This window comes from Hevea brasiliensis, chromosome 3 (assembly GCF_030052815.1).
Source record: "Hevea brasiliensis isolate MT/VB/25A 57/8 chromosome 3, ASM3005281v1, whole genome shotgun sequence".
Classification (NCBI taxonomy): Eukaryota; Viridiplantae; Streptophyta; class Magnoliopsida; order Malpighiales; family Euphorbiaceae; genus Hevea; species Hevea brasiliensis.
The window spans coordinates 13666998-13739086 of NC_079495.1; the positions used below are offsets into that span (position 1 = coordinate 13666998).

General features: G+C 30.5%; 2 protein-coding genes, 1 non-coding gene and 2 pseudogenes across 3 annotated transcripts; 3 read left to right on the forward strand and 2 right to left on the reverse strand.

The window, feature by feature from the left end:
* Positions 1 to 18251: 18251 nt before the first annotated feature.
* On the forward strand, positions 18252 to 20830 carry LOC110650871 (serine carboxypeptidase-like 45; annotated as a pseudogene).
* Positions 20831 to 22178: 1348 nt separating this feature from the next.
* Positions 22179 to 23456, reverse strand: LOC110650873 (F-box/LRR-repeat protein 25-like). Its single transcript, XM_058143275.1, has 2 exons — positions 22284 to 23456; positions 22179 to 22202 (listed from the first exon to the last, which is right to left on the reverse strand). The coding sequence occupies exons 1-2, from the start codon at positions 23454 to 23456 to the stop codon at positions 22179 to 22181; spliced, it is 1197 nt and encodes a 398-aa protein (XP_057999258.1).
* Positions 23457 to 29742: 6286 nt separating this feature from the next.
* LOC110650803 (uncharacterized) lies at positions 29743 to 34245 on the forward strand (annotated as a pseudogene).
* A 3747-nt stretch (positions 34246 to 37992) lies between these two features.
* LOC110659527 (uncharacterized) lies at positions 37993 to 39200 on the forward strand. The gene is made up of 4 exons (XM_058143276.1): positions 37993 to 38091; positions 38165 to 38245; positions 38482 to 38637; positions 39081 to 39200. The coding sequence occupies exons 1-4, from the start codon at positions 37993 to 37995 to the stop codon at positions 39198 to 39200; spliced, it is 456 nt and encodes a 151-aa protein (XP_057999259.1).
* Positions 39201 to 64372: 25172 nt separating this feature from the next.
* Positions 64373 to 64479, reverse strand: LOC131178837 (small nucleolar RNA R71). Its single transcript, XR_009147845.1, has one exon. It is a non-coding gene; the product is annotated as a small nucleolar RNA R71 (small nucleolar RNA).
* Positions 64480 to 72089: the final 7610 nt, after the last annotated feature.

A 72089-nucleotide genomic window follows, 5' to 3' on the forward strand; every position in this document is an offset into this window, starting at 1 on the left:
TTTCCAAGTAAAAACTTTGGGATAAACCTGTCATTCTCTTCGATCTATAGGTATAAAAACAAGTTCCAAGAATATATGTTGCTTCTCCTAAGTCTTTCATGGAGAAAGTGTAATGCCCTCACTTTCGGTAGTTTCATACATTTTACTGTTCTGGCGACGAACGTCTGTTCGGACGGCTGGAATATCTGGAACCACCCTTAAATTAAAGTAAAGAGTCATAATTTAATTTAATAAAGATCAAATAAGGTTGAAGGAAAATAAAAGAAATAAATAATAAATCAATTAAATATGCACAAGTCTCGGCAATGATTAACTCCCCTGGGAAGTGGCTAAAAATCGGTATTTTGGGTCTGTTTACTACTTCAATTCATGTAGGACCTTGTAAAACTCTTAATTAAGACTTAATTAAGGTATAATTATGAATTAATAAGTCAAAGAAATGAAAAGAAGCAATTAAATTAAGTTAAGATAGGAAAAAGGACATAAATGGCAAAGTAAGTGGGTGTGCACTTACTTCCTTTTATACCTAGGAAGTTGGCCACTAAGAGTTAGAGGACTAAAGTGAATTAATCAATAAGCTAAGGGGCAAATAAAAGATTTGAAGACTAACTTGAGTCAATTATAAAGTTGAAGGGAAAAATTAGAAATGATAAAGTGTTCAACCAATAGGAAGTTGAAACCTCACTAAGGACCAATGGGTAAAAACCAAAATATCCACCTTATCTTCCTCTCCCATCTAGCCAGCCACTCATCCATCTCTCTTTTCTTTTCTTTTCCTTTCTTTTAATAGCCATTTTCTTTCAAATTTGAAGGAGAGAAACCAAAACAAAACCCTAGATCAAACCATTTTTAGAAGGCATAAGCAAGGAAGCAAGAAGAACTAGTGATTCAAGCTTGAAGGAATCTACTTTCCTTGAGGGATTTGGTGGAGGCTTGAAAGAAGAGGGATAGCAGCTAATTTTCCCTTAAGGTTAGTGCTTTAACCTTTATTTTTTATCAAATTTGAGTAAGGATATCACTAGGAATAAGAAGAAAATATAAGATAGTGAGAAATATAGTTGGTAGGAGTGATGGAACCTTAGTTCTGCCAGTAGGCCTACAGGATTAGTCATCTTTAAAAATTCATAACTTGAGCTAGAAAAGTTAGATTTCTGTGATCTTTATGTTTATGAAAATCTTGATGAATTCTCTAAAACTTTATAGTTTTGTGCTAGACCTAATTCCCCTGCTAAGATGGTATTTGAGGGCAAAACTTTTTGCTATTTAATCTAGAAAACTGACCTGATAATTTCTCAAAGCAGGACACTCGATTTTGAAAATTCATAACTTGTGCTCCGAAACTTAAACTAGTGTGAGTCTTGAACCATTGGAAATCTAAATGAATACCCTAAAACTTTGTAGTTATGACTAAAAATTGATTTTGTTGGTTGCATGGTGAAATTCTTGCATTTCCTATTACTGCTCTGACTATGACTAGAGTTTGCAATAGTTTGCACATTTTCATTCATAACTTGAGTTGTAGTCCTGATTTTGAAATGATTCAAATTGGAGATTGAAATAGATTTATGAAAGTTCAATTCTAGGAAAGATGCCATGAAACCCTTGTTTTTAGAATTTTTGGTGGAATTTTAACTTTGTTGCCCTGTTTACCTAAATTGACTAGAAATTTAGGACAATAGTGATTCATAGGCCAATAATTTGCATTCTATATTCTGAATGACATGAAATTTATGGCAAATGAAAGTTAAGACATAAGGCTAAAACTTTCATGAAGGAATGCTGCTCAAAAATTGTGTGTAAGTGACCTTAAAATTGGCTAGAAAATAGGGCACATAATTAGGAACTTGTTAGGAGTGTATTCTGAACTGTCCAAAGTAAAATGGGTATAACTTGCCCTAGGAAACTCTAAATGAGGTGATTCTTATTTTGTTGGAAAGTTAATATTTAAGAGAATAACTTTCATGAAGAATGAATTGGCAAAATCTGATTGCAACCTGTTCAAATTTGGACTCTAAAATTTGTCTAGAACTTGCCCTGTAACCGGTGAAGTTGAAATTTTGCTTAAGGACAGCTGTTGATTAATTGACCATAACTTTTAATCTTTAAATACAAATTAAGTGATTCAAAAACTATATTGAAGTTAAGACATAAATTTAAAAATCTCATGAAGAAAGTTGAATTTAATTCCTGCAATTACTAGGTCAAAATGCTTGAGCAAAGTAATGCATAAAGTCTAATTTTTGTTGGATTTTGACAATGGTCATCATATATGTAAATTTTATATAAATATATGAAATTTAATTGCATGCGATATGAAAATATGGTAATGGCAAAAGTTTATGTGTATACAAGTATTATTGATTACATCATATGAAAATAAAAATGATAATTACCTTATTAAGCCTGGATAAACCTAGACGGTGAATTATAGGTTTAGATAGATTGGATGCCAATAGGGGACATCATTAGCAGTACTACATTAATTATGTTAAAGGATTGATGAATGACTATTAAAGGCACTGAGTGCCCAGTCAGTGATCCTTTATCCATGGCTTTTAAGGCCAGATTTTATTATGGTACATGTTGACAGTTATATAAAGGCACCGAGTACCCATTGTTAAACCGGTCAAAGACACCAAGTGTTCAATACCGGGAGTCCCATATCTAGTCCATACAGTTCTGTCATAGGTTACTGTGGGCACATAACAAATCTTGAAATGTGATTTAATTGAGAAATGTGCACAAATATAATGAAAATTATGTTAAACCTTGAAACTTTAAAGATTTCATATAATTATTGTATCATTTAATCGATTTAGTATGTTTGTATTTGGAAATGGTTATAGATTTGATATTTTGAGTTTCTTTATTTTTGAACATTTTTTTTTTAAATAAGAGTGCACCACTAAGCTGTAAAGCTTAGCGCGTAGGTTTTTCCTCGTGTAGGTATAGAAGGTAAGGAGTAGATAGTCAGACAGGAAAGGAAAGAGTGGATCTAAAGGAAAGTCCAAAGTCACCTCATACTTGGACTTTGTGGTAGATGCACTACTTATACTAGATGCATTTTGTCACTCATTTTTGTATGCCCATTTGTCATGTACCAAAAACACATGATGTAAATTTATTTTGGATGACTGTAATTTAATTATAAACATATTTTGTTACATTTACAGGTTTATAAACTTATATATTTAACCAGAGGATGTCAGAATATATGTTATATTAATATTTGCATATAATGAAGGAATGAAGTTGAATACAAATATGATGAGAATTGATGATCAATATTGTTGCAATTAGAAATTATAAATATTGTTATTAGCAGGTGGATCCTAAATGTTCAGGAAAAACTCTTGCAGTTTTTCATTTGAAATTTATTATTAAAATTAAAAAGTAAACATTAGGAAAGAAAATTGTTCGAATACAAGTTTAGGTGCTCCGTGCATTGAATATGGCATTCCTTTGCTCGATTTCACTGTGGATCAAGTAGGGGGTGTTACAGAAAGTATTTGATAACCATAGTTTTATAGTAGTAAGCATGCTGACATCATTACTTATTAATAAAATATCATCCACATACAAAATCAGAAAAGTGATTGCGCTCCCATTAACCTTTTTGTATACACAGGGCTTATCCTTATTTTTGATAAAACCAAAAGATTTAATGACTTCATCAAAATGGATGTTCCAACTCCTCGAAGCTTGTTTTAACCCATATGTAGATCATTTTGCTTGCATACTTTGGAACCATCTTGGGATTCAAACCCCTTAGGTTGTTCCATGAATATGTCTTCCTCAATATATCCATTGAAAAAGGTTGTTTTGACATCCATCTGCTAAATTTCATAATCATTGTGTGCTGCGATAGGTAATAAAATCGTAATGGATTTAAGCATAGCAACAGGCAAGAAGCTCTTCTCATAGTCGATCCCCTGCCTTTGGCAAAACCCTTGCGCAACTAGCCTTGTTTTATAGGTCTCCACCTTTCCATCTGAACCAATTTTCCTTTTGAAAATCCATTTATTCCCTAGAGGTACAATACCTTTAAGTGGGTCCACTAGATCCTAAACTTAGTTCTTATGCATAGAATCCATCTCAGATTTCATTGCTTCGATCCATTTAGAAGAGTCTATATCTGATATAGCTCTTCATAGGTCATAGGATCATCACCATGATCCAATTCCTCATGAATAAAAAAAGTCTTGTTCATTTTTATGAAGAAAACCATATCTCTCTAGTGGACTAGATATTCTAGTTGACCTTCGAGGTTGTGTTATGGATACACCATCAATAGGTTAAGGTTGACTTTTGGATCAACATCCATTTGGCCTGTTAGTTCATTGGAATTCTCTAATTCCAATTCTATCTGCCTTTCTTTGCAATCTTCTTGAATAAACTCCTTTTTAAGAAATATGGCATCTCAATTTATCACAACTCTTTGTGATGAAGGGAGATAGAAATAATATCCGAAACTATCTTTTGGATATCCAACAAATCGTCCCTTTTCAGATCTAGTTTTCAATTTCTTAGCTTTTAGATTTTTAATATAAGTTGGACAACCCCAAATCTTAACATGCTTAAGACTTTATTGTCTTCCATACCATATCTCATACGAGGTGGAAGAGACTGATTTGGAAGGAACTCTGTTGAGAAGATATAAAGCTGTCTCAAGTGCAAATCCCCAAAAGGAAATTGGGAGATCTGTATAACTCATCATGCTTCATACCATATTTAATAGGGTACAGTTTCTCCTTTCTGACACACCATTTAATTGTGGCATTTCTGGAGGAGTCAATTAAGAAATAATGTTGTGCTTCTTTAAGAACTCATTAAACTCAATACTCAAGTATTCTCCTTCTCTATCTGATAGTAGAGTTTTAATACTTTTTCTTGTTTGATTTTCTACTTTTGATTTAAATTCTTTGAACTTTTCAAAGGATTTATGTTTGTACATCATTAAATACAAATACCCATACCTAGATTTATCATTGGTAAAGGTAATAAAGTAGTGATAACCTTATCTTTCTATTTCTTTAAATGGGCCGCATACATCACTATGTACCAGCTCAAAAATATCTTCAGCTCTTAGTCCTTATCCTCCAAAGGGAGATCTAGTCATCTTGCCTAGAAGGTAGGATTTACAAAGTAGAGTAGGTTCAGAACCCAATGGAAACAAAATTCCCATTTTCTCCAATTTTGTAATCCAATCTTCTGTAACATGACCTAAAAATAAAAATGCCAAAGATGTTTTGGACTTAATTTGGTTTTAGTTATGACATTAAATTCAATTTGATCACTTGCACTGGTTTTGTATTTATCATTATTATCCAAATAATAAAGTCTATCATGCAAACTACCCGTGCCAATAATTTTATTTCCAAAATAAATATTGCACACATCATCTATGAACCAAAATTCATATCCATTTCTAATCAAACAAAATATAGAAATAATGTTTTTGAAAGCATCAAGTACACATAATACATTATCTAAATACAAAACATGTCCTTTTAGATACAAATATGTAGACCCTATGGCTAAGGCTGCAACCATTGCTTCATTGTCAAAGCAGAGTCTAACATTGTTTGAGTCCAGCCACTCACTGTAACACCTCCTTACTTAGTCTACGGTGAAACCGAGTGAGGAGATATCATATTTGGTGCACGGAGCACCTATCTCTGTGTTTTATTTATTTTGCTTATTTTCTTGCCAATTTATTTACATCATAACCCAACTACTTTTATTAAATGGAGAAACTGCAAGAGTTTTCTCTAAATTTCAACATTTCACTTGTTAAAATATTTTCATAACTTGTGTAAGTCTCAATTTTTATATCATTTCTATATAATAATAATAATCAAATTACCCATCAACATCAATTTCCACACAAGGTGCATAATCACAAAAAAATATCTTTAATTTACAACCTCATTAACCACTCATGTGGCTAAATTAAACTTACATATTTATGATTACAATTTCCAAAAATAAAGTTTACATAATTTTTGTTATAACATAAGCCATACACACATATGAGAAAAACTATACAATGAGAATGATATTGATGCATCTACCTAAAAGTCTGAAATACGGTAACTCTGGACTTTTCTGCAAATCCATTCTATCTACTATCAGCCCCTATCTACACTTTAACTATTGTACCAATGCGAAAAAATAATCTTTGTGCTAAGCTAAATCTCTTAGTAATGCATTCTTAATTTAAAATAAAATAATTTTCCTTATGCATACTATCACATAATATACTCATTATATTCATACAAGAGTATTTAAATGTTTTTAAAACAAATATACAACATCATGACATAAAAATGAGTCAATAAATCCACACTTATTAGTCATATCAGTGAATGGGGTTGATTGCACTTTATCATATCTTATTTTAAATTATTATCTCTATGATCACAATTGAAGTCTTTACTTCAGTACTCATAGTAACCTATAATAGACGGCATATAGATTGGATAATGGGAGCTGTATATCGTTGATTTTCATTCTCAGTACTGACCACTTGGTGCTCTATGTTGGGCGAGACCTCTCACTACTGGTCCTGGTGTACTAGCCACTGATGCTGCCGGCTGGCCTCTCCTAAATGTGGACCTGGACCCCTATCCTAGCCTCTGAGTCAGTGCCTGACTAGACTGCCCCCTGGACCTTTTACTGGCTGTGAATGTGGAGCTAGACTGGCCAACCTCTCTTCTGCAGTTCTCCCCTTCTACTTTGCTCACTAGCTCGAACTCTCTCCACATTCATAGTTGCTGACGCAAGCTGGGTGAAATTTGTATTTTATAATGCTCTAATATGAAGTCTAATGCTATCATTGAGGCCTTCCTTGAACCTTCTACATCTCTCTGCCTCTGTGGGAATAATCTCCCTAACATACTTACTCAACCGGATAAATTCCCGCTCATATTCGGTTACTATCAGTTGTCTTTGCCTCAGATAAATAAATTATCTCCTCCTGTCTTCCAAGTAAATATGACTAATATATTTCTTTCTGAACTCTGCTAGAATAAAGTCCCATGTCACCACATCTGGCTGCACTACCCTGGTTACTGTGTCCCACTATTGATAAGCATCCTCTTATGGTAGTGAGACTGCACACTCCAAGCTCTGGTCAGGTGTGCAATGCAGCTACTAGAGAACTCTCTCAGTCCTCTCCATCCAATATTCTGCAATAGCTGGGTCATCTTCCTTTTTCCCTCTAAAGTCCATAACCCCATACTTTCTGAGCTTTTCCAATGGTGATTTTTGTGTGGGTTGTGTGTGAACTCCCATCACCTACCAGAGTAAATCAGCTATCTGCTGGAAAAACTGTTACTGAGGTTCTATAGGTTGCTTAGTAGCTATTGGTGCTGCAGAATCTCTCACACCTCTAACACTACTACTTCTGGAGCATAACTCCCAACTTCCTCTTCAATAGCCTGAGGAGTATCAGAGTCCATTCTACCAACCTAAAACAAACAAGAGAGTAGATCTGCATAAGAGTCACCTCAATCCCTAGTAGATGCAATGCATGTTCACACACATGTCATAACTTGCTATCTAGGTCTAGGAATGCCTAAACCTTGCTCTGATACCTCTAAATGCAACACCTCCTTACTTAGTCTATAGTGAAACCAAGTAAGGAGATATCACATTCGGTGCATGGAACACCTATCTCTGTGTCTTATTTATTTTGCTTATTTTCTTGCCAATTTATTTACATCATAACCCAACTGCTTTTATTAAATGGAGAAATTGCAAGAGTTTTCCCTAAATTTTAACATTTCACCTATTAAAATATTTTCATAACCTGTGCAAGTCTCATTTTCTATATCATTTCAATCCAATAATAATCATCAAATTACCCATCAACATCAATTTTCCACACAAGGTGCATAATCACAAAAAAAAAATCTTTAATTTACAACCTCATTAACCACTCATGTGGCTAAATTAAAATTACATACTTATGATTACAATTTCCAAAAATAAAGTTTACATAATTTTTGTTACAACATACGAATTTACACCTTCATGACAATAAAGGAGAGGATTACAAATATTAAAAATAATAACACAATCAACAAGGAAATTATATCCAATTGTAAAAGCTACACTTTCAATATTACCTATCAAATGATGCATACAAAAAGATTGTTCTTTCATAGGCTCTATAAATTTAGCATATTCATAAGGGTCAATTAAACCACAATTATGTAATCCTTGCTCACTTTTCTCATGCATAAGACACTTAGATACAAAACATCTATCTTTTGTCCACAAATATCCAGCAAACCTATTCTTAATCACATTCATCACACAATTCAAAGTTTTCAAGTGTTCATGCATATTTATACTATCTTTCACTTTAACATAAAAATGCACGCACAAATCATGCATGGAACTTTTAGGCACAAAAATTCTATTTTCTTTAGTAAAAAATCCATCATGAATATGCTTCTCTTTAGATGCACTTTTCTCAAACTGAATAAACACTCCAACAAAATCATCATCAATTTCATAAATGTTTTCAACATACTTAAATCCTAATAATATAGCTTTAAGAATAGGATTAAGAGTGCTCCCTCTATTAGATGATGTTTCAATTTCCATAGGCACTATCTCTTGCATACTATCCTTTCACTCTTTTCTTGTACATACAACCACATTCTCCTTTGGAACACATAGCTAGGCAAAGACAAATAGGAATTAGCCATAGATAGGTTAGTATAAAAATTTTTCTTAAACTTGCTTTCTTTTTCAATTAGGCTCACTCTTCTCTCCTTTTGCCCTGAACACTCTCTTTTTGCAACTCCTCTTAAGTTATTTTCTTTGCTCTTCATTTTCCTCTTAATTTCCACACTTTTTCTTTCACTTTGTTGTTTAGCCTTTCGATGCTTTTCACTCTCTAACTTATTTTTCTCATCAAATGCTCTCTTAAGTCTCACTTGATCCTCATCCACTTAAATAAGATTCAGTAGTGCCAATGTAATCCTTTTCCCATCCACTTTAAAAGAGTGCCTATTTTTGTAACCATCATAAATAGCCCTTTTATCCAATTGCCAAGGTCTGCCAAGCAAGACATGTGAAGCATGCATATGCACCACATCATAAAGGATCTCATCCTTATATCTCCCAATAGAGAATGTTACTAGCACTTGCTTTGTCACCTTTACCTTTCCACACTTATTAAGCCATTGCAACCTATAAGGTTTTGGATGCTTCAAGGTGGGCAAGTTTAACTTCTCAACCATCGAAGTGCTAGCTACATTACAACAACTTCCCCCATCTATAATCGAGCTACACATCTTTTTTTGAACTAGACATCTTATACAGAATATTGCATCTCTTCATATTCTATCTCACCATTGTTCCTCATCGCCATAGCTCTTTTGTTTGGACATTGAGAAGCAATGTGTCCAGTCCCCAAACACCTAAAATACTTGATGTCCCTATTCCTGCTTGTTGGGGTAGAAGTCATACCCTTTTCTTTACTTTCCACTTTATCCTTCCCTTTCCAATCCTCTTTTTTAACCTTAGAAACAAACTCCTCATTCTTTTCTTTCTTTTTCCCCACTAGGTTTCATGAAGATTTAGAACTTAAATGCACACCACTACTATACTTAGACATCCCCTTCCGATTGAGTTGTTTCTCCACCTTGATGGCCAGATGCACCATATCCTCTAACTCAATGTAGTGATGCAACTCAACAACATCAGTTATGTATCTATTTTGTCCATGTAAAAAATCTAGCCATAGTGGCTTCTCCATCCTTCTCCACATTAGCCCTTATCATTGCTATTTTCATCTCTTTGTGGTAGTCCTTGACACTCTTAAACCCTTGCATTAGTCTTTGCATCCTTTGATGTAACTCTCGATAGTAGTGGCTAAGCACAAATCTCTTCCTCATGATAGCTTTCATTTCATCCCAAGTCCCAATAGGCTTTTCCATATTTCTCCTCCTACTCATCACCATCTGATCCCACTAAATAATAGCATAGTCAGTAAATTCTACTACTACTAACTTCACCTTCTTTTCCTCAAAATAGTTATGATAGTCAAATACCAATTCTACTTTCCTCTCCCACTCAAGGTAAGTATCAAGATCATTCTTTCCTTGAAATGATGGAATTTTCATTTTAATACTCCCTACATTTCCATCTACTCTTTCTCTCCTCCTTTACTCTCTCCTAGGTCTATCTTCATTCCTACTAGCTCTTGGTCTATGTCTCCTATCATTAACAATAGACATCCTATCTTCATCTCCAAACTCCTCATCTAACTCTTCCTCAGAATTTTTTAAGGGGGGAATTTTAGCTTATTTATTTGGCCTCCTTCTATTAGATCTCCCTTCATTAGTTCTATCCCTTATCAATTCAGTCAACATATCATCATGTTGGTCTATTCTTTCTCTCATGTCTACAAACATTACATTCATTCTTTCAAATTGCTACTGTATATAAAATGGGTTATCTACAGCTCTTCTTCTACCACTTACTTTCTCACCACTACCCCATATTTATAAACATACAAGAAAATGTTAGAAATAAATAAATAAATTCTCACAACAATCCCTCACATGTTTACACTTAAGGATGTCACTTCCCTCTTGTTTCACACAACAAAACTTATTCCCTTTTATATCTCAACACTCAAGTCTTTTACCACTCTTTTTCACCTCTTTTAGCTCTTTAATGAACTAATCAACCTCAAACATGACAACCAACTCACAAGGCTCAACACAAAAGATATCCAAAAACAAGATGAAAAAAAGAGTTCACAAAAAAATATATATAATCTGAGACTAAAGCCAACAAATGAAAGACACCAAATTAAGAATGAAATTTCAGAGAATATTTCAATGAAGAATCTAAATTCATTAATCAGCCCAAAATAATTCCAACAAAATCAAAATCTCTAACCCAAGCAATGTTTTAAGCAACCAACAAATAACTCAAATTGTATTCCATCTTTTGCAATTTTCAATCATAACTTATACATACACACACACACACACACACACACACACACACACACACGCACACACTCTTTTCTATTAGTAATTCTCAAGGAAATGGGGTTACTGTAATAAACCCACAATACTAGTAGCAATTCACCTTTTTTATATTTTTTCTTTTTTTTTTAAACTAAATATGCAAAACTACCAATAAAACAACTAAGATATCACTAAGATTGCTGGAACAATCAATTTAATATAACAATTGCTCAAACCAAAGAATATGGTCCTAAGAGATATTTCATCAAACACCAATATATAAACAATTGTATAAATAATACCCAACAATGGAAATCAATAAACAATAAGCTCAAAGGACTTGCATGAATTAACCAAATAACAAATGAAATTGAAGCAAATTGCGTAAAACAAAAATTAAAACACCAAAATGCAAACTAATGGATAGAGAAAAACGATCAAAATGCAACACAAATAAGGAACCCTAAAAGACAAAAAAATCTAACACAAAAGAAATTAATACCAAACATAACATTAATTGAAATTAACAAACAAAAGAACAAGGATAACCAACCTAATAAAAGACCCAAAGCTTTGATACCAAAATGATGAAAACCCTAATGGACTTGCCAAGAAACCTCCAAAATATTTGAATCAACTCCCTAGAAACCTCACAATTAGATTCTCCTACTTCAAATCACTTAACCCAAAACCAACCTTATGGTAGAGAATCAAGTGAATAATTCAAATAGGAAAACAAAGGATTCAAGACCTAATACCAACTTGTGGTTGAGAACCATGAATATCTCAAAGTTGTGTTTACAACCCTTAAATATTCTATTTATATTTATCCCCTAATACAAAGCCAAAATAACCTAAAACCTTAGGAACATTAAATTCACATACATAATAACACTCAAAATAACCAAATAGCAAATCTCATGGCCTTTGGTGAGCTTCCCATGGCTTGTGGTGTGTCTAAACACTTCTCATGGCCATGTGTGTATCCAACACTCATCCCGTACCCTCCCATGCAGCTCATGTGCTTCTTTAGTGTGTCTTATGGCTAGCCATGTGCCCCAAGGACTTCCTATGGCTGGCGATATGCCTCATGGCCTCTAAAACTCTCTCAAATGCATCTCATAAGAAGCCATGCACCCAAGATGAATCTTATGGCTAGCCATGCACCTTATGGCCTCTAAAAGACTTCCAAATGCATCTCACAAGAAGCCATGTGCCCATGATGAATCCCATGGCTATCCATGAACCTTCTAGACCTCTTCCCATGGCTAAATGTGAGCTTTTCATGGTCGAATGTGAGTACTCTGCTTCTTTTGCAAATAAAGATGTTATTATCTCTAACTCATGGCTAAGGGTGAGAATCTCATGGTTAGGTGTGAGATATTCTTCCCCCTTTAGAAAATGAAGATAGTTTGGCTCTTTATTACCATTTATTAGAGAAATTATTAGCATTAAACACCACTAACTCCATCCATGCAAACTTACACTAAGATGACCCATTTAAGCTCCTTGAGCATTCCAAGTTTGTTAATCTCATGTCTCTTTCCAACATGTGTTTAAATGAACCCTTGAGGAAATTCTTTGAAACTTGGTGCTCTTATGATCACATCACCTAGCATCGATAATGAACCCCTAATTGGGTCATTACAATAGTGATGTTGATGAAGAGTTGAGAAATGCTAGGGAGACTGTGAGGGAGTTGAAGAAGAATAATGGTGGAAAGGAGCAAGACAAACCTATTGATGAACGAATTAATTTAGGAGAGGTAAGGGTGGATGTGGGTTTTGAAAATGTTAAGGGAAATAACCAGATATGATGGGAAAATTACCAGAGATAAATATTATTAGGGATGCTTAGATCCTGAAAGTGAAGATTTGACTGACAATGACTCCAATGATTAGAATGTAGATGCACCAACTAGAAGAAGAGCACAAACACTCACTATGATCTAGATTGCTAGGTTCTTTTATGGGAACTAGGTATGGTTTTTGAGAATGTTTTTCAATTTAGATATGTTGCTAGTAAATATGTTGTTCATAGGAATGTGTCTTTGAAATTGAAACCTAATGAGCCTATGAGGGTTAGGGTAACCTGCAAAGAAGGATATCCATTGTTACTTTTTGCTAGTCTAGAGACACATTCAAATAACTTTATAGTGAAATCCTATAACCCTATGCATAAGTGTTATAGGACAAACTAGAATAGGTAATGTAATTCACACTATATTGCAAGAATTTATGAAAATAGGATAATTTCACAACCTAAGATCAAGTCATGGGAATTATAAAATTTGTACAAGGAGGAATTAGGGTGCTATGTAGGCAAAACAAGTTACAGGAGGGCAAAACAAAAAGTGTTGAGGAAAGTAATTAGGGATTACAGGGTAGAATATGCCAAAATACTTGATTACACTGAAGAATTGAAGAGACCAAACCTCGAAACAACATGTTTGTTCTAATAGATACATAAAGTGAGCTAAGGAAAGTACTTTTTAGTAGGTTGTGTGTGTGCTTCAATGCAACAATGCAAGGTTTCATACATGGGTATAGGAAGATAATTGGATTAGATGGTTGCTTTCTAAAAGGACCTTGAGGGGACAATGCCTTGGGGCTATTTCTAAAGATGGAAATAACCAAATGTTCCCCGTAGCTTGGGCAATAGTTGACTTGGAGACCAAAGTGACTTGGATGTGGTTTATAAGGGTCTTGAAAGAAGATCTACAACTTGGCTCTAAAGAAAAGCTGACTATATTAACTGATATGCAAAAGGTGTGTATTCCTCGATCAATTTTTCATTTACTTTAATATATATTTTAATTATTTATTTTAGTGTGTTAATCAAATACTTAACTTGCTCTTTCTTTATATGTAAGGGTTTTATTCTAGGTATTTAAGAGGAATTACCTGATGCTGAGCATAGGAGGTGTGGTCAACATATATATCAAGCATGGGAAAAGAAATGGAGGGGTACCGAAAGGAGAAAAAAATTTTGGATTGTTGCTAAGTCTAGTTTTTAGGTAAAGTTAAAAGACAATTTGAAGGAGTTAGCCAAGTTAGGGAAAGGAATATGTGAAGAGTTATTAAGTTATCTTGCGGAGGATTAGGTAAGAGTTTATCATAGTCCACACTCCAAGTGTGATGTAGTTGAGAATAACGTGTGAGACTTTTAACTCTTGGATACTCAGTATTAGGCACAAGTTTATTGTCACTATGTTAGAGGAGATTAGGGTTAAAATAATGAATAGGATAAGGACAATGAGGGATTTTGCTGAGACTTGGATATGTGATGTGAGTCCAATTGCAATGGAGTGTTTAAAGAAGAATATATCAATTGCAAACAAGTGTAGGATCAAATGAAATGGGAAGGCAGGATTTGAGGTTACTCATGGTGAATATGGGCATACAGTAGACTTAAGTAGGGAGAAATGTACATATAGATATTGGGATATTAAAGGCATCCCTTATCCACATGCTATATGTTGTATTTTCCATGAGAAATTAAAGCCTGAAGACTACTTATCTAAGTATTACACTAAAGAGTATTACCTCAAATCATATGGGTCCTTAATGCAACCAGTGAGGGGTATGAGGCTATGGGAGGAGACTAACAATCCACCAATTGAAACTCCTGTAATTACTAAATAGCTTGGGAGACCAAAGAAACAAAGGAGAAAGGACAAAGATGAAGTTAAGGAAAAAAAATAAGAAAGATGTCAATGAGAGGAGTGCAAATGACTTGTGTATTTGCAAGACTTAAGGACATGACAGACAATGTTGTCCACTGAAACAAAATGACTCTAAGGTATCCTAAATCTGTCTTATATATGTTATATAAGTTTAATATTAAATAATTTTCTTTTTTTTATTGATATTAGTTTCTATGTTATTATACAAATTGTAGGTTGATCAAGTGAACATAATGACTAATGAATCATAAGCCTCAACTGCATCATTGTCAAATAGTCAACCCAATATGGACTATTAGTGAGCAGATCTTCATCAATATTACGAGATAGAGGGCAAAAGAGGGGAAATTTTAAGGAAACTATGGGTAGAGAAACTACTAGTTTCACAGTTACAAATCTTGGTTTAATTAGAGAAAATGACAGAATTGGGAAAGGCATTGATAAGCTCCTATGCAAAAGAGGTGGTTCTACATCAAAGGGTGCATCAAGAGGTAGTACACAAAATGCTTATGGAAGAGAGAACTGTTGGGTCAACTGAACCAAATACTAGCCAGCAATGAAAGGAAAATTTATTAGATTTGGTTATTATGTCAATAAAGACAAAAGGTTCTCAATTCAAAATGTGAGTTAGAAAAAATGTCCATTATTTTAATAAATGAGTTAATTTTAGTTTCTCTAACTAATGCATTTTATTTTAATTGTGTACCCAGCTTACCATTCAGTAAGTTTGTGAGCTATTAAACCCAACAACCCCAAGTCAAAAGAGCTTTTGAGGTTACTGGTGATCTGCGATTTAAACCGCCAAGTCTAAGATTGAAAAGCAAGCAGGCAATTACTTCAGAACATTTGTAGAAAATGAGGTTTGGAAAAGTTATGACAAGAAGGGCTAAAATGAGGCAATCACAAAGTAGCTCTACCTTTGAAGTGCAACCAGAAAGGAGGTCAAATAGCTAGCAATCACAGGGCAATGTCATAACACCATGAACAAATTGTGTCCTGTTGTCATTTTGGGCAAGTTATTTTACTTTGTGAACTATTATCCTATCATTTAATGTTGTCTTTATTGGATTTTGGATATGTTTTAGCATAAGGTTTGATCTTGGTTATGTATTATGGAAAATAAATGTTGGGTAATAGGATATTGCTAACTTGTTAGTTGTGTATTTTGGTTGCATTAGTAACTGCACATTGTAGTTGACAGACTATTGCTAAGTTTATGTTGAAATATAATGACTTTTATTAAGTAGCTTTGCATTTTCATTTCTACAAGATGCTCAGTTATGTTATTTATATAGTTCAATTATGTAACTTATTGGAAGTGGTTGATTTATGATTAAATTTTGGGTTGATATACAAATTATAGTTAGGCTTGCTTTATCACTATTATCAATAGGGCTGGTTCAATTTTGCAGGAAGCATAAACTACTCATCTACGCTTTTATTTGCATAATGTAATTTAGTAAGTTATGTTCTTTAATTTTGCATAATTCCACTAGTCTTGCCAATTGTTAACTAGTTATTCAATACACAAGTACACACATTGAAGAGAAAATTACATAATGTATTAATTTGTACCACAATTACAATCCCTCAGCTACACAATCACAATATCCTTATCCATATTTCCTACACAAAATTTACAGTATTAAGAGTATATGCACATCAAATTATAGTCTAAAAATTGTGCACCACTCATCAAAGCACCCAACAAAATAAGCCTAAATCTATCCCTAACACAACACCCAAGCTGCAAACACAGCTAAAATCATTGTTGCAAATGCAATTAATCTTCCCTAAAGTTTGGGCTTGTTCAAGCCTTTCTTTCTTTCTGCTTCGTGTTCCTTTACCTTCAAAAGCAAGCCTATAATGACATTCTTCAAATGTTTAGGTACAGGAGGATCATACCAATAGAAAAATCTACATGCAATAACAGTCTTCATCTCTGAACATAATAATAATAATAATAATAATAATAATAATAATAATAATAATAATAATAATAATAATAATAATAATAATACAATGAAAAAACATAATCAAATTTCATAAATTAAGAATGTTAAACTCATCCTATAATGTCTGCAACTAAAAATCTTCTTCCAGGATTCATCCTTGTCCAAGAAACCTTCACTGTTCCACAATGGCATATTGGATACGCGATATTAATTGAGCTAGATTCTATTAGAAACATTGATTTCACCACTTTCCTCTATTTCACAGAATAATGGTTCTTTTTACTCAGAATGTGTAGGATCTACAGACGCTAACAAAGAAAGAAGATTCAAAAAAAATTTCAGATAAGGTGCTAAAGATTCAAAGCAAATGGAAGAGGAATGAAGAAATGTCAAGAACAACTGTCGTTTTTAAACACTAGCACTAGCTAGCCATTATACATGCTACATAGGCTGAAAAAAATCTCCTTCCCGTGCTTCTTGGCGTGTGCTCTCATGATACATGCTGATGTTCATTTATGTGTTCAAATATATATATATTTTTTTTTAAGTTCAAGTGTTTAATGGGTAAAAGAATTAATTGAGGTGTCTAATAAGCAAAAGTCAAAAAGTTCAGATGTATGATGATGTATTTGGTCTAATTTATAATCTATTTATATTATATTTTGACAAATGTATATAAAAGTGGGAAAGAGGGGGGAATAATTGGATAGACCAAAAAAAACACACATAATTATATTATATTATGATAATAAATGGTTAAATTTAATTGGCTATTGAAAATAAATATATTTAAGTAAAATAAAAATATTATAAAATTAAAAAAATGAAAAAGAAACTCTATATTTAGTATTAGGAACTTAATAGAATTTTCATATATTATATCATATACAAAAAGTTAACAACAAATTATATAAAAAATTAAAATTATAAAAAAAAAATTAAATCACGAATTTATATATATATATATATATATATATATATATATATATATATATATATATACTAAATTTTTTGTTAATACATAGAGAAAAATAATTTAAATAATTAAAGTTAACTTAATTTAAATTAAATAAAAAATGAAAAATAAAAATTTAAATTATGATGTATGACTCGTAATTTTTTTTTTAATACTATTGAGTTCCACTCACAGTTTTTTAAGACCACTTCAATACAATAAAGTTAAAACTTGATGATATGGCCAGTATTTTTTTTAATAGAAAAGGATGCTACCGAGATCAAGAAACTAGCAAAGAAAATTTAAGTGTTTTTGGATGCCAACCAGCTGGTTTCAGGTCATCATGTCTTAGGCAAGCTTATAAAAGCCCAGCAAATTTAGCCAGCTGTTAATTTATTGTGTTTCTAATATCAATATGCCTTCAGCCATTAGCTAAAACTCTCTCTCTCTCTCTCTATAATTGGTCAATTGTACATTTATCAACTGGCCTTGTTCATTTTCTTGTTTAGTAAATTAATATAATATAAAGTCAATTCAATATTATATTAGCCTAATTCTTATGTCAATTTCATATTTGAGAGTGAAAGGTAGTTCGTACGCTATTTTCAAGTGTGCTGAGCGCGATTTTATCTTATTTGAAGTTGCAAGGCTATAAAATGAGTATAACCCTATCTCGGTTATGGATAATCCTATTTGCTGCAATTTGCACAATTTTCATGCAAATATTCACAGCAGAAGGATTTTCCTCCAAAGAAGATGATAAAATAGTGAGTTTGCCAGGGCAACCACAAGTCAGTTTTCAGCAATATGCAGGGTACATTACCATTGATAAAAAACAACAGAGAGCTCTTTTCTATTACTTTGTTGAAGCAGAAACAGACCCTGCTTCAAAGCCTCTTGTTCTGTGGTTAAACCTCCGTTTTATTTAACTAGTTGCAGCCTCTAAAAGATACATAGTATAACTGGCAAGTGAATTATTGTGATCATTTTGCAGGGCCTGGTTGCTCTTCTGTTGGAGCCGGAGCTTTCTATGAGCATGGCCCATTCAGGCCAAGTGGTGGAGAGAATCTGATCATAAATGAATATAGTTGGAATAAAGGTGCCCCCATATAACATTGTCCACGTCTGCCTCTCTTCCTTTGTATTCTATTTGATTCAGAAAATATGTGGGGTTGGTCTTCCCCTTATAGTTGTTACATGGTATTGTTTTTCTTTTAATTGTGTGCATTGACCAACCAAATATCTAGCTTTTTGTTGATTGGACTCAACTGGGGTTGTAGCTTGTAATCTCACACGAGTTGCAGAGATTCCTCCAATACTATTTTGTTTGAAGTATATAATTTTAACTTTCCTCGTCTCGGCAGAAGCAAACATGCTATATTTGGAATCTCCAGCCGGGGTTTGTTTCTCTTATTCTGCTAATAAATCTTTCTAAGACTCTGCGAACGACACTATTACAGGTTAAGATAACCTTCTACTCCAAATAAGTTTGTTTAATGCTTAACATTATACCTTTGCATGCCTTCAGATTCAAAAGAAACATTTTTTTTGGACACATTGAAATAAATGGCAAAACGTTGGGGTCTCAGGCTCTGCAATCTAGACTTTATGGCCTGTTTGCTTAATCAGTTTAAGTTCTGGATTAATATTTTGAAATTATGGGAATTCACCTTTTCTCTTTTTTTGAAATAAACATAATGGCTCCCTGGAGCCAAAAAAGAAAGGCCTTAAATTTATTTTCTGGATTTGCTTTAATCAAAAGTGTTGATATCAGACTCTTTTTCTTTTTAGCACAAGACAATCTCATATTCCTGCAGCAGTGGTTTGTCAAATTTCCTGAGTACAAGAACAGAGATTTCTTCATCACTGGAGAGAGCTATACAGGTAAATTTAGCTCAAGGAAACACGTAGGAAATTCCTGTCTCCTTGTCAGATACCTTATTATCTGGACTTCTCGTTTTCAGGTCACTATGTCCCACAACTTGCGAAGCTCATTGTTGAGTCAGGACTAAATTTCAGTTTGAAGGGCATAGCTGTAAGTAAAGCATTGAAACAAAAGTGAATTCTAACACCCATTTTCCCTCCATACTTATATAAGTTATTTACATTTTCAGATAGGAAACCCTCTCTTGGAGTATAATACTGATCTCAACTCAGAGGGTGACTATTACTGGTCTCACACCTTCATATCAGATGCTGCTTATGAACTTATCAGTTCAGTATGTAACACTTCACAGCTTTGGAGAGAGCGCATGAGAGGCTCTCTTTCAGCTGCTTGTGGAGCAGTAAGCGCTCAACTTTCGTCAGAAGTTCCTTTCGAAATTGATGATTATGATGTAACTGTCGATGTCTGCGTTTCATATGGGCAATCACAATTCAAAGTCCACAATCATCCCTTGAAACCAAAGTTTCAATTTTATCTACAAGAAGCTTCTAATCAGCCTGTAAGCACTCTAGGAACCCACCAACTCTGCAGGCAACATCCTTTTTTAACTACGGAGAAAACTTATTATTGTATACTGCTTGTCTCTACACAGGAAGCTGGAGAGAATATTGATCTTTGTGTACAAGGAAGACCCATGTTTACTTGAACAGGAAAGGTGTGCAAGAAGCTCTTCATGCCCAGCTTGTTGGAATCAGCAATTGGAGCTTCTGCAGCCAGTAATTAATAATTATCACCCCCTAGATTTAAATTTTGCTCTTAATCATGAAATTGTACGTTCTGAATCTTCTGATATAAAATATGTATATTGCGGAGTAGTCAACTATGATGGGCAAAACCTAGAAGATACCTACTATTGATGTCGTGGGCTCACTCGTCAGTTTAGGCATTCGAGTTCTAGTGTACAGGTATGAATCGTTAAGCATATTAACATATTTGGTAAACGGACACAAGTTCTAGTCATATTAACATATTTGAAAAAAATTGTGCAGCAGAGATCAAGATTCAGTTATTCCATTTCTTGGGACAAGGATTTTGGTCTCAACTGCAACTTACAGACCTCGTTTGAAGATAAACAGGTTTTCTAGCCTGAACTAAATGATGACTTGGTGCTTGATCTTTCCCTTTTCTTCTTAATTTTTCTTTTTCACAGGTTGGTGGGTGGACATAAGTATATGGACAGATCCTAACATTTACAAGTATCAGAGACGGATCTCACATGGCACCCTTTCATCACCCAAGAGATCACTAGCATTATTTAAAGCATTTCTAGCAGGCATTCCACTTGCCTAATTAAGAACATGGATGAAAATTTCCAGCAGTGAATTCTGTGTCCTTGATAAATCACTGCCATTTTTCTTTCTTTCTTTCTTTCTTTTGGAAAAAAAAGGATTTGAATGTCGATGCAATTCATTTACTATTGAATCTCTGTCTAGCCTTTATGAGCAGCTTAACAAAAACATTCATGAAATTTAATAAATATATTAAAGAAATTTTTTATTGAATAATGAAGCTACATATACACTCCCACATAAATATAAAGTAAAATAATGAGTTTAACAAAATCTATTAATTATGGCAAGATGTTGATTTGTGCATTAGTTATTATAAGTACGAAGTTAAACATAATTCTTAGTAGCTGTATTTCAGAACTTCATTCTCAAAAAAAAAATTCATTTAAAACAAACATATTAATATCAGGTTCTGAATATCTTTACAGAAATGGAGTACATAAAAAGGGAAAAATAAAATATTTATTAACACATGAATATCTTTAAAGATTTAGACATTAAAGTAATAAGAACAGTGGGATGGATTTTAGAGCTTAAGTTAGACATTCAGGCGCCCAATCTAAAAGACCGCTTTCAATCTTCTCCCAAATGTCTTCCTTCAAAATGCAACTCCTTTCTTCATGGTTAGAGATTGGCTTCATCTGTACATCCTCTGTGTAATAATGCCAGGTTGGTATCACAGCATAAGAAATTTGCTTGATATTTACTTCCTCCATACAATGGTTCCAGCATGAAACAGGGAGAGACTTGTAACAACCACTTTCTCCTTCATTTGTTGGCTGCTTATATGAAAACTGAAACAAATGATGAATAATAGTAACGTAATTAAGTTATGAAAAATTCCAAGGTTCACTTCTGCAATTGGAGTTCCCATTAAGATTGATATGCATTTATTTCACCACAAAATAAAATTAAGCTATAATGGCATTTACAATCTTAATGGAGAAAACATTACTCAACTAACTCCTAAACCAAGCATTAATTCAACATTAATTCACATTTGGAATTACTTCTAAATTTATATACTATCATTCCTAATTGAATTCATCATACCTTAAAAAAAGATTTTAAGCTGGAATCTATGTGTAGACTTTGCAGATGAGGAGAAATCCACAGCATAGCATCCACAAGTTCGGCAGTTGTAAAACTCTCATCTTGATTTGAAATTGAAAGCTTCAATTCTTTCACTTTACATAATGGAGGAGATAAGATTTGTCTTATTTCCTTTGGAATAAGAAAGCTCTGCACAAATAAACCACAGAAAATCATAGTTATAAGTGAAATAAACTCTGTACAAATAATTAATTCACCACCAGCTAAGACATAGCTAGGAAGGCTTTTTTTTATTTCTAAAGCCCATGGTGAACTAAAATCTACACAAGAATATGTATATAAACATTCAAATAAAAAAAAAATACCTTTCCTGTTGTACTTATCAACTTCCAATTCAGTACCTTGCAATGTTGGTTGAACTTATCGAGAAATTCAATCCATCTAATGTACCAAGAAACATCCATAATTTTAGATTCTAAACACAACATAACCTTGGATAGGATCAAATCATTTGAAGAAAATGAAATTATATCGCCAGAGTATGAAAAGCTGCTTAAATTAGGCGTATCAATCTCAATTCTTGCTAGCTCTTTGCAAGAACTTATGTGAAGTGTATGAATATGGGAACTCCAAATCTTAATACTCGTCAACATAGGGCAACTATACAAATTCAGGTTTTCCAGGTGAGCAAATTTATTCAATTGCTCATTCAGCCACTTATCAGTAATAGGAGCTTTAGATATTATTAAGCTCGTCAAATTTTTCAAGGAGACCACCTCCAATCTAGAAGGCCAAGATGGACCATGCAGTTCCAATGAACGGAGATTATGTGCTTCCAACTTAATTTGTTCAAGATGTTCAAGCCGTTCCACGCGGAGTTTTAAGAGATTAGCATGATGATCAAGTATTTGTAGAGTCTTGAAACCAAAGCACCAAATGAAATTTAAGTCTTCAATCAGAGGACAGCCAGCCAAAAGTTTGGTGACTACGATATCATCTGCAAAAACAGTAGTAAGAGACAGTTTTTTCAAGAAAGGTAATTTTATATCTCCGCCAGGGTGCAGCTTCAACTTGCACTTTTTCAAGTCTAAGACCTGTATTGAAATTGCATTAAAAACAGGTTGAGGCAAGCTGTACGAGTACTCTTCTACATTGCCGGATGGACCAACAGCAATTTTTAGGTCTTTTACATGACTCCCCAAGGCATGGCAAATCCATCTGTCCATAGTGGATACTACTTCTGGTCTTTGGTGAACCGCAGGAACGATAACCGTGAACTTGGTGAGAGTAATCATCTGCCTGCGACGGCATAACAAAATCTGTTCAACAGTGTCATACAACTTCTGTCTGTTGTTCTCTAAGTCTGGATAGCGGTAAAGATTTCGATTGCCACTAAAAATAGCGTTAAAATCAAATTCCAAAATCTGGAACGCGTTCCATGCTTGAAACCAAGTCTTTGACAATGCACTGGTTTTCGCAATTTGTTTGATGGGGAGAAAAGACAAGATATGATGTAATATATGCTCTGGCAGCAGAGAAATATAATCCACTGCTGCTTCTACCCTCTCGTCCATACTCGTCCAGCGACCAACTGTCAGCACAGATCCTTCTGATTTGATTAGAATTTAAGATTCTGAGCACAAAATAAATAAAATTTTGTGGTGTGCAAAATTGAAGAACAAACAAGAATATGAGAAACGCAAAAAGTTTTTAGTGTACAAGCCATAAAAAAATTTAAATTTTAAATACATAGAAATCAAAATAACGTACCTGATAAAAGGACGTGGATTGCTAAATGCAAGAGAGAAAGAAAATTATCTTCTCCGCCAGAAAGAATTATGTGCAACTATAAATGTCTGGGCTGCTATATATACTGGAGTTGAATTCGAGGAATCCTTATCAGAGAAGGATTAGGTTGCTGAAATTATATTTAAAATCTTTTTTAGCTTTCCTATTTTGAATAGAATTTCTTTTATATGTTATTTATATGCTAAAATTTAAAAAGTAAAATTCTAATAAAATTTAAATACTTAAATGCACTTATTTATTTATAAATAAAGGTAAAATTTAAAAATAGATATATTTATTTTATTTTTTTAATTATTATTTTAAGTAATAGAATTTAAATTAACTATTATTTTAAATAGTGAATTTCAAATAGAAAAGACTAGTAGAAGATTATTTCTCTATCCAGATTATATCCAAAACCAAAAATTTAATAGTTTACATTTGTAGTTTTTTTTTTATGATTTTTATTAATAATTTATCAAATTTTATAAAACAAAGTACGAAAATTTTATTATAAATTTATTTGAATTAAAATTCTTATTATTATTGAATTGAATTCTCGGTCATATACAAATTATCTTAAATTATGCATAGATATTTATGTTATAATAATGGGGAGAGTAAAAAAAATTAAATTAAAAAAAAAACAATTCTTTAGCCTTAGGAATGGGAATACATCTCCTAGAGTATATAAAAATTTATTCAATAGAAACAGAAATTCGGAGCTAATTGTGGAAAAAGAAAAACTTTATCCTAATGTAATAGGAACTTTAAATTTAATAATTATTTATTTTTGTTCTAAATAATTATTTATTTTTATTCTAAATAATTAAATACACAATTTTTATTTTAGTTATTGACACCTTTAAATAACTCTTATTACTTTATTATAATATAAATAATATAAAATATTTAAAATTCTTTATTTTTTATGGTATACCATATAAATTTTTATAATATTAAAATTCTTAATTTCTTTTTTTAAGTTTAACTATACCCTATAATGGTATTTTTTGAATATATAAGATTAATTCTTTGAAAATATATAAACAATGGCTGCAATTAATTTTTTTAAAATAATAATATTTAGCACAATTCAGTGATAGAACTTGAAATTTTATTTAGAGGGTTCACTTATTTAACTAATAAATTTTAAGCGTGTGTGTATATATATATATAAATTTTTTAATTATTAAAATTTAAATAATTATAAAAAAATAATTTCAAAACATAAATTTTAAAAATCAAGACATTTTACAATTATTTTTATATATTAAAATAGCAAATGATAATGGCAAACTAAGAGAATTTTTATTCATATCATTGCAACTTAATAAAATTTTAAGATAAAATATTTTTATACATATTTTAAATTTTAATATATCATTTAAAATATTAAAAACAATAGTGTTTTTTAGAAAAAAATAAATAAATTATATAGATAGTTAAATTCTTTATATATATTAATTCTTTCAATGTGCCTTACACATTATTATACTCGTTATATATACTTATAATTCAAATAAAATAAAATTTTATCTACTTTATGTAATTATTTTTCATTTATTTAGTTTTAATATTTTTATTGCAATTTTTTAAAATTTAAAAAAAAAATTTAACCATATGATCAAATTATAATAATGTGTTATTATTTTATTAATTTAAATAATAAAAAAAACTTTTTTACTCTCATTATGTTTTTTACTTCTTTCATTATCCTTTTGTAAATTATTTTCCTCCTCTCATATCTCTTTAAAATTTTTTTTTAAACTTTTAAGTATTATTTTGTTAAAAAATAATAAAAATGTTATTAAAAAATAATTTTTAACTATTGTTTTATTAAACTAGATTTAAATGAATTAAATTGACATGTTTAATATAAATTTTTAAAATTATGATAAAATTGTTAAAATTAAAATAATATAATCTCTTTTTCATCTTAGAAAAGTATTTTCAATTGGCTTATGCAATATGTTTATTTTTAGTCTACCCTTATACTAAATATATTTGAACAAAATTTTATGATATACTATCTTCTATATGATACTTAAATTAATTTAAAATAATTAGACGAGTTTCAATGTTTCAAGTACGTATTAAACTAAATAATTAAATAAATTTGTCATTATAAGCCATCAAAATATAAGAAAACGAAAATCCAATAAATTCTACTACCCTTTTATTGAAATTATCAAAATACAATATAAATTAAATAATTGAAATCTGAACATTTTATCAATTTATTTTTGTAATTTTAAAATGACAAAAACGATGGGCTGTATTCATTTATTTAAATTTTTGTGATTGTATTTATTTTTAATATATTAATTTAATATTATTATATTTTCAAGTATGTTGATAAAATTCTATTTAGTTTAAGATATATTAAAAAAATCTCTAAGGAAGTCTATTTATTTTTATTTTGATGCATTTATTAAAAAGTCATATAATATTTGTTCTATTATATTAATATTTTATGTTTTAAAATATATTTATATTGCTTATTAAGTTAAGGCATAATTCATTTAGGAAATAACTTCCATTTAATTTGTTTTTTTATTGTTCTTTTAACTTTTTTTCTTAAATTTCTTTTTAGTTTATATGTATTTTTATAATATTGTAAATAATTAAAAAAAAAGATATTGATAGAATTCTTTAAAAATATATTAAAAAATTATGAAAGACCAAAAGAAATTATCTCTAAATTATTTTTTTTAATTTATCTGTTTAGTAAAAAGTCATATAATATTTTTTTTCTCTTATATTAATAATTTTATGCTTTAAAATATATCAATGTTATTTATTATGTTAAGGTAAAATTCTATTGAAAAAGGACTGCTATTTAATTTTTTTTATATTTTCTTAAATTTTTTTAATTTATTTGCATCTTACAATATTGTAAATGGTTTAAATTTTTCTTAACTTTTTTAATATATAAGATTTTTGAAAAAAGAAGTGAAGAATTTAGTATGGTATAGATTTATTATTTCAATAATCCTTTAATATCCGTTAATCAAATTTGAATTTATTATTTTATTATTTTCATTGCTCATTTCCCATATATTTAAAATTCTTTTTGTAGTTCTCTCTCTATATATATACAATTAAAATTGAATTTATAAGTTCTAAATGTTCCCCTCACTCACATACACAAATATATATTAACATACACAAATATATATTAATTTAAAATATAAAATTGAGATTTTTGCTAATTTATTGAAAATTATTAAAAATATTTATATATTATATATATATTAAAAAATTTTATAAAGTTGAGTGGTCAATCAACCACATTCAAGAACATATAGCTCCATATTGCATTAGCCCGCTTAACAAAAATTTTCTTGCTCCGCCCCCTACGAACAAGATTCAAGAGTCAACTAGACTTGATATTGAATTACATTGAAATCTTCTTTGAATGCTCGTTGAAGAATGTTAATATTATCAAATTGGGAAATGACCCTCTATTTATAGAGATTTTTTAAGGGTCCTCTAATTTGTGTAAAATTCTTGTTTTAATTTAATTAGTCCACTTGCTGCAAATTGTAATTAGCTAATAATTAAATATTTTAATTTTTTAAATAATTTCATTGATTAATAAATTAATTAAAAATTAAATTTAATTAACCAAATAATTTAATTGACTAATTAATATCATTATTAAGCTAATAATTTAATTATGTTAAAATTTATTTTTCTATAATTTATCCATGAAATTTATTCATTGAATAGGTTCATTTTGAAGGAAATTGTAATTTTCTTTAGGGACATAGTTTCAAAACATAGCTTCAAGCCGGTTGTTATTTAGAGACATAGTGTGTGTGTTTTCTCTCTCTTTTTTTTTTTTTTATAAATTTAATGTCTTTTGATTAAAATTAATCTATAATCTATTTATATCTATCTATAATCTATAATTTATAATACATATAAATGTATGAAGAGGGAGGGTGACATTGACTTTGCCAAATTTATAATTTTTATTATTTAAATTTTATTAATTTTTTTAGAATTTAAATAAATTTAAAGTCATTATTAGTCCTACTAGCACTTAACTTCTAATTAATTAAGGTTTTTATTTTTACAAAAAACATTATTACAATCAATATAGAATTTTCTAAAAAAGAATTAACTAAAATAAAAATCATGTTTACAAAATAAAATTTGTTACTTTCATTTCTTCTAATAAAAAATTTTGATCAATTTTTGGAAAAAGAGTTGCTATACAATTATAATTATGAATTGTTAAAAGTTTAGAATTTAACATTACACATTGATTATTAAAATTAAGTGAATCATACATATATTATGAAGCATAGAATTGTGTTAATATTAAAATTTTTATTTCATTTTGACAATTCCTCTATATTGAGATTGTTTTGTTATTATTGATATTTTTATTTATTTATATATAAATGTACGAAGGGAGAATATTAGAATTTTCAAAAATACCCAAAGTAAATTTATTTTATGACAATATAGGATTAACTTTAATTGGCTATTAAAAGTCAATTTATTTTTAAGTTATTTGCATTGAAATAGGAATCTTAGAGAGTTTTTAATTTTTTTTTTAGGAATGTTATCTGTTAAATTAAAGAATGAAATTAATAGAAAATTACATAGAAATTTAATAGTTTTTGCCATTAATAGCATCATCATATTATTAAAATTTTTATCCAACTAGTTGTTATGAACAAACTCTTCTATTATAATACTTCACTATCCATTTATAACTATAAATTTTTAATATTTATATAACTCAAAATTTTATTAAAATCATTAAATTATACATTGTCTTAAAAAAATCAGAAATTAATATTTAAAAAAGATTAATTTAAATTTGAATATGTAAAAAATATAAATGACAAGGAACATATATATGAATAAAATAATATATAATTACATTTATTATTTATAAAATTAATAAATTAATTATATAACTTTATAATAACATTAACCTTCTAAAAAATATATCAATTTCAATAATTAAAACAAAATATTTTTTTTCATTATATATATATACACATTAACTTTGCCCAACTGCCATTCATTTTTTAAATTAATTATAATTATATTTTTATTATTAAAATTAATTTTAAAGTTCGTATAAATTTAAAATTCTTAATTTTAGAGTTCATATAAATATGAAATTATTGATTTACTTATTCTTCACTTCCATTAAATATAAAATTTTATAAGAAGTAATTAATTAAAATAAGAAATTTATAAATAAAAAATAAAAAATATTGTTAATCTATTTATTAATCATAATTATATTTTCATTGTTAAAATTAATTTTAAAGTTTAATATAAAATTTTGTAAGAAGTAATTAATTAAAATATGAAATCAATAAATAAAAAATAAAAATAAAAATATAATTTATCTAACTATTATTTATAAAAATATAAAAAAATATACTTAAAGCGACAGATAAATGCTTCATCGCCAATAATGCATATTAAAGATAATAACATACTAATTAATACAAATTCGTCTCTAAACTATTTAGTGATAAAAATATGTGCCACTAATAATTTTAACAATTAATACCCTCTAAACATTATCGCCACTAATGTTTTAGAGATAAAAATTTTATTGCTAAATCTTTTAAAATGTCAATTTTATAAAATTATATATTATCTCAAATAATTTAATGACAAAATATTTGTCACTTAATGTTTAATAATTTTATTTTTTAATATTATAATAATTAATATAATTTAATATTTTAATAATAATTCTAGTTATATTAAAAAAATATTATAATTCATAATATAGTAATTTCATAATTATAATTCTATAAATATTATTAATTATTAAAATTTATTTAATTTATTTTAATAAAATTAATAAGTATATATATAATTAAATAAAAATTTTGCGTTAATTGCATATTGAAATAAAAAAAAATTGTTAATGAAATTTAAGTAGATGAATCGCATCATTAGTTATAAATTTATAATTTATTTTAATTATTTATATTGATAAAATATAACTTTAACCAAACTTAAATTTATTTTTATATATAAGAAAATTTTATTTATTTCATTTTCAATAAGAATAAAATATAACTCTCTCGTCTTCTACTTCGACGCAGCCTCCACCATCCCCAGCGACTAGAGGACGCTAATTGGGGAAGTTCATTTCCTTGGGCAAGTTCATTGACCTGGTAGTGAACACGGAGAAGACGATTTTCTTTGCTGCTGAAATTTTGCAATGGCTTTTCTGTTTAACAAATTTCAAGAGGTATGAACAGAAATCTCTCTCTTTTAGCGTAGTTTATCTATTCCGTTCTGTTTGGTTCAATTTCATAGTAATTAAATGCATAAGAACATAATCGATTGTTTAGGTTTATGTTTTTGGGCAAATGAGTGCATTTTGGTTCAATTACACGGTAACTAGGATAGTATCGAGCTTGTATGAACTCAAGTTCTCATCCATTAAGTTGAAAAGAATTTTAAATTTTTTATCAATCACTTGTCTGAGGATTCCACAAATTATTTAATCCAATAGCTAAAAAATTTGGTGAGCTAATTTGATCTTGAACCTTTTTTTACACTTCCCTCTTCTTGATGATTATTTGTGGGTTTTTGTTTATGATTCTAGGCAGTGAAAGTTCTTGCAAAAAGTCCTACATTTGCCAGAGATCCAAGGCAGTTACAATTTGAAGCAGACATAAATCGCCTTTTCCTATATACCTGGTAACTGTTATTTGTTGTTGAAATGATCACTGGTTATAATTTGCCCTTTTTCTAATGTAGAATCTATGTGGACGATGAGAACTTCATTCATATTATCGTTTACTATTTGCCAGAACTTCATTCACATTATCATTTAGCATTTGTAATAACCAAGTAACCATTACCAACTCAGTAGTCCTGTCACATTTAAGATGTGCTGCTTAAGTGTTATTTTACTGTTTTCTCTTATTCTAGCGTCTCGCTTCATTTATTTCTGCAGTAATTTATCTTCATTGCACATTTAGATCAGACTCTACATTGCACATTTAATGTTGATGTTTCTCTTTACAATCTGATCTCAGCCTCCTACATTGATTTTACCACTTGCAACCAAGTACCGTACTAACCTTTAAATCTCTTGTTTTAATTTTAGGCAAATCATTCATGATTAAGTAAAGAAAAAGTTCCTAAATAAGTATCTAATGATGCCAAGATCGGAACATATTCCTGTAGTGATAAAATCTAATTGTCTTTGATTTGAAATATCACAGTTTTACAGGAACACCATGTGAAGTATTAACAGCTTCTAATTAAGTTAAAATAAGCTAATATAATTTTTTTTTATCCCTAGGATCCACCATTTGTTTTTTTATAGTAAAAAAGATCATGTGATTGTGGGCTTTGGTCTTGTTTGCTAGCTTAAATGGTAAAATCTGTTGGAACTTCACACAAGTCTCAACTCTTAAAGGTTCAATGCTTTATCAATTTTAACCTATTGTTTTAAGTTAATCCCTTCTGCTTTTGACTTTTCAAGTTGGTAACAATTTTCGTCAATATTCATGCAAATTTACTATTGTTTTTGCTATTGCTGATTCAATTTAAATATTAGGTTTTAGTTGTTTTAATTTTCCTGTTACCATAGTAACAAAATACCTTTCTATCTCTCTGCCCCAACTTCTCCATCGCCTCGATAATTTCATCAAACAACTGGAATGCAAATCTGAAACTCCAAATCACCCAGCTCTTTCTCCTTTCCAAACTGTATACAACTCAATTCAACTCAACTAAGCCTTTCCAAACTGTATAAAATAACTTAAAACCTACACAAGCCATTATGACTCTGCTCTGAGAGAGAGAGTCTTTCTCCTTTACAAACTGCATAAAATAACTTAAAACCTAGACAAGCCATTATGACTCTGCTCTCACAGAGAGAGAGAGAGAGAGAGAGAGAGGACGTATTTCAATTATAGCTGATGGATCTTTTAATTTTAGTAAATTAGTCTGTAAATTACTACATTTGTTTTTCTATCAATGGGTTTGGAGTGTGTTCCCTTGTTAATCTGGCGTTAAAATGGAAGGTAAATGTAGATATAACTTGTTGACTAGAAGAAGTGGCCGTCTTTTGAGCACCAAGAACCGTCAAATGGTGGCATTTTGCACAATTATCTCTCATGAAATTGCTTAAATTGCCATATGCAATTCACATTTTGCATTTGCAAAATGATATTGTTTGGTTATCATGAGTGGCTTTTTATCCAAATTAGTCACTTTTGTTTATGTTAGAAGTCCATTTTAGCGCCACTTCCAAATGGCTCATTAAATGTTTCTAAGTAACGTAGAATTGTTTTTCTTGAAATTGTAAATTCTTTAGCTACAATCGTTTGGGGAGGAATGTTGAAGAGGCAGATGCAGAAGAGATCATTGAAATGGCTAGTAAAGCTTCTGTTGCTGATCAGGAGAAGCAAGTCCAAGAAAACATCCATTCTCAAATTGAAAATTTCTGCACAGCTATGGATGAAATTCTTCTTCCTGATATGAATAAGAAAAGTGAGCCAGGTGAACCACTTGGGCAGTCAGATACAGCTTCTTGTCATAGTGGCCTTAGTTTGGCTGTGGGAAAGAATGATCAACCTACTGTTCGTCCAGGTGAGTTTGCTTTCATGATTGTATTTACTACTTGTTAGTTCTATTAGTTTTCTGGAAGCCTTTAAGTATTATTATCTTGGTTGTGTTCTTAGAAAATAATCTTGTGAAAAAATACTGTTTCTTTTGAATATATATTATTGGATATTATAGTTTTTACTCCTGTATTTGATTAATATACTAAACATAATATGGATTTGTTATTTTTTATATATTCATTAGTTTGGTTATTATATGTTTGGCTTTAATTTATTTAACATTTTTTGCCTCTTCCAATCCCTATATATATATATATGATGTGTATTTTCTTGACAGCTGTTAGTTAAAACAGATCTTCCTTTATTTCTTTAATTCTATTAAACCTAGCTCTAATTCTAATAGATCAAGTTTTCCTCTGATTGTGGCCTATGTCAGCAGTAAACATAAAACAAAAATAAAATGGCAGAGCAGATGTGCTAACTTTTTATAAAATAATCCTGATCCATTGTAACTTAGACTGTTGGGATGATTGTGTGTCACCCTACTTATATTTTTGCTTCTTTCTGATGTTCTTTCATTAAATGGCTTCCAGAGTCACAAATAACCAGTTTCTTTGTATTTATGTCTTTCTTGTCCTTATTTGCATCTGATTCTGAGATGAGTCAGTCTGGAGACTGCAAAATTATCCAGAATAAATTATTCACCAAATAACTGATAACCATGTGTTGCTTAATCAGTTGTGGAATTGTGAGCACTGTCATTGTGGCTAAGACGTTTGTATCTAAATTTGACTGAACTTCTATTCTTCTGATTACTGATGATTTTCAGCACAGCTATGTCTGAGACAAGACCATTGAAAAGTGCAGAAGTTTCATGGAGGTTGAAAGATATCATTGGCTACACACTTGGTCGGAAGGCATCTCAGATACCCCACAAAGAAGCTGGACAAGGCTTATTTGTAGATGGTGAAGCTGATGTTGGCACTGTGATTGCCTTGTACCCTGGCGTGATATACACCCCACCTTATTATCGTCATATCCCTGGATACCCAAGAGTTGATGCCCATAATACATACTTGATTACAAGGTATGATGGTACTGTTATCAATGCCCAGCCCTGGGGTTCTCGGGGCGAAGCCCATGAAGTGTGGAATGGATCACTTGTGCCAGAAATCAGGCCTAATGTGCAAAGTAGCGAGAAAGGTTCGGATCAGTTCTGGAAAATGCTCATTAAGCCTTTAGAAGGGATACAAGTGAGGTCCTAGAGCGGAGGAACCCATTAGCTTTGGCTCGTTTAGCCAATCATCCAGCAAAGGGTATGGCTCCAAATGTCATGATTTGCCCTTATGACTTCCCATTGACTGAGAAGGACATGAGAACCTATATACCAAATATACCATTTGGCAACTCGGAAGAAACGAATATGAGAAGATTTGGCAGCTTTTGGTTTAGATCTAGAGCAAAAAAGAGTGGGTCTGATATTCCTGTTCTGAAGACTCTCGTTTTGGTGGCTACTAGGACACTTTGTGATGAAGAAGTGCTGGTGAACTACAGGTTGAGCAACTCAAAGCGACAGCCAGAGGGGTATACTCCAGTGGATGAAGAGGAATACCGAAGGAGATAAAGCTAGTGAGTGAAACTTGAACGTCAAAAGTGTTGTATAGGCAGGGTTTGTGCCTCATGGAGCATACTTATGTTGCACCAAGGATCTGGCTTGGAGCGTACCTCATTTTCTTCTTAATTTTTAGGAATTGAACTCTCAGTTTTCAACCTCTTAAAAGCTAGAACGTCTAGGTTTGATAGGTTGGACTATAATTTAGAATAACAGGACTGGATTATCTTATTGAGTTAGCAAAACTTTAGGGGTGATAATTTTGAGTTACTTGGTCTATCATTTGTTTGATTCTCAAGTGTAAAAATAACCCAATTAAAGATGGTGAATCTTTCATATGTTGGAATAGAAGGGGCGGCAACATTCGGTCTAGAGCGTTAATGTAAACTAGCCTCCCAAGCAGCAAGAGTGTTGCTCCTCCCAAGCAGCAAGACTGTTGCTCCACCCAAATTCTTAATATTGACCTTGTAACTCACCCAAAAATTTGACTATTTTTTAGTATAAAAATCATTGCCTTGTATATGGCAAGACGTTGCTAAACCTGGTTCCAGGGTCTCACACATTTCAGGTTTTTTTTTTCAAAATTATTTGTCACATTTAGAAAATCAAGGAGCATTAATCTTTCTTTTTTTTTTTTTTCTAATTTTACCATTTATCTCTACTAAATATAATAAATATTTGTATGCAATTTTTTAGGTGAAATAAAGGGTAATTTTATCAATTACTAGTATGTTTTTATGAAAAAAATGAGATTATTCAATCAATATATACCTTAATTACCATGCAAAACCCAAATGCGAAGGCAAAAAAAAAAAGGAAGCATGACACCATGTTTTGCCTACAGAATTGCAATCCACATAGAAATTTTAATTTAAAACTAAAGTTAAAAAACAAAAAGTCAGTAGATTAATTTTAAGAGGTATAAAATATTATCCATATAATCACTTGAAATTGAAATTGAAACCACTTATCTATGAGAGGAGACTCATGATTTGCCACAAATAGAGGACACGCGGCGTGTCCTCTATTTACCACACTGACACCAATAAAATTTGTCGGAATATTTTAATTTTTTATAATTTTAAATATCTATGTCCTTATTACTCATGTATTATGTGTTCTTGCTGCTGATCTTGAACCCATGGATGTTTGTTTCCTGAAATTCACCCAAAATCATCTCGAGAAAGACAAATTCTTGTAAACTGTCATTTAGTTGTTTGAAACAAGTAAATTAATTGCTACAGTTACTTGGCTCCCGAATGCTTCATGTATGGCAAGGTAAATGACAATATCAATGTATGTGGTGTTGTGCTCCTTATGCTTCTTGGGAAGGAAGCCTATAAGCAGTAATCATCCAAAACGCCAAGAAAGCCCTAGTTATATGGGTATGTCCTCTTTAACTGTGGAATTCATTAGTACTTCATTTTTGCTTTTGATTTTGTCCATAAAAATAACTTAATTTACTTGTCTACACAAATATTAATTAGGCAAATATTAATAAGCCTAGTGATATTGTTTTATAATTTTTTTTAAATATTAATTAGCTAAATATTGAAATATCTCTTGTTTGTTTAATGTTAGATTACATATTTTTATTTATTATTAAATTTATGTATAATTATAATTAATGTGCAAATTTTATATAATATATTAATTTATAAAGATTAAAAAATGTCTTGTCAAATTAATATAACACAATTTAATATTAATTGTATTATATCATGTAACCTATAAAATAAAAAGATCAAGGATTATGTTTGTTATTAAATTTTTGATATGATTTATTAATCGCGTCATATTCATGTTGACTTTTAATCGTGCTTGTATTATATTTGTGCTAATATGAATGTGACTTACCAATCTGATTTGCCACCCCTAGAGACTCCTAACTTGTGGAGAGGGCTATGTTTTGGTCTGATACCCTTAATGCTATTTGTACGAATTACAAACCACACTTGAAGTTAGTGGGTATTATTGTTGAAAAATTAAGATACCTTATTTAAAGTAATCTTATATACTCACAAACAGAGTAAAATATAGTATTATTATAATTATATATTATATATTATAGAATCCTTATCTAATAATGACCCGTGGTAGAATTACATATATATAATTAAACTTTAATAACTATTTTTCTTTCACTTTGAGAAAAATTAAAGATCATTATTAGAGTTCTATCAGACTTCCCATCCTATCCTAAATAACTCTTATTACAAATTTCAAGATCAAAGATAAATAGAGTTCCACACTGTATGATGCTAGTGATTCTATCAAATTCTTAGTCTCTAACAGATTCGAAAACACTGATTTAAGAGTCAGAATATTTCATCTCTAGCAGTCAAGTAGTTTAAAATACGTACACTCAACTCTCCAATTGGTGAACACTAGATTTATATAGTGTAACAGTTTCAATGCAAGACTCTCTACCATTAATTTGTAATCGAGTCGGATGAGTTGAATAAGAAAGAGTGATGAGGAATAATTGAGTATATTAAATAAAAATGTGTAACTATTAATCCTGAAATTATACTTAGAAAATATTTATGATATAAATTAATTAATTTAATTTTTAATAAAAATTAGATGAGAAAAAGAATAAAATTTAAATTTAAATAGAAAATTAATCTAATAATTAAATTAAAGAATTTTTTAGAGAATAATAAATCCTTATCTTAATTTTTAGATGGACAAATTGTCATATTATCAAATTCAAGCATATCCTTTTTTGTCAATTCCATTATTCTCTCATTTTTCACTTTTATATAAAATATATTATAGATTATAAATAGATATATAGATTATAGATAAATATATAAATTATATTTTAATATTATAAATTAATTAAAAAATTTTATTAATAAAAATTAAATTATAAATTCTATAATTAATTTATTTAAAAATTGTCTTTGAAAGAAAAATGCTATATAAAATGAAGTTAAACACTTTGAATTTCAATTGGAAATCCATAAGTTTTTATAAAATATATATTTTACCAAAAAAAAAAGTGAATTTCTGTTTATTTAGTTAATTATTAAAAAAAGACTAATTTTTTTTTAGAAAAAAAACATGAAGTAACGATTTTGAAAAAAAAAAAAAACTGATTTTACAATTATAATTATTGCTGTATAAATTTTTATTTTAAATTATATTATAATAAAAATTTAATTAAGTATACTTTAAATAAAATAGGATTAAGAATTTTAAATTTATATAAATTCTAAAATTATATAAATGATTAAATTTTAAATTTTTAAATAAAATAGAATTTAAATTTAATTTTTTTTAAATATAATAATAATTATTATTATTATTCTTTAGTCAATCAAAATAAAGGTCAATCTATCACTATCAAATTCAATCATGGATAATTTTGACAATCCCATGAATTTATAAGTACTAATAATTTTTAATTTATATAAATTTAAAAATTAAATTAAATAATAAAAAAATAATTATAAATACTGTAAATAATGAAAGGTATTTTTTTTTTTAAATTAATGTCCCCTTTCACACAAACACACACATTTAGGACTTAATTTTTTTAAAATTAATATCAATTTTAGATTTTGAAATTTGTTAATGAACTCATATTTTAGTCTTTAATCATAATATTATAATTTTTTTGCTACATTTTAATTTTTGAAATTTATGTAGTTGGTATCTTATTATTTAATCGGAATCAAAGAAAATGGTTACTGCCTCATGTATGGTCTCGATTCAACATATTGCATGATATATATCTGTTGTGTAATACTTCTATCAAGAATAACTTTTATCATAATTGCTTTCTGGTCATGTGTTTTTTCATTCTTTGCACATGCTCTAGTCATTTCTTTTCTCTACCTAATTGATTTCTTATCTTTTTTTCTAAGTACAAATGCATGAATAAACAGACACACAAATCTGTTGATACTTCAATGAAATTTTCATGTACAAATGCATGAAATTTCTTATCTTTCATGTATTTTATGCTTCAATGAAATTTTCATTTTTTGAATCAATATAAATGGACTCCCTCTTCTTCTTTCAAAATCAAAGTGCCATATACAAAATTAATACATTTTCTCTAAGAAATAGTGATTTTTTTTTTCTGTAATTTCTTTTGCTTTTGCAAATTTTTCAAGAATGGTCAAATTTGCATTAAAAATCACGGCAAAGCTTGAAAATGCAACTGATTTACAACCTGCTGGTGGTGCTGATAATGGACTACCATATCTTTTTAAGGTTAATTAACTGTTAACGTGTTTTCTTTTTGTTAATTTTTAAGTGCACTAATTTATTTGTGTCTTAATTGCAGTTACAGTGTACAACGTGTCAAGCAGTAAGTGATAAACATATTTGTTTAAGCACTTCTGATCCATCGTCAACTACATATAAGGTAATTTGTAGGATTAATTATTTTGTGAATTTAGTAGAATTATGAATTTTTAGATAATTTGAGAATATTTTAAAACTTTATTAAGTCAAATTATTTAAAGATGCAACGTAAAATTTGAAAAATTACTTAAATGGTTTGGTAGGTTTTTTCAATAGAAAATCTACTTCTAAAATGTTTTGTTCTACGTAATTTTCTTAGTTAACTGGACTAATTGGGTTTCACAATCTATTTCGTAGTGTAAAGGATGCAATGCACAGGGGTCGGCATCCTTAGTTATCGGCTACGGCCAACCTGTCACTAAGAGCGGACAATATGCGACCCTCATGCACATCAACTGCGATGGTTTTGAACCAGAGGATTTTATTTTTAGTGGAGACTGGGCATGTCGATCAGTAAGTTATAATTAATGTGATTTAATTTTTAAAATTAAATTGTTAAAAAATTTTAAATAAGTTTAAATAGTAAAATTACAAAACAAGTTGATATATATAATTAATGCAATTTATGGTTTCTAATATAATATAATTTTAAAAAATATTTTGAATAATAATGATGATGAGTTATAAATAAATTTAATATGTTGAATTAAAATATATAATATAATACACAGGCAATTAAGATTCTTAGCTATTATTTAAAAAAAAAAGTAATTAGAGAATCATAACAAACAAATTATGTTGATACTAAAATTGAAAGGATCAAATCATTAAGGTCTGATGAGAGAGTTTTTGTTATATATATATATATATATATATATATATATATATATATACTCATCTTTATGACTTGGAATTAACTATTAATTGTTCACTTTTTGTATCTTTGGAAATTAAAGGTTGTCGATGGAAAGTATCATGAATTTCAGTTTACTGATGGAAAATTCGAAAAGAAGAAAGACAAGATAAAAATGATTATTTCTAATTTAGAAGCCATTTTTGTGATTGATCGGACATAACGAGCACTACAAGAAAAGTTAAAAATAATTACGAAAATTACCGACTACAAAATTTCGTGGGTAATTTACCGACGAATTACCGACGATTTACCAACGAAAAGAGAAATAAAATTTAAATTAATTTTTACCGACGAAATTACCGACTAATTACCGACTAAAACTTTACCGACGATGAAATTTCGTAGGTAAAAGTGGTGCCTAACATTAGCGACAAAAGTAGCGACCAAATAATAAAATAACGACTAAATGTTTCATCGGTAATTACCAACGAAATGCTTTTCGTAGGTAATAATAAGAAAAAAATAGAAAATAAAATTAAAAAAAAAATACCTACGAAAAATTTTTCGTCGGTAATTACCAACGAAAAGTTTTTCGTAGGTAATATTAAGAAAAAAATAGAGAAGAAAATTTCTAAAAAGCTAAAAAATTTTACCTACGAATTTTTTTAGTCGGTAATTACCAACGAAATGTTTTTCGTAGGTAATATTAAGGAGAAAATAGAGAAGAAAAAATCTAAAAAGCTTGAAAAAATTTTAGCGACGAATTTTTTTCGTCGGTAATTACCAACGAAACGCTTTTCGTAGGTAATATTAAGGAGAAAATAGAAAATAATTTTTTTTTAAAAAATACCTACGAAAAATTTGTCGTCGGTAATTACCAACGAAAAATTTTTCGTAGGTAATATTAAGACAAAATAGAGAAGAAAATTTCTTAAAAACTAAAAAAAATACCTACGAAAAATTTTTCGTCGATAATTACCTACGAAAAGCTTTTCGTAGGTAATATTAAGGAGAAAATAGGGAAAAAAAATCTAAAAAACTAAAAAAATTTTACCTACGAAAAAATTTTAGTCGGTAATTACCAACGAAAAGCTTTTCGTAGGTAATATTTAGGAGAAAATAGAGAAAAAAAATTCTAAAAAACTAAAAAAATTTTACCTACGAAAAGTATTTAGTCGGTAATTACCAACGAAATACTTTTCGTAGGTAATATTAAGGAGAAAATAGGGAAAAAATTCTAAAAAACTACAAAAATTTTACCTACGAAAAAATTTTAGTCGGTAATTACCAACGAAAAGCTTTTCGTAGGTAATATTTAGGAGAAAATAGAGAAAAAAAATTCTAAAAAACTTAAAAAATTTTAGCTACGAATTGTTTTCGTCGGTAATTACCAACGAAACGATTTTCGTAGGTAATATTAAGGAGAAATTGAAAATAAAATTTTAAAAAAATGCCTACGAAATATATTTAGTCGGTAATTCGTCGGTAAATCACAAAAAATGTGAAATTCCCACATCGTTTGAGAATAGATTTGAGGGTAGTGAGTTTGTCTATAAAAGGAGAATTACCCTCCAATATAGAGTAATTGTGGCATAGTCACATATATGGGGTCTATGTTGGGCTCCACTAGTAATTTTTTTTTAAGTCAATTAAATCTTAAAAAATTATAAATTAAAATAATTAATATTTAATTTAAAAATTAAAAAATTAAAAATTAAAAAATTAAAAAATTAAAAAATTTAATTTGAAAATTTTAAATTAAATTAAATTAAAATTTAAATTACATTTTAAATTAAATTAAATTTAAAAGTTAATTTAAATTAAAAAAAATAAAAATTAAATTAAATTAAAAATTAATGATTAAATTAAAAAATATTAAATAAAAATTAGCTACGAAAATTTGTTTTCGTTGGTAATTACCAACAAAAAATTTTATCGGTAAATTGTCGGTAATTTATAAGAGCAAAATCTCCTACGAAATTACCTACAAAAAAATTTAAATTTACCTACAAAATAATTTGTCGGTAAATTTAGCGACAACATTTTTTTCGTCGGTAAAAATTACCTACGCTAGTATTTGTGGACGAAAAAATTTCGTCGGTAATTCGTCGGTAATCACTGATTACCTACGAAATTTCAGTATATTTGGTCGGTAATTTTTGTAGCTGTTTTTTTAATTTCTTGTAGTGGAGTGATCGTGCAACTTACAATTTGATAAAAATTATGTAATATTATATTATCCTTAACTCCAAGAATAATATATAATGTATCATGATCTTGATTAGTATGATGAATGATATGTAATATGCCATATAGATTGTATGCATAATTGCATATGTAGTAAGATTATGATGGAGTGAATCTATTTATGTATGATTGATTTTTTCAAACTTTATATAATTTGTACTTTTAACTTTATTTATAACAGATTATCTATTCGGGTTCTCTTTTAATTTTCTTTTATGTATTCAATATCTATCACTAATAATTTGAGTTTAATTAAACGAATAATTTAACAGTATTAATGTTTATTTCTCTTACCTAAATTTTGAGAAAGATTATTGTACAAGTGATAAGCATGTGAGTGGGCTATCACAATACCTTTGCAAGTCTGCAGATCCTTACAAATATTAAATTAGTCCAGGGCAGATTGCCACTCAAGTAATTGAATCCTTATGTAGAGGATTCAACCACTACGCCCATCCAGAGACAGGTTCACTAGTCGAGGATGAGCAGGTGTTATCCGCCTAACCCGTCCAGCAAGCACACTGTCCACCAAATCATTTTTTTCGTCTTTAGTTCTATGCAAGACATTTAATCCGAGCCACTTATTGAATCGGTGAAAATAGAAAATTAAACCATGTTCAAAGTTTAATCAATATATTATTAAATAAATATTAATTATATATTATAAATTAATAGTCTCTGAAAAAACAATAGTAATGCATTGTAATAATAATTAATTTAATAAAATTAATTAGGTTGTAAAATGTAATTTTTTAATTATTTAAATTAAATAAAAATATTTTATAATAAAATACTTATGATTAAAAAAATAAACTATTATTTTTATATTTTCATTTGATTAATTAAAATTTATAAAGTAAAATATATAAAAAAAATAAACAAGTAATATTATGATAATTTCAGTCAAGACAAAATAAATTTGATTCTCATTTGGTAGTTTATATATGTAAATTAATCATTTTAAATCGAAATCTTATCTAAATTCTATAATTAAGTAAATATATAAAAAAATTTAGCAATTTTGTTTTAGATTATGCTACCTTTCAATTCTAATAATGATTTTAATTTCAATGTGAAAATCAAATGCACCCTCAATTATTTTCTTGTCTTTAGTTTTATGTGATTAAATTAATTCTTTTAGTTAATCATGCGAATACAAACAACTAGTATTTTATCCATAATTGTTAAAATTAGATCAAATCGATTAGGTTGATTGGTTTAATAAGAAATTAATTCATTATCCAATACGATTCAACCATTAGACTAATTTGCTGAAAATTGATATAAATTAATTACGCTAGTTGGGTAATTGATGAACCGGTAACCCAGCTATATTTGAAATGGTTTTCCAAAGCTACTCGATTTGGTGAAGTACATGAAATGAAGCACGCACACTAGTTGTGCTTTTGACTTGTGACTGTTAGTCACTGCTTTTGACTTGTGACCACCAGTCACTCATTTTGCTAAAGTACAATTATTATATATATTTTAACTTATTTTTTTTATTGAGATTCTTGATTTAATGGGTTTTTTTAAATATTATATCTTATTTATTTCAAAAAAATATTATATATCATTTTTATATTATTCTTTTTCATAAACTCTATATATTTTTATGTTAAATATGGTTTATTAACGTATAATTTTTTATGTAATATTTCTCATTTTAAGTTACCTATTATTAATTATTTAAGTTTTATTATTTTTACAATTAGATTATAAATTTGAATAAATTAAAAATAATTTTTAAATAAAAAATATTATAATTTAAAAACATATTAAAAATGATAAGATGCATGTGCCACAAAAAAATTAGTACATATATAAATGTATAAAAGGGAAGAAAGAACACCGAGATTTTCAAAATACTTTCAATTTTTTATAATAATTACAATATTAAAAATTTTAATTTCAATTAAATTTTAATAATTTAATACTGTAATTTTTACTTGACAAAAAATTCTAAATGAAATAAAACTCTATTCATAAATAAATTTTATTAATTTAATTTATATTTACATTTTTGTGGTCTACTATATATTATTTTATTAATAAATAAATTCTTACTTATTCATTAATCTGTTGATTATATTTATATTACTATTTCATAATTATTTATTGATCTGTGATGTAGGAAACTAGTATATATATTGAATCATTTGACATTATTTATGCATTTTAGTTTTTTATTTTTTATTTTTTTTATTTTTTAATTTTTAAGTTTCCGAACCATGTAAAGGGTAGGAGAGATGATTAGATTTTACAGTAAAAAAAAAATTCCTTATTGAGGTGAATATTTAATTTTATATGTAATAATTTTTACCTCGTAATTATCTCTTAAAAACAACTTTATATATAATAAATCTCTCTCTATAATAGAAGTCTTCACAGACACATGTACATGTCACTAATCATTTCTAGTCAGAATAGCACTAGAATTCACAGAAATTATTCCATAATATGGGTTTTATCAAAACCTTATTAAAAATTTTTAAGTGAAATATTATAAGTGGATAGTATCTACAATTTACAACATATATATAGTGAGAAGAGGGAGGAACAATAGGATGTGAAAGAAAAAAAAAAGACATAGTGATTTATATTATTTTAATTGAACATTAAATATTAATATATTTATTTAAAATAAAAATAAAAATTATTAAATTTAAAATTTTTATAATATTACAGTAAAGTTTTCTCCCCAAAACTATGAAGCCTAATACATAAATCAACCTTTAAGCCAAGTCCTACAGAAGGCCCAAGTATATAATAACTTGCAAGATTTCTAACTACGGAAACCAACCTCTAAGCTCGACGAAATGACAGTAATTGGGCTCTTGCTTAGGCTTGACTTGAGGAAGAGATATCGGGAAGCATGTGTGCGTTTTGTTCAAATTTGAAAAACAAATCAGGATTTTAATAGGAACTTATTAGTTTTAGTATATCAACAATATATATCAAAGAAATTCTATTCATAATAGGAAAACAAAATAAATTTTATATATAATTTCACTGACTAATCCTTATTTGTAAGGATTCATCGAATTCAACAATCCTTATTTGATAAGGACTCATTGAATTCAACTCCAATATATAAAGTAGCTCATATGTATTTATAGTTTTCATAAGAGTACTACAATTTGTCTCGAGCTGTTTTTAATGCAATTTCAATACAGGTCTTAGACTTGAAAAGTTGCAAGCTGTAACTGCATCCGGACAGAGATGTAAAATTACCTTTCTTGAAAAAACTCTCTTAAATTTCTGCAGATGATATCGTAATCCATAAACTTTTAGCTAGCTGTCCTCTGATTGAAGATATAAATTTTGTTCGTTGCTTTGGTTTCAAGACTTTTCAGATACTTGATCATCATGTTAATCTCTTAAAACTCCGTGTCGAATGGCTTGAACATCTTGAACAAATTAAGGTATAAGTACATAATCTTCGTTCATTGGAACTGCATGGTCCATACTGGCCTTCTACATTGGAGGTGCTCTCCTTGAAAAATTTGACGAGCTTAATAATATCTAGAGCTCCTATTACTGATAAGTGGCTAAATGAGCAATTGAATAAATTTGCTTACCTAGAATACCTGAGTTTGTTTAGTTGCCCTATGTTGATGAGTATTAAGATTTGGAGTTCCCATATTTGTATACTTCGCATAACTTCGTGTGAGAAGCTAGACAGAGTTGAGATTGATACACCTAATTTAAGCATCTTTTCATACTATGGTGATATAATTTCATTTTCTTTAAATGATTTGATCCTATCCAGCGTTACTTTGTGTTTCAAAACTAAAATTATAGATGTTTCTTGGTACATTAGATTGATTGAATTTCTTGCTAAGTTCAATCAATATTGCAAGGTACTGAATTCGGAGTTGGTAAGTACAACAGTGAAGGTATTTTTTTTATTTGAATGTTTATATACATATTCTTGTGTAGATTTTAGTTCACCACAGGCTTTAGAAATAATAAAGCCTTCCTAGCTATGTTTTAGCCGGTGGTGAATTAATTATTTATGCATAGTTGATTCCACTTCTAACTATGATTTTCTGGAGTTTATTTGTGTGGAGTTTTCTTATTCCAAAGGAAATAAGACAAATCTTATCCCCTCTATTATGTAAAGTGAAAGAATTGAAGCTTTTAATTTCAAATCAAGATGAGAGTTTTACAACTGCAGAACTTGCAAATGCCACTCAGGATTTCTCCTCATCGACGAAGTCTACACATAGATTCCAGCTTAAAATCATTTTTTAATGTATGATGAATTCAATTAGGAATCATAAATGCATATCAATTTTAATGCTATCATAGATTAATTTTAATGTAATATCTCAAGAAAATTTTCAAATTGCAGAAATTAACTTTGGAAAATTTGGAACTTAATTAGCTTACTATTATTCATCACTTGATTCAGTTTTCATATAAGAAGCCAACATATGAAGGAGAAAGTGGTTGTCATAATTCTCTTCCTATTTCATGTTGGAACCATTGTATAAGGGAAGTAAATATCAAGCAAATTTCTTATGCTATGATACCAACCTAGCATTATTATACAGAGGATATATAGATGATGCTAATGTCTAATCATGAAGAAAGGAGTTACATTTTTCAAGCAAGACATTTGGAAGAAGATTGAAAATGGTCTTTTAGATTGGATTCCTGTACGTCTAATTTAAACCCTAAAATTTGGCCCACTGTTATTTTATTACTTTAATGTCTAAATCTTAAAAAATATTCATGTGTTTATAAATAGTAGATTTTAATAAACTCCATATTTTGCTTTATATTTATGTAGAGTATATATGTAGCTTCATTATTCAATAAAAATAATTGATTCATATATTTATTAAATTTCATGAATACTCTTGTTAAACTGCTCATAAGGGCTAGACAAAAATATTAATATGCTTAACCATAGATACCAATACACTAGAACCCAAATGCCTGAACTGACTAGTGAGTCCATGACATCAATAGTAGGCATCTCTTGGTTTTGCCTTCCATTGTGCATTACTCTCTACTAGTCACACACTTCATATCAGAACATACAATTTCATGATTAGGAAAAACATTTACATCTAAGGGTGAGTATTGTTAATCACTAGCTGCAGAGACTCCAATTGCTGAAATTGGGCATAAAGTTAATCGTACATATTTATAACTCATAAGTGCATAATTTATTAATTTTACTCCTTTCACATTTAGTGTTTTTAGTATGTTTTTATGTTTAATTCAGTTGGTTAAAATATATTTATCATTTAGGTATATTTTTAGATAGTTGTGGAATAATTGTGTTAAATGGAGAAATTTTCAGCATTTGACCTTTTTTGTATTTTTCAGGTATTTCTAAAGTTGTGGGTCTCCAAATTGAGTGCTGTTTAATTCATTGAAAAGCTAAGATAGAGCACTTCAAATGATAAAGAGGGACTAAATCCCAAATCAGTCTCCAAGGTTGACAAAATGAGCTATGAATCTATTGCAAAAGCCCAGACTCAATGGGTCACGACCAGTTTCAGTATTTATTTTGTATCTGGAGTTTCAGATGTCCAAATGAAGCAAGGCCAAGCCCAATTGAACCCTAAGAGCCACCTCTACAACTTCTATGAAGGGCTGAATGAGAGATGAGGCCATTTTAATTGTTAAAAATGACAATGAAATTGTCACAATGGGCTGAACCATCTGACTGAACCAGTCCTGATTTTTAGGCCATAACTTGGGCTGTAGACCTCAAATTTGGGTCTATAAGTACCCGTTGGAAAGCTAAGAAATAGGGTTACAACTTTCCTGAAGAGGATAGAGGTAGATTCGAAACAAAAGTTGCTGAAAATCTGCCTTGATTCCAGAAACGTGAATGTAGGCTAAAAATCTGTATCTTGAATTTCAAAACCTTTCCTCGTTTGGTTTGGTTCCTATCTTTGGGGTTAGGCTTTTTACTATAAATATGTCTTTGGGTAGTAGCAAAGAGTAATCCCAATTCAGACCTTCGTTCTCCATTTGAAGGCTTTCATTCTCCATCCTCTCTTTAGATTTCTTATTTATTTTTCCGTAAGCCATGAACATGAGTGGCTAAGTTATTAATTCAATTCAAGGGATTCAAGTTCTTTTGTTTGATTTGTGAGATCAGGTTCTTAATTTAATTTATGTCTTTTTGAATATCTATTATTTTCTGATTTCTTTGTCTTTGATCTGTTGAATGATTTGCTAAAAAGGCCTATTAGTTAATTGTTTGATTTGATCAATTGCTAGTTCATCTTCATAATCCGTAATTGTTGTGTAAGATTGAACATGAGTAGCAATTAGGTTTTATTGATTATGATCCAAGTTTTCAATAATAACCTAAGGAAACAATAGGGTGGATTAAATGATTTATGCTTCATAAATTGTTGTTCAGCTTAACTACTTCTTTTCTTAAAGCAGTTATTAATTTGATGAGGATTGCTTAATACTAACTCAGTTAATAATTAGAGTCAATAAAAGTGTTGGGCTCGAATTGATGAGTATAAGGAAGTTAGGGGTTTACCTCGTTGTTTGGTAAATCTACGTTAAGTATTCAATAAGAGATAATTGTATTTGTTTTGTCTATGATCAAATTAATGCATTGGAATGAGAATTACCTTGGACTGAAGTTTGTTTAATTCAAGAGTTTCATATTTAATTTTAGTTTTAATTTTTGATTTTTGATTTCTTCTTTGGATTGTGAATTAACCCCCCCCCCCCCCCAACCTTTGTTTCTTTTCCATTACACAAGCGCACGAAATTTAATAATTGGATTCACCACTTACTGCAGAAAATATTTCATACTTGTTGATTTCAGTTAATTTAATTTCTGGTGGATTTGACACCCATCAATAACTTAAATGCATATAAGATAGATCATCTATATGGTAGGCATTAAAACATGTACTACAGTGCAATAGAGGAAAAAAAAAAATTCAATCATATCAAAGAGCCAACTTTTTGTTAAGGCCATTGGATATAGAAAATAGAGTTGTTACTAAGAACATACATACTGTAGTAGAGAAAGTTCTTAAGTGAGTGTGAGTCAAATTGTTTATAGCCATAGATATATTGCACAGTTTAGAGAAAAAGGACAAATAAAAATGAAAATCATGGTAAATAACGAAGTTTATTTGTTAAATTTATATTAAAAAATTAAGGATATTAATTATTTATGATAAATATATATATTTTTTGAAATTGTGAAAAATAATTGTTATTTCATAAATGTTAGATCTAGTTAATCTTTTTACACGTTTTATTTAAAAGTTCTTACCCTTGGATTTTGACATACTTGATATTCATGGCTTTTAATCTATGTTTTTAGGCTTTTATCAGAATCATACCAAGTGGCAATGAAACCCATATAACAGATTTAGCTCAATCATTTTCTACAATTGTTTTCATTGAATTTATATAAGCAAATAATTGCAATGGCCATAGCCAAAATTGAAACATAAAGTCAAAAACTATAAAAAATAGTAGAGGAAAGTAAAGGAGTTTTATATGTAAAGTTGCAAGGTGATGGTGGAGCCTGATTTTTAGGCTTATTTAATAAATGAGCAAAACTAGAGCTCAGCAGTATTCGACTCATTAAAACTTACAAGTTGGTTCATTTACAAGCTCACGAGCCGACTTGTTGAATAAACTTGTGAGCTGATTTGTTGAACAAACATGTAAGCTGACTTTTTAAATAGGCTCGTGAGAGGGCTCATTTATAGGCTCATGATAAAAGCTCATTTATAAGCTTGTGAGCTAGCTTGTTTACAATAAAATTTATATAAGTTATTATATTTCATATTGTTGTAAATGTATTCATTTTGTTTATAATTATTCTAAAAATAATATATCATTTAAAATGATGATATAATTCATGTAAAAGATATATTTATAACATGTAGTTATTTGTCCTTTAAATTTAATGTTTTTAAGAAATCAAGTTAATTTTTATATGGAAATATAATTAGAATATTAGATAATAAATATATGCTCTCAATATAATATAATATATTATTAATATTATAATTCTTTAAAATTATGATATAATGAAAATAAAAATTGCATTTATAAAATATAATGGGAAATGGCAAAAAATTCCCAAACTTTACTAATTTTTTCAATTATACCCTAAACTTTTATTTTAACAATTACACTTGAACTACTAACATTGATTTAATTGCACCTATAATTTTAAACATTTGTGAAACTTAATAGACTTGCCACATCAGCCTCCTTAATCCCCCAAAAATTAAGATCTAAACCCCTTAAATTAGGCATGCTAATCTCCATTTTCCATCAATAATATTAAAGGTAGAAATTGGATCAACCACTGCATTAGCCTCCTTAATCCCCCAAAAATTAAGATCTAAACCCCTTAAATTAGGCATGCTAATCTCCATTTGCCATCAATAATATTAAAGGTAGAAATTGGATCAACCATTTATCTAAAAACAAAGTACAAGAGATAATGAACCCAACACCAATAAAACAAATATTATCTACACATTAAAATTGCCTCTCAACATTGTATCTCAGTAAAATGACAAACAAAATTACCAAATCAATGATTTCACACTTGACATTACTAGTAAAATTATATGAGAAACAGAGAACAGGAATGGTGACTACAATCCGACAACCCATAGGTCCAAGCTGGAAAATAGGAAAGTGAAGCGCTATTCAAAATCACCAAATAAAAATGAAAATAAATTCATAGAATCACCAAATAATACAAGCATTTGGGTTCTCTTTAATGCCCACCAAATAGCTTACTCTGCAATTTGCCATTACTAGTAGTCAAGTGAGGAGGACTCATCAGTTGGGTACTCTTCAACATTCACTAAAAACACAAATGGAGGCATGTGCTGAGGAATTGGAAAACAAGAGGTTGTACTGTAGGTTAAGGGATTTCATTAGCAAAGAAGCAAGAGGAGGAAGGAAAGGAAACAATAATAAGAATGAGTAATAGTAGAAGAAGAATAAGAAGGGAAGAGTAAGGGAAGGAATCTTCAATGCTACCCAAGGCAAAATCTAGGGATTTAGGGAACAGTCTTCAATTTAGGTAGGTTAATTATGTTTAGGGATTATTAGTGTTAGAGCTTAATTTAGGGGATTAGAAAGGCTAACGTGGCAAGTATAACATATGCTTTAATTCGGGGGATTAGGACTTTGGAATTCATTTCTAAATTTAGAAACAGATTTTAGAATCCATTTCTAAATTGTGAAGGAAGCCATAGAGGGAAGGTAACAAATCAATCTCAACCTCACTAACCATTCTTAATGAGGGAACAATCAAAGTTACCATGCCAACTATGGTTTCAAAATAATTTAAAATAATTTTTATTCAAATCACAACATTTTAAATCATTACTAATCAACATATAGGATTGGCAACACATCAATTTTACAAAGCACTTCTAAAACACATTCAATCCGGCCACCTCCTTGCTACAGTAAAATCAATGGCCAACATTCGCCTTTTCAACACAATAACACATTTTTTTCAACATTCAAAATATTCTCAAAATAATGTAAACATTTCTCAAATACAAAGGAAATTCACATTAGTTTCATTTGCAATTTAAAACATAAGAGAAATTCAAGTTGTGCACAAACTTTATTTTAATATCTTTACTTTGCCTTAATTCTCCCTTTACTCCAAAGTTCTCTTCTCCATTGAAAATACACAATTTTAAAAGTCTCAATACTCATTCTAACTTCTGTTAATAGCTAACCAATTAAATTTCTAAGATTACTGCACATTCTCACTTTTTAAAATTTCAGGGCAGCCTTTGGAGTTGACTTTTAAACTCAATTTCAACCTAGTTCCAATCATAATTTGTCAAAGTAATCTTCATACAAGTTGTTTCTCTATGCATTAGCTTTAATTATCATTTTGAATCACTCAATTTGGAGGTCTAGGCCACTAGTTATGGTCAAAATACTAGGTACTGCTCCTGGGTGTCTTACCCTGTGATTCTTAGGTTTTCCAGATTTTCACCTAAATTTGTATTCCATATCTGAGCACTGATAAGTGCATAATTTATTAATTTTACTCTCATTACATTTAATGTTTCTAGTGTATTTTTATGCATAATTCAGTTGATTAAAGTATATTTATCATTTAGGCATATTTTTAGATAGTTGTTGGAATAATTGTGTTAAATGGAGAAATTTTCAGCATTTGACATTTGCTATATTTTTCAGGTATTTCTAAAGTTGTGGGTCTCCAAATTGAGTGTTGTTTAATCCATTGAAAAGCTAAGATAGAGCACTACAAATGATAAAGAGGGACCAAAGCCAAAATCAGTATCCAAGATTGACAAAATGTGCTATGGATCTATTGCAAAAGCTTAGAATTGATGTGTCACGACTAGTTTCAGTCTTTATTTTGTATCTAGAGTTCTAGATGTCCAAATGAAGCAAGCCCAAGCCCAATTGAACCTTAAGAGCTACCTCTACAACTTCTATGAAAGGTTGGATGCGAAATGAGGCCATTTTAATTGTGAAAAATGGCAATGAAGTCGTCATTATGGGCTGGACAGTCTATCTAAACCAGTCCCAATTTTTGGGCTATAACTTGGGCTGTAGACCTTGGATTTGGGCGAATGAGTACCCGTTGGAAAGGTGAGAAATAGGGCTACAACTTTCCTGAAGAGGGCAGAGGTAGATTCGGAAAGGAAGTTGCTGAAAATCGGCCTTGATTTCAGAGACGTGAATGCAGGCTGAAAATCTTTCTTTTGAATTTCAAAACTTTTCCTAGTTTGGTTCCTATCTTTGGGATTAGGTTTTTTTTATTATAAATACATCTTTGGGCAGCAGCTAAGAGCATCCAATTCAGACATTCTCCATAGAAGACCTTCGTTCTCCATTCTCTTTAGATTTCTTCTTTATTTTTCTGTAAGCCATGAACATGAGTGGCTAAGTTTTTTTATTCAGTTCAAGGGATTCAAGTTCTTATGTGTGATTTGTGAGACCAGGTTCTTAATTTAATTTATGTCTTTTTGAATATCTATTGTTTTCTAATTTAATTATTTTTGATTCATTGAATGATTTGCTAAAAAGGCCTATTAGTTAATTGTTTAATTTGATCAATTGCTAGTTCATCTTCATAATCCGTAATTGTTGTGTAAGATTGAACATTAGTAGCAATTAGGTTTTATTGATTATGATCCAAGTTTTTGTTAATAACCTAAGGAAATAATAGGGTGGATTAAATGATTTATGCTTCATAAATTGTTGTTCAGCTTAACTACTTCCTTTTCTTAAAGCAGTTATTAATTTGATGAGGATTGCTTAATACCAACTCAGTTAATAATTAGAGTCAATAAGAGTGCTAGGCTCAAATTGATGAGTATAGGGAAGTCAGGGGTTTACCTCACTGTTTGGTAAATCTACGTTAAGTATTCAATAAGATATAATTGTATTTCTTTTGTCTATGATCAAATCAATGCATTGAAATGAGAAGTACCTTGGACTGAAGTTTGTTTAATTTGAGAGTTTCTTATTTAATTTTAGATCTTAATTTTTGATTTTTGATTTCTTCTTTGGATTGCGAATTACCCCCCCCCCCCAACCTTTGTTTCTTTTTCCATTACACAAGTGCACGAAATTTAATAATTCAGTCTCTAGGGTTCGACCTGGACTTACCACTTATTAGAGAAAATATTTCACAACTGGTAATTTTAGTTAATTAAATTTCTGGTAGATTCGACAGCCATCAAGAATTTTAGCACTATTGCCGGGGACTGAAATTCATTGGATTTCGTGTTTTTAGTGTTAGGGTATTTTGTTATTAATTTTGTTTGTGAAGTGTTGTTATTTTCAGGTTTTGGAAAAAATTACGGTGTTACTATTCATCGACAGATTTTTGGTTGAATTTGGAGGGCGGCCCATACCTATTTTGAAGGAAACGATGCCCTGATCAAGACCAATCAGTCCATAGGATTCCTTGGCCCCACCCTCTTGAGGCCAAATTCTATTGTTTTCTAGGGTTTTGAAGCATTTTTCTATTTTTACTTTAATTTTTTTTTTATGACAAGAACTTCTCAATCTGGTGAGTTGATCTTTGATCCAGATGTAACACCCCTATTTGCATAGCCTGGTATATGTTACTGTTCCGGTGACCGGTATCGGTTCGGACAACTAAGAGGATTAGAACTATGTTTAAGATAACTAGAAAAGCCCTGATTGAAAATAAATAGCGATTACCAGATAGAAAAGTATAAATAAGAAAAACAGAACATAAGAAGTTAAATGAGTCGAGAGTCACAGAGATGGTTGACCTTCTTGGGAAGGATTGCGAGGTAAATTTAAACTCAAATTTTGAACCAAAAAATGTGACACCGCGGTCCTTAGGACTATTACGAACACAATGGAAAAGAGAAAATCACAAAAAGAATTGTTAGGCCAGTCAAATAATTAGGTCAGGGAGCTAGAAGAAATATTGAATTATTTGCAAATCGGGTTGAACCGGCAAGGGGCAATTTGGTCAATTGACCCCGAGAGCTGACTCCTGACCTAACTGTCAAATAAAATCAGAGAAAAGAAAATTTCAGAATCGGAAATTAAATTAAAGAACTAATGGAAAAATAAATGCAAAAGAAAAAGAAAATTGAAAAAACTTATTACATCACCTTTATGACATCATCATGATGTCAAAACTAATTTTGATTTTTCCTACCTAAATTGACCAAGTCAAAAGCAATTTTAAAAGACATAAAATACCTAAAAAAGGAAAAGATAAATCATTTTCTTCCTCTTCCAACCAAGTGTGCCGCCCCACTTTCCCTTAAATCACCATTGTAGCACCACCCATGAAAGCTTGAGTTTAAGCTTTCTTTCAACCACTTAAACCCATTTCGACCCCAAAATAATCCATAAAAACTTATTAGTTCAACTTGAAGAAGCTTTAGAGGAAGAAAAGAAAGGAAGAAAAGAGAGGAAATTGAAGAGGTGGAAATCAAAGAAAGGTTAGTAATAAACTCTAATTTATTTCTTTAAATTTCATGCAAAGATGCTTTAATAAACTTAGAAATTGAAACAAATCAAAGGAAAACATGGTTGAGGGACCAAACATGAATTTTTGCTAGCCTTAGTTAGGGTTTGAAATGGGTGAATTTAATGCATTTGAATGGTTGCTAAGTTGAATTAAGTATGTAAACTATGGGTGGATGTTTAGAATGCATTAGGTTTGAATTTTATGAGTTAGGGTTTTTGGCACCTAGGTTTTGGGAGGCAAAAATGTGAGATTTGGTCAAATGGTGTGTTTGACCTTGTTTGAGATGAAAAATGATCATTTGTGACCAATTGAGATGTGTTGGAAGTGTTAGAAGTGAGTTTAAATTCGGATTGAAAATGGCTATGTTGCAGGTAGCAGGACCAAGGTCCCTTTCAGGGATCAAAACTGAAAATTTATAAGTCCAATTGATATGAGACCAATTGGGAATGAAAATAGACACAAAATGACACAATTTTCATTTAGGAATCATGCCCAAAAAGTGACCAAATCCGGATTTCTACAATCTGGCCTGTACAAATATGACCAATATTTGTTCATTTGGCCATAACTTGGGCTAGGCAGGTCTAAATGACCTGACATTTTACCAGTGGAAAGTTGAGATATAGACCTAAAACTTTCATGAAAAACACAAACCCAAGTTATGCCCTTAACCAAGTCATTTGGCCACCCAAAGTTGGTGACCTAAAACTGCCAGAACCAGTTTGGTGCCCAGAAATCTGGGTTAAGTCCAATCCGGCAGCCATGATTCAATTGGCTATAACTTGAGCTACAAAACTCCAATTAGAGTGATTCAAAAAGGAGAATAAAGTTAAGACAATAAGAAACAATTTCTATGAAAAAACTTAGCCAAATTCTAATAGCAACATGACCAATGGAATAGTGCAACATAGGACACAAAAACTGAAAATTTGCAAATTTGCCTAAAAGACTTAAAATTTGAGAAAACAACCAAAACCAACAAATTTAGTAACCAAAATGTGGTATGTGGGTGAAGTTAGAATTCCCATACCTATTAAGCCTTAGAAAGTCAACAAATTGACTTGAATAGTATCGTGAATAGTAACCTTGAAATACAAAATTTAAAGAATGCCAAGTTTAGCATATTAAAGCTAGGTATAAGTGAATTTGAATTTATTTTTGGATTTACGATGAGTTATGATATTGAAACACTGTGAAACTGTGTGTTTCAGTTGAAAAGAACACTGGGAAAGAAACCGAGACATCGAGTCAAGGCCAAGAGGCGGCTCGTATAAGGTTTGTGCACAACTAACTATTTTGTTACTTTTCACTTCTAAATTGATTTGAACAAGTTTATTTTATGATTTATAATTTTGTTGTGTTGAGGATTTTAATTTGTTGAATGAAATTTTATAAATTAAATGTAAATTTTCTTATGCATTTAAAGATTTATTGCATGGTTTTGAGGATTGTAAATTTTAAGTTTGATGTGTTGCCAACCTTGAGCATGAATTTATGATGATTAAATATGTTGATGATTTGTAAACACTTTGTAAATAGAAATTGTTTTGAATATGATTTGAAACCACAATTGACATGGCAAAATATGTTGTGAATTCTCATTAGCTTGTCTAGTGAGATATCTCCTCCACTAGATGGGGCGAGTTCCTTCCTCTCTGGCTTGCCAGTTGGGGAAGAGTTTGAATGAGTACTCATATATACTAGCTATTCTTTGTTCCTCCCTTTTAGCCTCAGTTATTGGGAGAGTGTGAAATGTCATGGTGTACAACACGACATCTATTTGAATTTTGGGTCATGGGTTGAACTGTGTGAATTGTTGGCAACGCCCTTTAAATTATGCATAGTTTGATAAATTGTGGTTGAAATAAATAATTTGTTAGTGATTCAAAATATTTTTGCATTGTTTCGAGATTTAAAAGAAATGTAGATAAATAGTTACTATTTGATCAAAATGTTATTCAAATGAATAATTTGCATGAATGAAAATATTGATTTCTGAATGTTATAAATTTTGAAGAATTTAGAAATTTTAAATTTTTATTTGTTAAGAATTGTCAAGCATAACTTGTATTAAGTTTTAAATTATTAGTTTGTGCACCACTGAGTTCACCACTCAGCGATAGGTTTGTATGCTGTCGCAAGTGAAAGGAAATATAAAGCAATTGAGCAAGATTACTGAAAGGCATAGTGAGACTATCTTCGGGTATATCATAGGTATACCCTTGTATTTTAGATTTTGATATAATTCTGTAATTATATGTATGAAATTTACTTTGAGTAGTTGTACCAACTCTTTTGTAATATATTTTTGGATTGTAATGAAATACAAATTATTATAAGGTTATCTTGAGATTTTATGTATTTATAAAGTTTTGCACTATTAAATTTTTTTATGATCCCATAAATGTAAATATTCATTTTGTTATCTTAATGAGATATTTCAATGTTTGATTTAATTTAAACCGCGTATTGAGTTGCTTGTGTTGATTTGTGAAATGAGATTGAATAATGGAGTTATGATTGAGAAACATATTGGGAGTGTCTATATTTTCAGGTTTTGAAGAACTGTTTTCTCAAAATATAGATGGCACTCTGCCGAAATTTTTGTAAAAATTACGGAGATTTTAAATATCTAAAACTTTGATTTATGTTTGGACTTTAAATAAAGGTTTTTAAAATCTGAAAAAAAATTTTACCCACCAATTTAAAAATAAACGAAAATTGTTTTAAAATCCCTTGTAGTATATTTAATGGGTTACCAGTAGGTGAAATACAGTAATTCATTAGGTGTACTACGGGAGCATGTTACATCTTACGAGGAGTAGGGTGTGACATATTTTAGTGGTATAAGAGCAAAGGTTTTAAAGTAAATTTTGAACTGTGAATTTGAAATATTTTTCGATAAGTACAACTGCTCGAATGTTTGATGCATATAGTACATTTACATCATAAATATGAACTAAAGGGGAGAAATCTCCTTGTGTTGGTTGTACAGGAAATAGAAAAAAAAATCTTGTGAATAGATAGGGACAAAGGGGATAAAACGGTAGAACAGTCTAATACAACTAACATACAAGGAGAGGCCCCAGTTTCGCATAGCGTTGGAGGTCCAACTGCACCAGTCCCTCCTATACAAATTACTGCACAAATGGCCCAGCAGATGGCCATGTTCTTTCAGCAAATGGTCGATAATCTGTCAGCCCAGGCCCAAGTACAAACCCAACCCCCTCAAGAGCAGCATGAAAAAGAGAAAAGTGGGAAACCCATCGGTCAAAGTTCGAGTAGTAATTTGGGAAAGAGAAAAGATTTTGAGGGACCCCGAGCTCCTAAGTATGATTGAGGCGGATCTTCAGGGCGGAAGCAACTAAGAGCCATTTGTCAAAGAACCAGAAGTTCCTACTCTATCCATCTCTGTGACGTTTTTGGAAAATTACACGGGGGTATATGCCATAGGGTCACTGGAGCCTGCTTCAATTGTGGTGGAATTGGACATTTCACTCGAGATTATACTAGCGCACATCGATTTATGCCACATACTACACCAGAGGAATCAGTCCAAGGTTCTGATTTTAGAGGCTCATTAATAGTCAGTAGGGGCAGAGGCAGAAGTAGAGACAACACTTCAGGTAATCCTCGCACAATGGACCAACCCGAGCAGAGGAATACACTAGAAAGAGGGAACGCCATGCATCGAGGGGAAGAAGCAGAGACTTCAGATGTAGTTGCCGGTATGTTCTTAACTTGTGAAAGGAATAATTATGTACTATTTGATTCCGGCTCTACTTGTTTATATGCTAATGCTAAAATTATATGTTCTACTGCTATTCCCTTGCATGGAGATAAATTTTAATGTGTTAGTAATTAGTCTTTTAGGATAAGAATTGCGATAATAAGCGTGATTGGAATTAATTTTGGAAAAGTTTCTAGTGAGAGACATCTCCTAGACTACGATAAATTATAAAGTTAATTAGTAAGCCTAATTAGGTAAGGCTAGAGGACCAAAAAGTAAGTTATAGCAATATATCTGCCCTAGATGGAAGTAAAGGTATTACTGTTGATAGATGTCAGTAAGTACCATAATCAAAATAAGTTTAAGATATTAGTGGATTTGAAAGAAATAAGACATAGGGAAGTTTGATCTATTGGGATGTATCATAGTAACTATGCAATATTCTTGATGTTTGTACTGTAAGCTGCAGATTACAGTACTGACTTGAGATTTATTGTGTAGAGCTATGTACTACCTAATAGTACATAAGGATAAGAGTAGTTATAAATGACTTTTGCTTTAGTACAAATATACCAGAATAAAGTTTTATTACTAGAACTGATTTTGAAAATCCTAATTTGGGATTTAAAACTCTATAATTAGAATATCAAAAGATCATGGTTGCAAGGTAGTGAGAGTTAAAGACTCCGTTACCCTAGCATGAATTACAGTACTTCAAGAATTGTTATGGGACTAGAGATTTTAGCATGGTAAAAAATTAAAAATAACACCTATAGGGCTAAGTCATCCAGTCTCTGATATGGGGTTTATAGTTGTTTTGGTATTATAATGGATCTTTTACTCAAAGTTTAGTAAGGAATAGTATTCTATTTGTATAGCAGTAAGACACAAAATATAATTTTTTTCCCCTAGAAGAGACAGGATGCTATGGATGACAATTATAACTTATAAAACAGTTAATAAATGATATTCTACTGATAACAGTAATTCGATAGGAACTAGTTGGCCAGGTATTATTTAGAAAGAGCACAATTTTATTGTGCGGATCATAAGGATTAGATTAGAATTAAAGCGAAACTTTTGAATAGCATGGGAAACAGGAGAGTCCGGTAGACTCTCTTCTTAAGATTAGGGAATTGTTTATGGTTAAAAAAAAGGGGGGGTAATGATTGCAAACCAGCGGAAAATAAGCTATAGAATATCGGTAGATAAAAGAAAATATAGAAGTAAAAATTAGAATAGATGGTGCAAATGTAATAAAGAAACGTTATGAATATTAGTTAAAGTGTTGACTAGAATGGTCAGAGGACCAAATCAAAGTAATATTGAAGTATAGTGGATTTATTAGAGACAATAAGAGGTGATACATTACGACTCGACAGTCAAGTTAAGAAAGAAGATTAGATTAAGAAATAAAATAATTAAAGTTAAGTTGTGGAATGAAAGAAGGAAATAAATAGAACATTAAGAAATGAGAAAAACACTAGATGAGGAATTGCCACTAGGGCAAACAATCTACTTAAGACGCGTAACGATATCCCGAACTATTTTATCAAGAAGGAAACAAGTTAAACAAAAGCAAAAAGATAGTGCAAAATGACACATAGGCCTTGGTCATAAATGGAGATGGTAAGATAATGGTTATGGAGTTATGGCCAAGAAAGAGATAAGCAGTTCATATATGACTAACAACGTCATTTATAAAAAAAAAAAAAAAAAGACTACAAAGGAAAATAATTGCTAAAACAACAACAAGAAAAGACTAAAATATTCTAAACTAAACTGAAGGTTGCATCAAATGATTAAGAGATTTGATAAAAAAAGAGTAAAATTAAGTTCTCACCCATAGGATCATACGAGGTCCTAGAAAGAGTGGATCCACTAGTACACATATTTGCTTACCTCTAAAATTGAAATGAATTTGAATCTAACTTATGACAGAAGCTCATAAGAAACTTGGCACACGAGGTGAGCAATCGATGAGTAAATAGTATTGGTTAAAGTGCTAAGGAACCATCATTCAGGCCAGGAAGTTACTTAGGAGCGTGAATAGAACATGAGGAGACGCACCCACAACTGTTCAGAGACTGATACCAGGTAAAATTTTGAGGACAAAATTATTTTAAGGGGGGGGGGGGGGGAGATTGTAACACCCCTATTTACATAGCCTGGTATATGTTACTGTTCTAGTGACCGGTATCGATCCGGACAATTAAGAGGATTAGAACTATGTTTAAGACACCTAGAAAAGCCCTGATTGAAAATAAATAGTGATTACCAGATAGAAATGTATAAATAAGAAAAACAGAACATAAGAAGTTAAATGAGCCGAGAGTCACAGCGATGGGTGACCTTCTCGGGAAGGATTGCGAGGTCAATTTAAAATCAAATTTCGAACCGAAAAATGTGACGTCGCTATCCTTAGGACTATTATGAACACAATGGAAAAGAGAAAATCATAAAAAAGAATTGTTAGGCCAGTCAAATAATTAGGTCAGAGAGCCGGAAGAAATATTGAATTATTTGCAAACCGGGTTGACCGGCGAGGGGCAATTTGGTCAATTGACCCCGAGAGCTGACTCCTGACCTAACTATCAAATAAAATCAGAGAAAAAAAATTTAGAATCAGAAATTAAATTAAAGAACTAATGAAAAAATAAATGCAAAAGAAAAAGAAAATTAAAAAAGCTTATTACATCACCTTTATGACATCATCATGATGTCAAAACTAATTTTGATTTTTCCTACCTAAACTGACCAAGTTAAAAGCAATTTTAAAAGACATAAAATACCTAAAAAAAGAAAAGAAAAATCATTTTCTTCCTTTTCCAACCAAGTGTGCCGCCCCACTTTCCCTTAAATCACCATTGTAGCACCACCCATGAAAGCTTGAGTTTAAGCTTTCTTTCAACCACTTAAACCCATTTTGACCCCAAAATAATCCATAAAAACTTGTTAGTTCAACTTGAAGAAGCTTTAGAGGGAGAAAAAAAGGAAGAAAAGAGAGGAAATTGAAGAGGTGGAAATCAAAGAAAGGTTAGTAATAAACTCTAATTTATTTCTTTAAATTTCATGCAAAGATGCTTTAATAAACTTAGAAATTGAAACAAATAAAAGGAAAAAATGGTTGAGGGACCAAACATGAATTTTGGCCAGCCTTAGTTAGGGTTTGAAATGGGTGAATTTGATGCATTTGAATGGTTGCTTAAGTTGAATTAAGTATGTAAACTATGGGTGGATGTTTAGAATGCATTAGGTTTGAATTTTATGAGTTAGGATTTTTGGCACCTAGGGTTTGGGAGGCAAAAATGTGAGAATTAGTCAAATAGTGTGTTTGACCTTGTTTGAGATGAAAAATGGTCATTTGTGACCAATTGAGATGTGTTGGAAGTGTTAGAAGTGAGTTTAAATTCGGATTGAAAATGGCTATGATGCAGGTAGCAGGACCAAGGTCCCTTTCAGGGACCAAAACTGAAAATTTACAAGTCCAATTGGTATGAGACCAATTGGGAATGAAAGTAGACACAAAATGACACAATTTTCATTTAGGAATCATGCCCAAAAAGTGACCAAAACCTAGTGAACAAATTAACCAAATCTGGATTTCTGCAGTCTGACCTATACAAAAATGACCAAATGAATAATATTTGTTCATTTGGCCATAACTTGGGCTAGACAGGTCTAAATGACCTAAAATTTTACCAGTGGAAAGTTGATATATAGACCTAAAACTTTCATGAAGAACACAAACCCAAATTATGCCCTTAACCAAGTCATTTGGCCACCCAAATTTGGTGACCTAAAACTGCCAGAACCAGTTTAGTGCCCAGAAATCTGGGTTAAGTCCAATCCCAAAGCCATGATTCAAATGGCTATAACTTGAGCTACAAAACTCTAATTGGAGTGATTCAAAAAGGAGAATAAATTTAAGACAATAAGGAACAATTTCTATGAAGAAAACTTAGCCAAATTCTAACAGCAACATGACCAATGGAACAGTGCAACATAGGACACCAAAACTGAAAGTTTGCAAATTTGCCTAAAAGACTTAAAATTTGAGAAAACAACCAAAACCAACAAATTTAGTAACCAAAATGTGGTGTGTGGGTGAAGTTGGAATTCCCATACCTATTAAGCCTTAGAAAGTCAACAAATTGACTTGAATAGTATCGTGAATAGTAACCTTGAAATACAAAATTTAAAGAACGCCAAGTTTAGCATATTAAAGCTAGGTATAAGTGAATTTGAATTTATTTTTGGATTTATGATGAGTTATGATATTGAAACACTGTGAAACTGTGTGTTTCAGTTGAAAAGAACATTGGGAAAGAAACCGAGACATCTCGTATAAGGTTTGTGCATAACTAACTATTTTGTTACTTTTCACTTCTAAATTGATTTGAACAAGTTTATTTTATGATTTATAATTTTGTTGTGTTGAGGATTTTAATTTGTTGAATGAAATTTTATAAATTAAATGTAAATTTTCTTATGCATTTAATGATTTATTGCATGGTTTTGAGGATTGTAAATTTTAAGTTTGATGTGTTGCCAACCTTGAGCATGAATTTATAATGATTAAATATGTTGATGATTTGTAAATACTTTGTAAATAGAAATTGTTTTGAATATGATTTGAAACCACAATTGACATGACAAAATATGTTGTGAATTCTCATTAGCTTGTCTAGTGAGATATCTCCTCCACTAGATGGGGTGAGTTCCTTCCTCTCTGGCTTGCCAGTTGGGGAAGAGTTTGAATGAGTACTCATATATACTAGCTATTCTTTGTTCCTCCCTTTTAGCCTCAGTTATTGGGAGAGTGTGAAATGGCGTGGTGTACAACACGGCATCTATTTGAATTTTGGGTCATAGGTTGAACTGTGTGAATTGTTGGCAATGCCCTTTAAATTATGCATAGTTTGATAAATTGTGGTTGAAATAAATAATTTGTCAGTGATTCAAAATATTTTTGTATTGTTTCGAGATTTAAAAGAAATGTAGATAAATAGTTACTATTTGATCAAAATGTTATTCAAATGAATAATTTGCATGAATGAAAATATTGATTTCTGAATGTTATAAATTTTGAAGAATTTAGAAATTTTAAATTTTTATTTGTTAAGAATTGTCAAGCATAACTTGTATTAAGTTTTAAATTATTAGTTTGTGCACCACTGAGTTCACCACTCAGCGATAGCTTTGTATGCTATCGCAGGTGAAAGAAAATATAAAGCAGTTGAGCAAGATTACTGAAAGACATAGTGAGACTATCTTCGGGTATATCATAGGTATACCCTTGTATTTTAGATTTTGATGTAATTCTGTAATTATATGTATGAAATTTACTTTGAGCAGTTGTACCAACTCTTTTGTAATATATTTTTGGAATGTAATGAAATACAAATTATTGTAAGGTTATCTTGAGATTTTATGTATTTATAAAGTTTTGCACTACTAAATTTTTTTATGATCCCATGAATGTAAATATTCATTTTGTTATCTTAATAAGATATTTCAATGTTTGATTTAATTTAAACCGCGTATTGAGTTGCTTGTGTTGATTTGTGAAATGAGATTGAATAATGGAGTTATGATTGAGAAAAATATTGGGAGTGTCTTTATTTTCAGGTTTTGAAGAACTGTTTTCTTAAAATATAGACGGCACTCTGCCGAAATTTTTGTAAAAATTACGGAGATTTTAAATATCAAAAAATTTGATTTATGTTTGGACTTTAAATAAAGGTTTTTAAAATCTGAAAAAAAATTTTACCCACCAATTTAAAAATAAACGAAAATTGTTTTAAAATCCCTTATAGTATATTTAATGGGTTACCGGTAGGCGAAGTACGGTAATTCATTAGGTGTACTACGAGAGCATGTTACATCTTACGAGGAGTAGGGTGTGACACCAGAAGTAGAAAAAATAGCTAAACGGTTGAGAAAATTGGCTAAGCAAGCTAGGCAGATTCCGAGTACATCTGAAGGAGTCCAATCTCCAAGGGAGTTAAGTTCGAATTTGGATTTAGAGTCAAATTCTGAAAATGAAACCATGGCTGCTAGGACTTTAAAAGAATTGGCTGCCCCTGATCTAAACCAACAGTCTTTGTGTATTCAATACCCTACTTTAAATGTTGCTTTTGAGTTGAAATCTGGACTAATCCATTTGTTGCCTAAATTTTATGGTTTTGCAAGTGAGGATCCACATAAGCATCTAAAGGAATTTCATGTTGCGTGTTCTAGCATGAAACCTCAAGGAGTTTCAGAGGATCAAATCAAGCTTTGAGCTTTTCCCTTCTCACTAGAAGGCACAACTAAGGATTGGTTGTATTACCTTCCTTCCGGATTTGTCAACTCATGGAATGGGATGAAGCAGATATTTTTGGAGAAGTATTTTCCTGCTTCCCATGCTGCCAACATAAGAAAAGAAATTTGTGGCATTCGGCAGTACAATGGAGAGAGCTTGTATGAATATTAGGAATGATTTAAGAAGTTGTGTGCAAGCTGTCCCCATCATCAAATAAGTGAGCAGCTATTGATTCAATATTTCTATGAGGGACTTCTACCAATGGACTGCAGTATGATAGATGCTGCTAGTGGAGGAGCTTTAGTTGACAAGACACCAGAAGAGGCAAGGAGGCTGATTGCTAACATGGCAGTAAATTCTCAGTAGTTTGGAATGAGAATGGATCACACACCTATGAAGGTTAATGAGGTAAGTACATCTAACCTTGAGAAACAAATTTCTGATTTAACTTCTTTGGTGAGGCAGTTGGCTGTAGGGAACATGCAAACTATTAAGGTATGTGGAATTTGTTTGGGTTTGGGTCATGCTACTGATATGTGTCCTGCGTTACAAGAGGATGAATCAATATAACATGCTAATGCAGTAGGACATTATGGACAACCACAATGCAGGTTTTATCCCTATTCGAATACTTATAATCCAGGATGGCGAGATCATCCCAATCTGAGTTATGGGAATCAACCGGTGTAAAACTGATACCAGTAGCAAAGACCACAAGTGAATCAACTACCTCTACCTCCTCCTCCCTTAAATCAAGGTATGTCACTTGATGAAATTGTTAAGGCTTTGGCTAACAATACCCAATAGTTTCAATAGGAGACCAGAAATAACATTCAAAACATAGAGAGGCAGATTGGTCAATTAGCTTCATCTGTGAGTAAGCTGGAAGCTCAAGGTTCTGGAAGGCTTCCATCACAAACAGTCATGAACACCAGAGAAAATGCGAGTGCTATACTATTACGGAGTGGGAAAGAAGTTGATAATCAGACTCCACATGAGTCAACGAAAAAGAAGAAGTAAGGAGAAAAAGAGTCTGAAGTTCATGAAATTGAGGTAAATACTGAACCTAAATTGAATAAGGTTAATAATTATGTTCTTCCTCCATTCCCCTGCAGGTTGGCCAAGATGAAGAAAGAAGAACAAGAGAAAGAAATTTTGGAGGCTTTCAGGAAGGTAGAGGTCAATATACCTTTACTGGATGCGATCAAACAAGTTCCTAAATATGCCAAATTCCTTAAAGAATTATGCACTACAAGGCATAAGTTGAGTACTAATGAGAAGATCAGTGTGGGGAAAAATGTGTCGGTACTAATTCAGCAAAAATTATCCCCTAAGTGTAAGGATCCAAGTTCATTTTCTATTCCCTGCAAAATAGGTGATTCTAAATTTGAAAGTGCAATGACATATTTAGGAGCATCTATTAATGTTATGTCAAATTCAGTTTTTCAAACTTTAAATTTGGGTCCTTTGAAAGAAACTAGTGTCATTATTCAATTAGCTGATCGTTCTAATGCTTATCCATTGGGAGTAGTTGAGGATGTGTTGGTATAGGTTGGAGGATTGATTTTTCCTGCAGATTTTGACATTCTGGATATGGAGGATGATAGTGCTCTCTCATCAAATTCAGCTTTGATTTTGTTTGGAAGACCTTTCCTAAAAACTGCCAAGACAAAAATTGATGTGGATGAGGGTACCTTAACTATGGAGTTTGATGGAGAGACTGTCAAATTTAATATCTTTGATGCCATAAAGTATCCCGCTGATAATCATTCTATTTTTTCTATTGATGTTGTTGATATATTTGTGCAGGATGTTTTTGAGTTAAGCATGGAGGATGAGTTAGAAAGAAAATCACATTTGCATGAATTAGAGGAAATCCGCCTTAAGGCTTATGGGAATTCTAGGATCTATAAAGAAAAGACAAAGGCATTCCATGACAAAATAAGGAAGCAGTTTGTGATTGGACAAAAAGTTTTATTGTATAATTCCATATTGAAGCTGATGCCTGGTAAGTTGCGTTCTCGTTGGATTGGACCCTTTGTTGTTACTAATGTGTTTCCTTATGGTGCAGTTGAAATTCAAAGTTTAGGAACTAACAAAGTGTTCAAGGTCAACGGTCAAGAACTTAAGCCATTTTATGAGGGGTTTCAGGAGCATTTAGTGGATTAAGGAGCTTTGCCATGTCGAGCTAACGACGTTAAACAAAGAAGCTACTTGGGAGGTAACCCATGGGTGGCTTGTTAGCCACAATCAGATTTGTTTTCTTTCCTTTATTTTATTTTATTTTCTAGCATTTTTTTTTCTTTCTTTTGCATTTGGGCTTTACATTGGGGACAATGTAAGTTTTAAGTGTGGGGGAGGAGAAATTTGTTGTTGCAATTTTTTTTAAATAAAAAAATAAAAAAAATAAAAAAATACTAAATAAAAATAAAAATAAAAATAAAATAAAATTTATACTCATAAGCTTGATTCATGATTCTTTATTAACTCTCAGAGAGAAGTGCTTTGTCCTTGAAATGACTTTTCTATTTTAGATTAAATTTTTGAGATTTTAGGCAAGGTAATAGTAACTTTAATGATGGATTTTCCCTCTTCTCCATACCATAGAGCAATTTTTTCCTGCATAAATCATTTAGGCTTGATTTAACGGTGAAATGATTAGTTATGTATGTTTTAAACTAGTGTGATGCATATTTCAGAACTTTGTTTAATCTATCAGGGCACTTTATAATATGTAGATGCATAAATTGGGAGAAATAAAAGGTTGAACTTGAAAATTACTCCGCTATTTTAGTTAAGCAAACTAACTAGGGGTCTTCATGAACCCCATGTCAATTCTCAGGCCAAAAGCTAGCTAGGATGAGCAAGGTACTTTTCTGAAGGTGACGGTTGAAATAAAAAAAAAGTGATAACTGTGACAAGAGAGAAGTACCAATTTCAAATAAAATAAAATAAAATAAAATAAAAAAGGGCATTTCTATCTCCCCTAAGATTTGCAAAGAGCTATAATTATTGTGCCTTGATAAATTAGCCTTGTGTTTTGGTGTGTATTGACTTAAAATTTTATGAAACTTTAATTGTGTGAGCTTAATTGATTTCAAGTCTTTTGTTTTGTGTTGAAAAATTATTAATATATTGGTATAGTGTTGATGGAATTTGTTGTGATGGTATTATCTTACTTGTCTCTTCTTTCAAACTTTTAATATTTTGTTAGAAAATGTTGTGATAGGGTGAAGGTAAGGAACTTCTAAGTGGAGTTGATTGAGAATTTAAGTCATGCTTGAGGACAAGCATGGAATAAGTGTGGGGGAATTTGATAAGTGCATAATTTATTAATTTTACTCCCATCACATTTAGTGTTTCTAGTGTGTTTTTATGCATAATTCAGTTGGTTAAAGTATATTTATCATTTAGGCATATTTTTAGATAGTTATTGAAATAATTGTGTTAAATGGAGAAATTTTTAGCATTTGACATTTATTGTATTTTTCAGGTGTTTCTAAAGTTGTGGGTCTCTAAATTGAGTGCTGTTTAATCCATTGAAAAGCTAAGATAGAGCATTACAAATGATAAAGAGGGACCAAAGCCCAAATCAGTCTCCAAGACTGACAAAATGAGCTATAGATCTATTACAAAAGCTCAGAATTGATGTGTCACAACTAGTTTTAGTCTTTATTTTGTATCTGGAGTTCCAGACGTCCAAATGAAGCAAGCCTAAGCCCAATTGAACCTTAAGAGCTACCTCTACAACTTCTATGAAGGGCTGGATGTGAAATGAGGCCATTTTAATTGTGAAAAATGGCAATGAAGTCGTCACTATAGGCTGGATAGTCTGTCTGAACCAGTCCTGGTTTTTGAGCCATAACTAGGGCTGTAGACCTTGGATTTGGGCAAATGAGTACCCGTTGGAAAGGTAAAAAATAGGGCCTTTCCTGAAGAGGGCAGAAGCAGATTCAGAAAGAAGTCACTGAAAATTGTCCTTGATTTCAGAGACGTGAATGCTGGCTGAAAATCTGTCTTTTGAATTTCAAAACTTTTCCTAGTTTGATTCCTATCTTTGGGATTAGGTTTTTTTTTATTATAAATACATCTTTGGGCAGCAGCTAAGAGCATCCAATTCAAACCTTTGTTCTCCATAGAAGACCTTCATTCTTCATTCTCTTTAGATTTCTTCTTTATTTTTCTGTAAGCCATGAACATGAGTGGCTAAGTTTTTTTATTCAGTTCAAGGGATTCAAATTCTTATATGTGATTTGTGAGACTAGGTTCTTAATTTAATTTATGTCTTTTTGAATATCTATTATTTTCTTATTTAATTGTTTTTGATCTGTTGAATGATTTGCTAAAAAGGCCTATTAGTTAATTGTTTGATTTGATCAATTGCTAGTTCATCTTCATAATCTGTAATTGTTATGTAAGATTGAACATTAGTAGCAATTAGGTTTTATTGATTATGATCCAAGTTTTCGTTAATAACCTAAGGAAACAATAGGGTGGATTAAATGATTTATGCTTCATAAATTATTGTTCAGCTTAACTACTTCTTTTTCTTAAAGCAGTTATTAATTTGATGAGGATTACTTAATACCAACTCAGTTAATAATTAAAGTAAATAAGAGTACTGAGCTCGAATTGATGATTATAGGGAAGTCAGGGGTTTTCCTCACTGTTTAGTTAATCTACGTTAAGTATTCAATAAGATATAATTGTATTTCTTTTGTCTATGATCAAATCAATGCATTGGAATGAGAATTACCTTGGACTAAAGTTTGTTTAATTTGAGAGTTTCTTATTTAATTTTAGATCTTAATTTTTGATTTTTGATTTCTTCTTTGGATTGTGAATTACCCCCCCCCCCCTAACCTTTGTTTCTTTTTCCATTACACAAGTGTACGAAATTTAATAATTCAGTCTCTAGGGTTCAACCTGGACTTACCACTTATTGGAGAAAATATTTCACAACTGGTAATTTCAGTTAATTAAATTTCTGGTGGATTCGACAACCATTAAGCACTTTATGCTCAGAATTTGTAGTAGGTCTCTCAAACAAAGTTTTAGGCATTTGTCTTAAGTTTCCAAATCATTTTGTGGCACCTCAATTAGAGATGTACAAAGAAAGATATGTCCTATTAACTACACAGAGGTCACAAGGCAAAATTGATAAGTTGCAGGAAATTCTAGTTTTGAAGTTCTGACTTACTCTAAAGTTTCAGCTACTTTGCTCTAAGAATTTTGTAACACCCCTTAGCCAAGTAAGGACTACCACACTCTGTGCCAGAGCATCTTATCTTATCTTGTTTTATCCATTATTAATTTCAATTTCATTACTAATTAGATCAAAATATTCAAATAGAGAAATTGAAGGGATTTCCCTTGTTTATTTAACATTTGACGTAATTCACTATTCACCTGTTAAAAATAATATCTCATATCAAATCTAAATTTCAATATCCATTATCCATAATATCAAATCTCAAAATTCATTTTCATCCATCCTCATCTCCATAAAGTTTTCACATTCATTCATATCAATTTACAACTCATAATTCATATATGGGATGCACAAATTTTTATTAAATTTACATAGTGTACTAAATAAATTATACAATTCTCATGGTTTACATTACAAGTTAATAAATATTTACATGATAAAAAGTACAAAAAAAATAATCTAAGATGGCTCATGTGGGCCATAGCTGCACTACTGATAAGGTGACACACTAAACTCTAATGCAGATTTGAACTCTCAAAAATCCCAATTTGGTGTCTACTGGGCTTTCTCCTTATCTCCAGTACCTACGCGAGAAAAAATCCATACGCTAAGCATAATGCTTAGTGGTGCAATAATAAAATAAAAATAAACTAAATAAATAAATGAAATTTAATTTTTTTATGATTTATAAATTGTTTCCCATTTAAATTCATAAACTGCCTAAGTAACCTATGATAGACTGATTGGACTGGATACGCGGGTTTCTGAGCACTGGACAATGTGGTGCCTCGAGTCGTCATACCATGGGACACATAATGTCAACCATGTATGCAGAATGACTAGAAGCCATAATATTAACAGAATGACTTAAAAGTCATAAATGGGCATAAAGCCATATATCGAGCATAAAGCCAAATGTAACAGAATGGCACACAAGCCATATATAACAGAATAGCATAAAAGCTATAGGCAGTACTGCTAAATATATCGATCCCTTCTTGGCATGCCAATCTATTCAACCAAACACATATGTCTAGGCCTACATGGGCACTTAGTGTTTTTAAGCAATCATCGGTCGTATATTATCATCATATTTTATATTCATGCTTCATAGCATTTTTGGTTTCAATCATGTTGGAAACATGAGTTCCAAATACATATTCATCTCACATTCAAGTTCATTGAGCTAATGGTATTGAATACCAACTATATTCCAAGTCATTTATGTGATGTTTCATAAATTCTAGAATTTTAGTCTTGATTTCACTCTCATTTTAAGTCAAGCTACAGTAGTAATTTGACCCCACTTTCTTAATGAAAGTTGTTCCTTATTGTCTTAAGTTTAATTTCCTTTTTGAATCATCTAATTTGAAGTTTTCTAGCTCTAGTTATGGATAATTTACCAAGTACTAGTCCAGTGACCAATACTGTTCTAGAACAGGACAGATTCTGGAACTCAACTTTATCAAGTTATTTGGACTAGTTACAGCCTTAATTTGGCCTAGTGTTCTTCATACGAGTTGTTCCCCTATGTCTCATGGTTACACAAGTTCAAGAATCACTAAATTTGATGTTGTATAGGGTGAGTTATGGCTAATTAACTAACCTAGACTCATAACCCTGTACATACAGGATTTTAGGTTCAGGTCAATCTTTACAACTCATATTTGAGGTCCTTACACTCAAAATTTGAGTAAGGTTTAAGTTGTAGCTCTATTTCTTAAGTTTTCATATTAATTTGGCTCATCCCAATTGGAGTTTTCTACTGGAAGTTATGGCTCATTTACTATCCAGGTGTCAAATGGTCAATCTGTCTAGGTGCAAGAATTTCCAGATTGGGAATTCCTGATTTCTCCTAGCCATTTCTCTAAGTTGCATTTAGTTTTGGATTCTAGTCAAAATAGTAAAGTTGTAGTTCTAAGTCTTATGAAGAGTTTTGCTTTTGAATCACTACATTTGCAGTTTTGTAGACTGAGTTATGGCTTTTTTACCACAACTAGTAAGATGGCTTAAAGTCCAGAATTTCTAGGTCAGGTTTGGTCTAAGCAAATTTGCTAGATTAAATTCAACTAGCAATTTGATTGGGCAAGGGTTAGAATTAGGGTTCCTAATCCTCATTAAAAATGTTTTACTATGTCTAAGCTTTCCATAGGTTCAAAAATTAGGTCATTTGGAGCTTTCTATAGTGAGTTATGCCTATTTCAACATTTACTTTTCATATGGTCATTTTTACAGGTCCAGATTCTATCATTTCGGATTTAAGCCAAATTTAAGGCAATTTGTGGTCAGTTTCTGGGCAAGGTTTCTTCATGAAATTTGTGGCTTTAGGTCTTAAGTTTCATCTCCAATTGGCCTCATACCAATTGGAGTTGTCTAGCTCTACTTTTAGCTATGCAAGCACACTAGACTCAGAGGTATTGAATTCCCGCACACAAGCAACACTTCCAACTCATTATCTCATCTCAACCAACACATCAATTCACCATCAAAACACATTAATTGGTCACTAATTGACCTCAAGAACATTAATTATGAATCATACCACTAAAACCCCCAATTCTCCAAACTCTAATTGGTCATCTTCTCAAATTCATGCAATTCACTCAAACTTCC

What these genes read in the sequence shown, in the direction of transcription:
- LOC110650873 (XM_058143275.1), bottom strand. Translation starts at nt 23,456, where the DNA reads ATGGACGAGAGGGTAGAAGCAGCAGTGGATTATATTTCTCTGCTGCCA. An exon ending in AGTTCAACCAACATTGCAAG is followed by an intron (nt 22,203 to 22,283) that starts GTACTGAATTGG and finishes ATTCTTGTGTAG; the next exon opens with ATTTTAGTTCACCATGGGCT.
- LOC110659527 (XM_058143276.1), top strand. Translation starts at nt 37,993, where the DNA reads ATGGTCAAATTTGCATTAAAAATCACGGCAAAGCTTGAAAATGCAACT. An exon ending in GACTACCATATCTTTTTAAG is followed by an intron (nt 38,092 to 38,164) that starts GTTAATTAACTG and finishes TCTTAATTGCAG; the next exon opens with TTACAGTGTACAACGTGTCA. An exon ending in GAGACTGGGCATGTCGATCA is followed by an intron (nt 38,638 to 39,080) that starts GTAAGTTATAAT and finishes TGGAAATTAAAG; the next exon opens with GTTGTCGATGGAAAGTATCA.